Here is a 68,832-nt window from a genome sequence, read left to right as displayed (position 1 = left end):
AAACCATGCAATTGACGGTGAAGGAGCGTTCCAACGTTTTTAAGCAGCAGAAGCTGCTCCTAAACTGCTTCGCTAGAGCGCACCAGCTTAGGGACTGAATAAGCCAACACACCTGCTCCACGTGCAGGTGACGCCACACGCCTTGTTACACTGTGGATCAGGAGACAGATCCTCCGTCTACATCCTACCCTATACAGTCCACTCCTTCTAATGTTCGGATCTATTTTGCCACGCATGTTCAAGGTGTGCTCTTAAGTACGGCCATCGTCAACATCATCCACGCAGCCTTATAGAGCTCGTGCCCTGATTGATTTAGGTTCCAAGAAGACTTTTATTTCAGAGCTATTACGCAACCGGCTCCAACCGTCCTTTCAACAGATTCAAGCCCAGGTTTCCAACTGTTGAGATAGAGACATCGGCGTTCGACCTACCACAGTTGGCCGGGGATCTGCCGTCTTATTCGTTCCCCCAAGAAATCCTGAAGGATCTGCCATATTTGTCGTTGGCTGACCGCACTATTTACGTAAGTTCGCCAGTGAACGTGGTCATCGCCGCGGGTACTCTGCCCTCCCTATTTTTAACTGGATCCATGCCCAATGTCTGTGGTACCCACGTGCTCAGGAAACAGTTTTCGTATGGATCTTGACTGCTCCTGTGTCCACCTCTGGGAAGAGGACCGTCTCCTCCTTCGCAACCAGCATACCGCGAGGGGATGAACCTGGGATCGACCACCTCTTTTTTTTTAAGCTTTCTTTATTTATCGGATCTTCTCTCTAGGAGACTTACGATAAGTAGTAAAATCTTAATCTTATACAGCTATTTAATTAATTACAATTAAATATATTTTTTTTTTAACGACCCTAACTGTTATTGCTGGGTGGGGAGGTCTCTTCGCCGGAGTCGTGTATGGCTAGCATGACAAGTTAAATTCTGTGCAAGTCTGTTCGGATGGTTCCGAAGCTTAAGCTGGTACTTTGCTTTCACCTTGGCGATTTCATCTTTAACAGATCCCACATTTAAATCTTCGCGGATATTATCACTTTTTATGTACCTGTGTGCCCCAGTGATGGTTCTCAGTATCCTCAATTGAGCTCTCTCGATTAACTCTAAATTACTAATGGAAGCGTTTCCCCATAATTCAGAGCCATATGCCCAAATTGGTTTGAGAACTGCATTGTACAAGAGTACTTTGTACTCCAGTTTTAGTCGTGAACGGACGTTTATCAGCCAATGTAGATTAATAGCTTTTAGTTTTAGTTGATCTCTCTTCTTTTTGATGTGCTCACGCCAAGTAAGCCGTCTATCCAAATGGACACCAAGGTATGATACTTCGGTTTCTTGTGGAATATTGATGTTGTTTAGCGACAATGGAGGGCAGGTTTGTTTGTTTAGGGTAAAGGTGACATGTTTGCACTTTTGCTCGTTTACATGTATGCGCCAGTCTGCTAGCCATTCTTGTATGTCCACGAGGTGAGATGATAAAAGTTCTGTAGCTCTTTTTGGGCACTTGGAGCGACTTAGGATGGCAGTATCATCAGCAAATGTCGAAATTGTTGTACGACTGTTTGTCGTTATATCTGCTGTGTATATAATATACAGTGTTGGTCCAAGCACGCTCCCTTGGGGTACGCCAGCTTCAATTGGATGGTATTCGGAGAGGAAATCTTTGCATCTAACTGCGAAACTTCTTTGCTGTAGGTATGACTCCAGTATTTTGTGGATGTTCTGTGGAAGTAATATTTTGATTTTTTGAATTAAGCCATCCAGCCAAACGCGGTCGAAGGCTTGGGCGACATCCAGAAAAACAGCGGAGCAATACTCTCGTTTTTCAAATGCATTTCGTATCTCAGAGGTTATTTGGTTGACTTGTTCAACGGTTCCATGTTTTTCGAGAAAACCAAATTGGGATTGCACTGTTGGTGTGTAGGTGCTGTTTGATGCGATTCAGGATCAGTTTTTCGAATATCTTTGATAGACACGGCATTAGACTGATAGGTCTGTATGATGATGGCTGAGACTTGTCCTTTCCAGCTATATGGATCATTTTGATGACCGATTTTCTCCATTGTTGAGGAAAATAGCCCCATTTCATCATGCTGTTGAAAATAATGGTGAGAAGATATACTGCACAGCTCGGCAATTCAATGATCATTTTGGGGGAAATTAAATCGTGGCCCGGCGCTTTTTTTTGCTTTAAAACTTGGTCCTTAATGACACTTGTAACTTCTCCAACTTGAAATACGATAGGCGTGGTAGCTTCAACATAATTGGCTGGTGGGAGCACAAAGCTATTTGTTGCTGGATGTGGTTTGAAGACTTTTTCCTCTTTGCGTACGTAATGGTGATTCACTTTCGATTGGTGGACATACGCCTGATTTAGCTTTCCACAATGGGAATCGTTTGCTGTTTGGGGAGAGTTGCTCCATATAATCCATTTGAGCTCGGTGTTTTTCATCTGCTAGGGCTTTGCGTAGTAGATGGTTGGCTATTTTTAACCGCTCCTTCGATTCAGATGATCTGTGGGCTTGCCACTCCCGCCGAAGTTTTCTCTTATTGCGAAGCAGCTCTTCAACGTGCCTGGGGACACGGCTGCATTTGTGAAGTTTATTAGCTGTAGTTATTGGAGTCGAATGTTTTGCCGCCAGTGACATTACAGACACTAATGCTTCAACTGAGGTATCTATGTCATTTTTACAATAAATGCTAGGGCAGTCATCAATATGGGAACTTACGTACTTCCTGTATTTAAGCCAATCTGTTTTTCTAGAAGTTAGAAAATGAGGGCGTTCCAATAACTGTGGATGGTCACAAAGGTGCAGAAGGATCGGCGAGTGATCTTATGATAGGTCTGAAAAGTGCTCCATACGAATCTGAGCCTGTGGCACTCTTCTTGTAACAGCAAAATCAATCAAGTCTGGTTGTTCCTTTGAATCTGTGGGCCAATATGTAGGCCAGCCCGGAGAAATAAAGTCAAGCTTGTTTCGTGGTGTTATTATAGCGTTATATAGTTGTCTTCCTTTCGGGTTGATGAGTCGGGATCCCCAATGTGTGTGTTTGGCATTGTAGTCACCAGCTGCTAGAAACCGGTCACCTAACAGATCGAAGAATTTTACAAATTCTGCTTCAGAAACAGAGAAGCGCGGTGGGCAGTATACTATACTATATATGCTTAAGTAGCCGCTTTGAGTTTCGATTTGAATTGTTGTGGCCTGTAAATAAGTTGTAGCAAATGATGGCAGCGGATAGTGTCTGATGCGATGCTTTATAAGAATGCCAGTACCTCCATGAGCCTTACCATCGGGGTGGTTTGTCGCATAGAAGTTGAAGCCATTGAGATGAAAATAATTTTTGTTTGTTAGGTGAGTCTCTGATATGAGCATGGCGTCAATGTCATGATGATCGAGGAACTGCAAGAGCTCGCATTTGTGCTGTGAAATGCCATTTGCATTCCAGAAACATATTTTTAGAGAGACCATTTAATTAGAATTCTGTTTGATAAGTAATTCCAGGAGGAGATTTTGATTGCGCATAATTTCCTGCATCGTTTGTTGTATTGCTACCATTGTATTGGTGAGAGTTGCCAGAATTGATTCAATTCCACTAGGCAATCGGGATGGATTCGAATTGGGCTGCTGAGCAGCCACTTCTGGCCTCTGTTGCGGTACCTGATGGTGCATTGTTCCTGCAGTGGTTTGTTGAAGTTTCGGTTTAGAAACTGAGGCATACGACTCGTTAGTGTTACTTAACGCCTGAGCAAAAGATACTCCTGGAATCGTAGTTGGTGGTTTCGAGCTGCGGTTTTTTGTTGGCTTATGCGACTTTTTAACTCTTTGTACACAGGGCAACCTCTATAGTTGGCAGTATGGTTTCCCCCACAATTGCTACATTTCTTCGCAGATGTGCTGGAGGAGTGCCTGCTGCACACCGATTTTTTGGAAATAGAAGACGCCATCATGACGAAGCCACTAAGCATCCGCTGGAAGGCCACTACCTATGAGTTTCTCTTCGTCGGCAACAAGATGAAGCTAAACCCAAATTTCACAATAGCAAAATTGTTCGACCCAGCTGGAAGGCAGGCCCCCTTCATAATTCGCTTAAAAATCTTGATGAAGGAGATTTCGTTAAGCGGGATAGGATGGGACAACCCGCTACCTAACGGCTTACTCCTAAAATGGCACGATTTCTTACGCAGCTACCCATCGCTTGAACGGATCCCGAGGAGAGTGGTCTATACCAAGACGGTGTCTCTGCCATGCCTGGAACTATATGGCGCAGTACTCCTGCCCGGATGTACGCGGCAATTCTCCCACATCTTCCACCGTGCTTGCCTGGTTCCGCAAACCAACTTGCAACTGGACCACCATAGTGGCCAACCGAGTGGTCAGGTTTGGGCAAGTCACTAACCACCAGGAGTGGAACACAATCTAGCAGATCTCGCCAGAAGAGGCATCTCTGCGCAGGATTTAGAAAGCAGCGACTTGCTGGCCGGCACAAGACCTGGACCCACAAGAGACGAATCTGAAGGAGCGCAGCATCAAATCACATCTCGCCACACGGCCCTCTGCTCCAGACCTTCTCGCACCGTTACCGATCTGGGAAAAGCGTTACAAGTAATGACGTGCATCCAGCAACTTGGTATGTACGCTCTCCTAATATACAGACAATACGAGTAATTTGTACTATTTTTTTATTTCTTTGTCAATCATGTCCACATTTCAAAAGCTACATAAATTAAACTTTACACACCTAATCTACATATAATAATTATTTTTTTTAATTTCATATTCTACCTTTTCATTCACATGAAAATAAATGCTGTGTGTATGAATACAAAAATGTAATGATAATATATTGAAAGCTTTTTAATAACCTGTACCATCGTGGATACCTGGAAAAGTTTCAATGTCCATTAGCGACATTTGTGTAAGGGTTTGAAATGGGACATATACTAATTTTTGAAAAATCTCCTAGAAATTACCTGCTGATGACATCCCGGCAAACAAACTGCCAACTCATCCGTCTTAATCGTTGACCTGCAGGTAGTTGCCAACCAAACCGCGTGATCCCACATGAAGGTCAAAAAAGGGCTATGCAAAACATAGCTTGACTAGCTGCCCAATAAGTTTGTTTTATTTAGTTGCATTTTGCACTAACTGCACTTTGTGAGTGCGGAGTAGTGTTTTTTATTATTATTTGGCATAAACATCCCTATTGGGTCTCTGCCTGATGCACAATTTGCCTCCACGCGCCTCTGCTTTGCGCGCGTCTCCTCCAATTGGTAACACCAAGTGATGTTAGGGCTTCAGTCACTTGGTCCTTCCAACGTATTCGGGGTCTTCCTCTCCTCCGTTGTCCTCCAACTACCGCATCAAATACTTTTCGAGCTGGAGCTTCTTCTTCCATACGTACGACATGACCTAGCCAGTGAAGTCTCATCGTATTTATTCGCCTGACTACGTCAGTGTCATACAGCTCATCGTTCCATCTGATACGGTATGTATCGCCAACGCAAATAGGACCCAAGATCTGGCGGAGAATTTTCCTCTCGAACACCCCAAGAGCAGCTGCATCTGATTGTGTGGTTGTCCAGGTCTCAGCCCCATATAAGAGCACCGGAAGGATGAGCGTCTTGTAGAGCGTTATTTTCGTATGCCAAGAGAGAGCTCTACTGTTCAATTGTCTACTGAGCCCATAGTAGCACCTGTTGGCAAGGATTATTCGCCACTTAATCTCCAGGCTGATAATGTTGCTGTTGTCAAGAGCAGAGCCAAGGTATATGAATTCCTTGACAGATTCAAAGTTATAGTTCCCTGCTATCAGATAAGAATCTAGACGCCGCGATTCTCTGCTAGAGCACACCATAAACTTTGTTTTGCTCATGTTTACCGCCAGACCTACTTTGGCCGATTCCCTTTCGATCGCTCCAAAAGCACCAGTGACATCACGCTTGGTCCGACCGATGATGTCAATATCATCGGCATATCCAAGGAGCTGGACACATCTGTTTGTCAATATTGTGCCCGTCCGATGTACTCCGGCTTTCCTTATAATGCTCTCCATAAGAAGGTTGAAGAGCATACATGAGAGCGAGTCACCTTGTCTGAGACCTCGCTTGGTAGTGGTAGGTTTCGGATAGGTCGTTTCCTACCTTAACGGAGCTGATGGTATTGCTCAACGTCATTCTGAGGAGCCGAGTTAGCTTAGCAGGGATACCAAGCTCAGACATGGCAATGGGCTATCAAAGGCAGCCTTGTAGTCAACAAAAAGGTGGTAGGTGTTGATCTGACTTTCGTAGGTCTTTTCCAGGATCTGGCGCAGTGTGAAGATCTGGTCACACTGATAAGGTCCAATCAGTGTCTTTGCATGTGACTTCAATCTCACACACAGTACGCTCGAAAAAATCTTATATGCGATTGGAAGAAGGCTAATACCACGATAGTTGGTACGTTGCGTGGCATCGCCCTTCTTCAGAGTAGGGCAGATCGTACTAAGGCTCCAATCTTCGGGCATATTCTCCACAAGCCATATCTCGCAGATGAGTTGGTGCATGGACCTTACTAACTCATCACCACCAGATTTAAACAACTCAGCAGGCAGTCCATCAGCACCTGGGGCTTTGTTGTTCTTAAGCCGCTGTATTGCAACCTTAACCTCCATATGGCTTGGAACCGGTACTTCTGTACCATCGTCGTCGATTGGGGTTCGTGGCGATCGTCATTTCCGTCTGCAAGTAGACTTGAGAAGTGATCCATCCATAGCCTTAGCACGTTCTCTGCATCCATGACCAGGTTTCCGTCATCATCTTTGCAGGCAAATGCGCTCTTCCGCTGGAACCCAAGTACGTCTTCTGCTGTAGCACGTAGGGAGTGGGATATGTGCGCCCACATATCACTGATGTTTGCAGGCGTGGGAGAGCGCTGGCTGAGCATGCCAGAGAGTTGAGTGGAGTATGCGTCCTCTGTCTGTAGTGTTTGCAGCTCCCCGATGTTCATATTATTCATCATACTTCGACGCGGCGTTTTGGGCACACATAGCCGCGTGCGTACCTTGGCTGCAACAAGATAATGGTCCGAGTCAATGTTAGGACCCCGACACGAACGAACGTCGAGTATGGTGGATACATGCCTTGCATCGGTCACAACGTGATCAATCTGGTTCCGCGTTAATCGATCAGGAGACATCCAGGAAGCCTTGTGGATGTCAGGATGACAAAATCTGGTACTACTAACTACTATGTTATGCGCTGCAGCAAAGCCGATTAACCTCAGACCATTGCTCGAGGTGGTCTCGTGGAGACTAAATCGGCCGACTGTTGCTCCAAAGACACCTTCTCGCCCAACCTTGGCATTGAAATCCCCAAGAAGGATTTTAATGTCATGAGCTGGACAGCGGCCGTAGGCACGGTCGAGCTCCGCATAGAAGGCATCTTTGATCCCGTCGTCCTTTTCTTCAGTGGGGGCGTGTGCACAGATAAGGCTGTTGTTAAAGAATTTGGCAGTAATTCGGATCGTTGCCAGTCTCTCGTTTATTGTCTGAAATTGAGAGACACGGCGTCTTAACTGAGCGCCAACAACGAAGCCACAACCAAACTCATGCCGTTGCGGGTGGCAGCTGTAGTATATGTCACATTTGTTTTTCTTTATGCAGCCCTGGCCTATCCATCGCATTTCCTGGATAGCAGTAATGTCAGCCTTACATTTTTCGAGAGCATCCGATAGTTGTTGAGCGGCACCAGGCCTGTACAATGTTCGTACATTCCAGGTGCATACTCTCAAATCATTGTCCTTTTTACGTTTGCCATGGTCGTCAACTTTGTTTTGAATCCTATCCGAGACTCCTCTTGCATCTTTCATTGAATATGGGTTTTTATGTGGGTGGATCTCAAGTCCTACGCCACAACCTAGATTACGGTTCTAGGGAACCCGCCGCGCACTTTAGTTTGCCACCCAACGGTGTAGTGTTTACTAATTATAAAATTCATATTCTTGGAAATATATGTACATATGGGTTGTCGAGGGCCTTACTCCGATTAAATTAAACACTCACTTTAGTTTTTTCAATTATTTTATTGTATAATTAACATTAGGTATATAGGTCTGTTAGGTTATATATTATTCAACATTTATTTAACTCATCGTTTGATTTTAGTACGAGCACACTCAATACCTCTTTCTGCCTCAACAACTCAGGCCCGACTGACTGATCTGATGCTACTTATGCTGTTACTTCGTTTTCTTTCATTTCTTTCTCTTCCCTTTTGCATATGCCAACTGTCATTTCCTAACCAGGGCTGCAGTATGGCACGGCTACTGTGTTATATTCTACCACTCCTACATATATACTAGCAGGTATTGCCCGTCTTAACACCGTCCCAATATAATGTTTAAAATTGTATTTATTTTGTGTGTGCATGGCCTACCCATATGTTTTCACCTTATTATGTAACAGTACGAAGCCATTGAAGGTATTTAAATTAACATTTCCTGTTCTTGACAAAAAATTGTTCAGTAGTCCGTAACATTTTTGTTCTCGCCAAAAAAAATCGTTAACCTATGTGTGTACGTGACCACTATAACTAATAAAAAAAACTTATGCTCGTTTTGCCCCCTTTGCAGCTCGAATTTTCCAAAAGCCTGTAAACTATGAAAGGATACTTGAATCCAAATTTCAGCTTCCTAGCTTTAACCAATCAGTCAGTACAAACTGTTTGATATATATAGATACAACACAACGTTTTAAGATAGAATAAATATTTACAAGAGTATATCCTAATTTTAAATTCACATTTGTGTCTTTTTGTGCCTTATTGAGTCAATACGATGCACGAACTCGGAATATGAAACACAGCACTCGTGTCAATGCCGTGCAGCAATGAGCCACAATCAAAAAGCACTGACAATGCCCATCTCAATTTGCTAGAGAAAACCTTTCGAATCCACCGATACTACCGATATCGATACATAGAAGTTTGAATGCAATAGGCAGAATAAATAATAACATATTTCATGTAATGCGAAGAAGAATATCTCCGTTATTCGGTTACTGCTTTACTATCGTTTACTCAGTCGTTGCCTAGCGACGGTAACTGTAAACTTTTGGGGGTTTGCAACGGGGGGCAACGGCCCCCTGCGTACGCCCTTGTAGTCCGTAAAGAAAATAATCGATTTTCATTGATTCGATTTTATTTTCAAAATTATTTTATCCCATTGGCTCTAATTATGTTGAGTAGGTACTACAAATTTGGAGACGGTCGAAAGAATAAAATATAACAACATATCGTATGAAAAAAAATAACGAAAACAAAAGTTATTAATGAAAACCCTATGCCAAATGTACTGAACAAAGAAAAAATTACTTTTGAAAATGTTAAATAGTTTTTAATTAATTAACATTTCTTGCCCTGTACATACATGTGCTTTGAATATTTCAATCGTTTGAACGCAACTACACGAACAGCTCCTTGTATGTGTGTGTTATTGGGTGTGTGTGTGTGTATGTGTTTTTTTTTTATAGCTATACGAGCTAAAGGCTGGGTAATCTTCGAAAGATATTGGTAGCCCGAGCTACCAATATGCACGATTCGCATGTGAGACAAGACTTACTCTTTGGCTTGCTCGCGCCTACGTGCTAAACCCCCATCCTTTTCCGTATCCTCCAGACCATGTGTTCCCGCCGGTACCGCCGTCAAGCAGGGGGTGGTGATTCAGCGAGTGCTGATCTCTAGGGTTGCAGCTCTTTCTTTTTCTGCCATCCTTTGTCGCTTTATGACTTCTCTGGCGAAGTCGCAGACATGGGTCCAGTTTTCGATGGATGCCAGCATCAGGTTTACTACAGTACTGTGTATAACCTGTGCCCCTACTACCCTTTCTAGGAGGATCCGCTGGCAGTCGTATCGCGAACAGTGGAAGAACACGTGTTCTGCATCTTCTATACAGCTTGCACATTCCGTGCAAGTGTTGTTGTTGTCGTGCTTGTATTTGTGCAGGTATGCTCAAAAACATCCATGTCCTGTTAGCAGCTGGGCCAAATAGTAGTTGACCTGCCCATGTCTCCTTTCGATCCACTCCTTTATGTTTCCTAGCAGCTTGTGTGTCCATCTTCCTTTGGTGGATGTGTCCCAGCGGTGTTGCCATGTTGCCATCGCCTCATCACTTAGCCCCCGGGAGTATGTTACGCCGGTTCTTCTGCCAAGGTACCTCTGCTTTTCTGCCTCTGCCAGCAGCTCTAGCGGTGGCATTCCTGCGATTACTATTGCTGCTTCCGTTGATACGGAACGAGGAGGTTACCCTAAGGGCACACCTTCGGTAGGCTGAGAGCAGGTGCTTCTTATATGAAGTTTTGGTCATTGCTTCAGACCAGATGGGCACTGCGTACAGGGCTATTGATGTGACTACATTCAACAATAGCAACCTTCTGTCTTGCCTCGGTCCACCAAGGTTGGGCATTATTCGTGCTAGGGCATTGCTTACTCCAGCACACCGTCCTCCAACATATTTGAGGTGCTCCTTGTAGTTGAGTCTGTTGTCTATCATGACTCCCAGGTACTTGGTTGCTGCTTTGGAGGTGATCTGTTCATTCCCTACTTCTATTGTTATAAACTCTACTTTTTTCTTGCTGCGTACAAGTAGTACCTCTGTCTTGTGGTCAGCTAGTTTGAGTCCTATGCTTGCTATCCAGCTCCTACCTATTGCTACAGTCCCGTCACTACTATTGCTATATCGTCCGCGAACCCAGTGATTTCTGCCCTCTTGGGCAGTTCCAGCCCAAGTATGCCATCATACATAATGTTCCATAGTATTGGGCCTAACACTGATCCCTGTGGTACACCCGCTGTCACGGCATAATGCTTTCTGCCTTCGTCTGTGTCGTACAGGAGCACTCTGTCGTTAAGGTAGTCCCTAATGATCTCTACTAGGTACTTTCGTACATTTTTCCCATCAAGTGCTGCAAGAATGACATCCCAGTCTGCTGGGATAAAGGCATTTTTTACGTCCAGCGTGATACTGGCGCAGTACTCTTTTTCTCCCTCAAGCCACCGCACTCCTTTAATGGCGTCTTTCGCTGTTTGTATAACTGCTGCTATCGCATCTACTGTGGAGCGGGCTTTGCGGAAGCCATATTGTCGGTCTGAGAGGCCATCTCCTTCCAGGGCTTCGTCCAGTCTTCTGCTAATTATTTTTTCCAGTAGTTTGCCGGCAGTGTCAATCATGCAGAGCGGCCGCTAGCCTGAAGCTTCCTGGGCGCTATTTCCGTTTGGGATTAGCACCAGTCTTTGCTTCTTCCAGATCCGGGGGAATTTCCTCTCCTTAATGCATGCGTCGAAGGTCTCTCTGAATAGTTCAGCTTCGTGTTCGATAGCCGTCCTGAGGGCAATGTTTGGGACTCCATCCACCCCAGGTGCTTTCTTTAGTTTTAGTCCTCTGCTCGCCGATTCTAATTCTTCAAGAGTGACATCTGGGATGTTTTCTGTGGACTCACAGCTTGCCACTGAGTATGTAATTTCTGCCCTCTGGGGGAAGAGGCCCTCCACAATTGCCTTGAGCTTCGTAGCGCATGTTGTGACTGGTGAACGGAAGCTGCTTAGCTTTTTCATTACCAGCTTGTACCCTGTGCTCCATGGGTTATTCTCAGCGTCGTCGCACATCTCTCTGTAGCAGTTCCTTTTGCTTTGGGTGATAGGTTTTTTTAAGGTGGCTCTCGCAGCCTTATACTCTTGGAGTTCGGCAAAGTTTTCGCGACCTCTAACTCTCTGGCATATTCGACGTGAGCGTATGCATTTCTTTCGGAGGTCGGCAATCTGTCTGTTCCACCAGTAAACGGGTTGTCTTCTAGCCTGTTGGCCTTTCTTGGCCATAGGCGCGTTACAGGCATCAGCGATGCAACGCATCAGGATGGACGCTTTGTTGCTCGCACTACCCATTAGGTGACACTCACCCATCGACAGTTTGAAAGCCTCTTTGTCGAAGGTGGTGTCTCTCCATCCTGGATTGGGTCGGGTGCCATTTGTCGTCTGTGGATCTCAAATATTATTGCCTGGTGGTCACTGTGCGTGTATTCACCCGATACGTGCCATTCCGTTGAGGGTAGTAGGGCAGAACTGATGAAAGTTATGTCGATCTTTGAGCTTCTCCCCCCCTCTGGAGAAAGTGCCCTTTTCGCCGCAGTTGAGCAGTGCCACATCCAGGGTTGCAAACGCTTCAAGAAGGTATTCTCCCCTGTGGTTCGTGCGATTTGAGCCCCACTCGACTGCCCATGCATTGAAGTCGCCTGCGATAACTATGGGCTTTACTTCTTCCGCGTCTTTGACGAGCTTATCAAGTGCATGTCTGTACGTCTCTAGCGGCATGTTGGAGGGTAGTAACAGCTGTAGTACGTTATTCCGTTCACTGTGCTTTTTACGTATCCTTCCTCGCCACTGTGCGTCTTCTCAAGTGGAAACTTGCCGCATGTCCATATTGATGCTTTATTGCATCCGCTAGTGGCCCATCGTTGTGAGTCATCCGCTCTGTAGTGTTCGCTGAGGATTGCTAGGTCAATTTTTTGCTCGCGCACTATCTGTTTTAGAAGCTCCTGGGCAGCCTCGCAGTGGTTTAAGTTCAATTGAAGGACACTCATTTGTGTTTATTCAAGACTTTCCGTCGGGCTGATACATAGTGGGGGCATTTAGGCCCTCCTGTGACATGCCAGGCGTCGGCATTTGGGTCGTTTCTGCATAGTAAGCAGTGTGGGTCTGCTTGGCACGCTTTGGCTAGGTGGTCAAGTCCCCCGCACTTGAAGCAGTGTTTCGACCAGTCTTTGAGACTTCTACAGTTTCTTGCCATATGCCCGAAGTCAAGGCATTTGTAGCATCTTGTCGGTGTAGACCTTTTGAGTAGTCTGCAGACTGTCCATCCAACTCGCAGTTTCCCTAACTTTTCTGCCTCTTTTGCCTGTTTCTCCGGTATGACGATTATGGCCGTCCTAGTGCCACCAGGAGCATCCCTGATCACTTTGATGGCCTCGCCATGTATGTTACCTATCTGGTTCCTCCATACGGTGAGTATTTCGTCCTCCGTAGTCACTTCATCGAGGTACCTTAGCTCGAACGTGGCTTCTTGTGAGCAGTATGCTTTTGATGTGCTCCTGTTGTTGTCCGGTGGTCACATCGGTTGCTCTCTTGAATTCGAGCAGCACCTCTCCTTTTTGCGTATTCCGTACGACATGGACCTCTTCTCCGACTGTTTTCAATTCAGGGGCGCTTTTTACCTTCCTGAGAATATCTGCAAATGACAGTTTCTCCGTCGGCTTGATGATCATAACATCAGGCCTAGGCGGCCTCCTTCGCTTTTTGGATGCTTGTATCCACTTGCTGGTTGCCTGGCTGTTTTCTCCTTGTGTTGGTGCCTTTTCCCTCTCTTGGCTCGGTCCGCTTGCTTTGTCGGTTTTTGGCTTCGGTGTTCTTTTCGGCACGCTTGCATCTGCGTTATCCTGGTTCTCCTGTCTGCTAGTTTTCGTCTTTTTTGGTGGTGTTCTTCTAGGTCTCTCTACCTCTTCTCTTAGCCTTTTTGGTGTGCCGCGTACCTCTTGCTGCCGGGCAGTCTGTGTGTCCCTATCATTTGTTCGCACGGATTTCTCCAACGCTCTTGCCACGCGCTGATAGTTGCTTGTGTAGCCACTGCCCACGCAGTTCTGCGAGGCTCTCCAGCTGCAATTTCGGGAAGTTTGCGAGGAGGTCAATAGGGGTCATCCCTGCGATCACTAACACGGCGTCATCCGAAATCGTCCGGAAGCCGCTGCAGACGCGGAGTGTGCTCAGCCGATACGTTGCTACGAGGTCAATGACGTAACTTTTTCTGGTTACCGCATATAACATTATCGACTTAGTTACGCTCATTAGAAGTAATCTTCGTCCCTGCTTGGGGCCATGCGTGTTGGCCATTATTCGCGACAGCGCCCGTGTTACCTCCGCAGCTTTCTTGTTTGTTTGCTCCATATGTTCTCGAAAGCATAGCCGTGTATCCAACCTGAATCCAAGGTATGTAATGGAGCGCTTGAATGGAACTAGGAGACCTCCGATGCGAATGTGCGCCTGTTCTACGGTTTTGCGACTGCTGATGAGCACAACCTCAGTTTTGCAAGCCGCCAGTTCGAGGCCAACCGTGGACAGCGAACTCATAATGGTGTCGATGCAGCGATTGCATGCATCTTCCACAGCCTTGATCTCTTTAGCAACGCCTACGATCGCTATGTCGTCTGCGTAACCCACTAGTTCCGTGCCAGGCGGTAGCTGAAGGCGGAGAATTCCGTCGTACATGACGTTCCAAAGCAGCGGCCCTAAGACCGACCCCTGAGGAACTCCAGCGACGACATTAACGGTTTTGGTGCCTGATGAGGAATGGTATCTAAGTAAGCGATTGCTTAGGTAACTTCTAATGGAGCGTACTAAGTGCGATGGTACCCCCTGAGCTGCAAGTGCGTTGAGGATGCATCCCCAATCTGCCGAGTTGAACGCGTTTTTGACGTCGAGGGTCACCACAAGGCAGTATTCCTTTGATCCACCTTTCCACCTGTTGCCTGATATCGCCTTAGATGCGATGTCCACCACTTTGCTGATTGCGTCAATCGTGGACCTCGATTTCCTGAACCCGAATTGGTTTGGAGATAGGCCGATGGCTGCCTCGAGCCTCACGCACAGCAGTCTCTCCAGCACCTTACCGATTGAGTCCAGGAGACAAATCGGCCTGTACGACGAGGGGTCTTCAGATGGCTTGCCAGGTTTTAGCAGCAGGACTAGGTTCTGAACCTTCCAGCAATCTGGGAATATTCCTTCTCTGATGCACTTTCCAAAGAAAGCGGCGAACGTCTCGGGGTGCATGCACAATGCCAGTTTGAGGGCGCGGTTCGGTATTGCGTCCGGGCCCGGCGCTTTGTTGGGCTTCAGGCTGCGAGCGGCTAGTATCACTTCATCCCTCGTGATGTCGTCAATGGTGGGCGATAGTGCGTCTGTGGTGGATATCAGCACTGGCGTCTCTGGTCTCGGGGGGAATAGAGTTGCGACAATCCGAGCAAGGTTCTCGGCATCCAGGGGTGCGTCGCGACCACCAGCATGAATGTGCTTTACTACCAGCTTATACGCCTTCCCCCAGGGATCCTGTTCTACGGAGTCGCACAACTCTAAAAAACATCTCTTCTTGCTTGCTGAGATAGCCCTTTTCAGCAGTCGCCTAGACTCCCGGTAGATATCCTGCCTGAGCGAGAACAAGGGCGAACCACGTGCTCTCTGGGCCCCTCTCCTTGCACTGATGCATGATCTGCGTAGTACTGCGATATCATTATTCCACCAGTAAACTGAAACGTAGTGGCGCCTGTACGTCGAGCGTCTGGCCATGCTGGCGTCACATGCAGTACGAATTTGGGACGCGGCGTCTAGAGCCATGGTCTGCGGGTCCCCGGAGAGGCAAAAGCCACTGAGGGCTCGCAAATGAAGCTGGGCAGAATGACTCCAGCTTGTATGCCACGTTGTCGGGCGGTGGATTCGTAAAGTTTCGGGATGTATCGCCGACTGTAACTATGATGGCCACGTGGTCGCTTGCCGTGTAAGCGTCGCTTATAGTCCACTTGGTATGGCTGTGGAGGTAGCTGCTAGCGTACGTCAGGTCGATAATGGAACCGATGCCTGCCCTGCTGAATGTGTGGCGCGACCCAGTGTTCAGTAGCATCAGATCCAGCCCTGAAAAAGCTTCAAGTACTGTACGACCTCGAGCTTTGGTGACGTTGCTGCCCCATTCAACTGCCCATGCGTTAAAGTCTCCGCCTATTATGGCGTGACTGCGTCCCCTGGCGTCGTCTACCAAAGCGTCTAAAACCGCAGCAAACTCCGACAGAGATAGACTGGGTTGAAGATAGCAGCTCTCTAGAACCACAAAGCCAAAGAGCAGCCTTACCGGGCAGATCCGCGGCCCATTTGTTGCTACTGCTGGTTTGGTATGGCTCACTTAGTATCGCCAGGCTGATGCTCTCCTCGTTAATTGTCTGCATTAGCAGGTCCTGCGCTGCGATGCAATGAATAAGGTTCAGCTGAAGGATCCTTAGCATCTTGTTTGTCTTACGGCCTCCTTGTATGCCGGATATTTGAAGCTGCCAGTGGCGTGGTCAGTCGATGGTAGACTCTTCTTTGCGCACAACAAGCATTTCAGGCTGTTTGCGCAGCTTCTGGCTAGGTGCCCCTTTTCACCGCACCTGTAACAGGCATCTTTAAGGTCCTCTACGCTGTTACACCTTGTTGCCATGTGACCGAAACCAAGGCACTTGTAGCAACGTGTTGGTCGGATAACTCCTCGGATGCGGCAGATAACCCATCCTACCCGTACTTTCCCTGTTTCTATCAGCACTCTTGCCTTCTCCACAGGGAGCGATAGTAAAGATATCTGCTGTCCGCCGTTCACCTTGCGGATTGACTTTATTGCATCTAAACCGATGTTAAAGTCCTCTCCAATTGACCTGAGCGCTTCCAGAATCTCCTCTTTGGTGACCAGCTCGTCCAGATCCCGGATCTCCAGCTGGGTCTCCTCCACTAGCGGCTTGACTACAGCCATGCCCTGCAATGCCGCCTCCTCAGCTTCGTGCAGCCTCCCAATGTCATGGGTCGGTGATCTGCTCATTTGTAAAAGCAGACTGCCGTTGCCCGTTCTTCTGATGCTCTGAATGTCGTTCGTTAATGGCTGTAAATCTGGTGCTGATTTTACTGCTTTTAATATGTCAGCATACTGGGCTTCCCTTACACCTTTGGCTATGATAGCATCCGGCCCGCTGGGCTTTGTCCGTGCCTGGCGCTGGACCTTCGTCCAGGCATTGGCCTTGGAAGCGAGAGTGGAATCGGTAGGATTGCCATTTCCCTTCACTGCCTGTGCGAAGTCCTTCGGCAGGGTGACGGGGGCCTGGCCACTCGTAGTTTGCGATGCGGTGGCAGGCTTCTGGTCCCGCATCTTATGCTTTTTTGGCGGGGTAGCGCGCTGGGTGCTCCTGGGATCTCTAAGCCTTTTCGGGGTGCCCGTTTGAGGTTGGCTGGACGCTTTAGGCCAGGGCTCTGCTGTTTGTACGCCGATTTCGCTGTAGGATGGCTTCACTCCAATGCCTGACCAGTCTATCCTGCTGTATATCGAGTTATACAGCCTCAACATTTCTACAAACAGCTCTTTGTCCTGCTGGTTGACGTGACGTTTATGTTGGCCCGCGAAAAGGCGGCAGGCGGACTGCAAGTGGGTTGGTTGAGCTGTCGTTGCCAGAGGCGTTGAAAATGGCGTGTTTGGCGTGAGTTTGCTACAAGCAAAGATGCTGCAGGTGAGCATAGTAGTGGAAAGCTCTGAAGGGCCACTGACGGTGGAGCTGACTTTGGTGGGGATCTGGCCACCAAGGACCTACGCGCGAAAGGGTTCACGCCAGTTACCATTTCATTGGTTTTTAGCCAAAGCTCGTCAACTAAGGTTGCCAGCGGAGGGCCTTGCGAGAATGGGAGAGGCGCCTCCAAGTGGGACTTTGGTTGTGCTGTCCCGTTACCGCTACGGTATGATCCTTGCACTTGTTGCACCCCCGGTGGCTGGTCGGTGGGAGCCACCTTCTGCAGCCCCTGCAGTTGTACGTCTGTCATCGAGGCAGGTTCTCAGCGAGTTCCCTCGGTGGTCAGGAATTTCTTCTTGACAGGATGGGGGTTATCACGCCCCTGCTTGGTCGCCAGAGCCCCAATCAGGTACGCCGCCGATGTGGTAGGGGTTGGAATATAGCCCGTCCGGCCTTTGTACAACTCGCCTTAAACTCAGCCCCAAAACTTCCAGCTCCTAAAAGGCTGCACCCAGATTTGGGGTATAAAATACGAATTGCCGAGTGATCCTAAAAGTATGCAACACTAGTGCTGCAATTTTCTTGTCCGTGACCGCCCTCTGGTGACTAAGCCTGGCGTCCTTTGTGGGCCAGCTGGTCGGCTTACAGATGGCAAGGTGCAACTCTACGTCAGCTGGGCAGCAGCCAGCTGCTTTAAATGCAACTGCCTAGTGTGTGTGTGTGTATACTAAGTTGTCCCCAACTGTGTGATATGCATTTTATGTTATTTGTTCTGCCTGCATTTGTAAAGCGAAACCCGTATTTCTATAATTTGAAAATCTTTGAATGCAAAGTTGTAGATTTAGTTATGTAGATTACATTAACCAAATTTTAAATCGATTGGACAAAATTTATAACATAAGCTCTTAATTTGAAAAAGTGATTAAATATTAAAACCCCAATAATTCAAGCTCCAACACAAATTTAGTAAGCGCTGAGACGAAGCTGAAGCCAAAGCTTAAGACGAATTGCTTCCGTTGCAAGAAAGCTGACAGTTGTTCATTGTAAATGACAAATTCGGTGCATATTTATTTTCGTTAGTCAACATTTTTTTTTAAACTTCGATCTTTTATTTACGATGGTCGATGTTCTTTATTACTTGTCCATCAATGAATTTTTATTTTTGTATGTTATAATTTCTTTGGTTTTTGTTATATTCTTTAAATTATTAAAATTCTTAAAATACTCTTTAAATTTAGTCGCCTGGTGGGAGTGGGTTATATTGGGGGGTGCCGCAACATTGTGCGCTCACAAACGTATAATATTTTAATTATTAAAAATCACGTGTTGTTTTGAGGGAGGAGGGAAATGAAGTTCTAAGCGATCAGTTATAGGGGGAAAGAAAGAAAAGGGAGGCAGAAAGTATTAAGAGAGGACGCTTGCTACGGTAGGAGCCATAGTGAGTAAATGAGCACGCAATGGTGGTAATGAGCGGCTCGAGTATCCCCACCCTTCCATGATCGTCATGCTTCATCTACAATTATTGACGATCCCTAAGCACACTACGGGTTCTTCTTAAAATAAGGAAAACTGGCATCAGGAAACAAAAAAAAACTAATTCGGCACTTCTTCACTAGCACGCTTTTGATCCACTTTGGGAGTCGCTTAGATCAACCAAGAAAAGTAATAATTTGCTACTGGGCATGAGCGCAAGGTCCATCGGCGTATACATTCGCGCACCAACTGCTGCGCTTAAATTTCTTGTGTCCGCCAGAGAGTACGCGAAATTATTTCTGGCCCAAATTAAAATTTTATACAAGTATTTTTTTTCACTATGAGAAAAAAGCACGTCTGCTCCGATCGGCGGTAAAAAGAAAAAGAAAGTGGCTAGTACTAACCTAGGCTCATTAGCCCTTCCACGGAAGTGGTTGATGATGGTAGATGGCGCTTGTATACAACTAATCTATTACTAAAGAGAAACCATAGATTATACTACATACTAAATGTAAAACCGAATCTACTACTAAATATAAAGGCAAAAAATGTATTACAACATAAAAATGGCACATATAAATAAATAAAAGTAAATTTATTAATATTAGCGACAAGCGCTCCTACAAACCATTAACTTTATAAATAAGATGACAAATCACAATGAAGTCCCCTATGTTGTTACGACCCTGCTTTTCCACTTTGGGCAACGCCGGCTGGCTCAACGGATCCTCTCCTTTGGTATGGGTCCCAACCCTATGCCCGCGTGAGTCGCACAATAACCGATAACTCGGTTCATCATCGATTACGAACATACACAGCACGCCATCACTACAACTAATTCGACGCGCAATAACAAAACGAAATTCAAACGTAAACACACCAAAATAGCTAGCATCAATCAAAACAAACGTAATGCGGGAAAAAGTAAACGGATCAACACGGATACGAACGTCAAACTACGTATGTGAAGACGGACAGGCATTTGACAACTGCACGGGACTTAGCTGGAATATCCCTGGCGTACCCACTCTGCCAGTATCCAGCGCAAAATTTCTATTGGATACAGTAACATCAGGGCGGTGTTTGGGCTATTCGATGACCCAGGTGAGTCTCCCGCCCCTACTTATGCAACCTTAATGCATTATTATTGACAGTGCGACCATAAAAAAAAGAATTTCCAATTACGTGGTTACAGATATATAGCACTTTTTATTTGAAGGACCGTAAATATTAATAATTGTTTGTGTACATGAATTTGGTGTGAAGGGGGTGGCTGCTGGATAATTGTAGGGGGCCTTTTCTCTTCCCAAATGAAGACAGCTGGTACTTGTGATAGTGTGTTGATGTTTATTGGGTGTTTTGTATGTTTTACTTGTACAATTTGTTTAATGTACAATGTTGGTGTGTAGGTTAGTATGTAATTGAAACGGCGGGGGGCGCTAACACTGTGCGGTGTAAATCTGCGCGAAAATATTTTGTGACTAAACTTAAAGCGCAGAGAAGGCTGCGCTCGCAGCTTAAACGGTCGCGTGGGAGGTGGCCTCGGCTGTGGTGGATTTGTGCCTGGCCGCCTTAACACCGTACTACTCCCGTAAACATCCCGCCCTCCTTGCAACATATTGCAAAGAAGGCACATCGAAAGTGGGAGGACACGGCCAGGATATGAGCCGTAAGACACGGAATGCTCGTAGGCCAGGCAATTCGGTCCGAAGGCGCTTCTCGCGATTAAGCCTATGGAAACGGTTACACCGCCGTAGTGCATGGACCCTTCGGCAAACGCGGCAGCGGAATGAGTTAACTCTCCGGGGCTGGGTGCTCTTCACCGTCCCGGTAATGAGTGGTGCCATTTTGAGAAGGTGAAGCTTACAGCTGTGAATTTCTATGCGGAAGTGGCTGCCGATGTGGACGCCGTTGTGGGTGCCTGGGTGATGACGCCATTGTGCGTAGTGTTGTCGGCGAGCCATTGCCAGAGGGTGTTGTATGCTTTGAGAATGGTCCTCCTGAACGGTATGTAGCAGTCCTGTAGTGTGCTCCGAAGATTTGGAATCATGCGGTGAGGCTCCCACTGGAAAAGGTATGTGAATCCGATGCAATAGATTTGGCTTTGGAAGTCGCTACTGGGCCGCTCAATATCCAACCCAACTCTTGACCCAAAGCGTGCCACAAATGTTTCGTTAGAGACCGTCCAATAAAATCGATTGAAGCATATCCGCATCGATAAGCATGTCTATTTCCGAAGTTAACAAGAAGAAAGAATGGTAAATTTGGCAGGTCTCTCAGTGTGTCGTGGGGGATCGTGCAAGATGCCTGCCAAAGTCGGAAGAATGACAGCCGAAATGTGCCCTCTTAATCGAGTTGATCAGCACACATGCTGTGTGGACCGTGCCTGCGAGAGAATATTCACTACAGCGGTGCCTAGAAGTACACCTAGAATATTGGATGCGAAGTAAGTCTGTACATTCTCTTGTGGAGTCGTGGATGTTGTGATTTGGAGTAGGATCAGACGTGGCGTGCGTAAGTAAGCTTTACTTGGATTTAAAGCAGTGGACTGTATATAGTGAATGGACGTTGTAACAGCTACTGCGTGCGTGGATACGACTGTAGCTGGGGTCGATGGAGGAGATCCACGGTGCAGAAGTGTATGGTGGCGCTGGTTGCATGTGAAACAGCTATGGGCACTAGTACACTCCCTTAACTGATGCCCTCTGGCAAAACAGTTAAGGCAGAGTTTTTTTGTTTAATGGCAGCTGCCCTCTCATCGACGTTCATTTGCAGGAACCGAGGGCATAATCGGATTGGATGGTTTTCCTTAGCGCATAGCGAGCGTGTTGTCGCCTTGACGTTAATCTTCGCCTCGAAAGAGTTCACCCTTTTGAGTTCAAACTCTTTCCGTGCAAGGGGTTTGGATTGATGCTGCGCGTTGGGAGAACGTTTTAAATCCTCACGGAAAGTGGGCCCGCCCGCGAAGTCCCCTGTAAACGCGATGTCACAGGGTGGAAGACTAAATCCCATTGTGTGACGTGGCGCTGGCTCTATTTGCTCACTCAGCTGAGCCATGCACCGCTCATAAACTCATACTTGGCCTGTATAAGGAACAACTCACCCCTGCTTTCTTTGGTGGCTGCACGGGCAAGTGGTCTGGTGCATCTCTCGTTTTCCTGATTCACGCTGTCTCACAATTCCTTAAGCTCGTCGCGGCGGATCTTGAGTGTGAATAGGGACGCGTTGGCCGAAGAAGCGGCACCAATTCTTATTCACCTTATTATGTACCAATACGAAGCCATTGAAGGTATTTAAATTAAGATTTTCTGTTGTTGACAAAAAATTGTTCAGTAGTCCGTAACATTTTTGTTCTCGCCAAAATATATCGTTTAACGTACACACATACCCACTATAACTAATAAAAACAAGTAAAAAAGCTAAAGTCGGGTGTCCCGACTTTGAAATACTCTGTAAGAAAATTAAAAAAAAAAAATGTGATCGATTTTACCTCTCTCGGTATTCGAACTCACGTAAAGGGTTTATAATTGCACATTTACATAGCAATTGCGTCTGTGTGAGTGTATGTATGCCTATGCGCATCTATTCGTGTCTGTGTAAACATGTGTGCAGTCAACCAAAGCACCAGCATCAACAACAGCCGCGGGTAGCGCTCGAGCAGCACTGCAGCAGCAAATATATTTATGGTTATAACTTCTCGTTAAATCGGTCTATCATAGTGAAACTTGGCATACGGACACATAATAGCCAACTGGGGGTATTTCCATTATTATGGGAGTTACGATTTGCGGGGTAGAGGGGAGAGGGAGGGAAATTCCAAAATATACATTTTCTGCGTATTCACATAGGGCATCTGGGACTGAAATTTGGTGTTCCTAGGTCTTATAGTCTCCGAGATATAGGCGATTATACGAATGGAAAATCGGGAAAACCCCCATAGGGGGGAAGTGGGGAGGAAAATCCAAAAAATAAAACAAACTCGTATAGAACATAAGGCATCTTTGTGCAAAATTTGGTGTTTCTATCTCTTATAGTCTCTGAGATCCAGGTGTTCATACGGACGGACAGACAGACAGACAGGGCTAGATCGACTCGTCTCGTCATGCTGATCAAGAATATATATACTTTGTGGGGTCTGCCACGCCTCCTTCTGCCTGTTACATTTTTCAGCTCCCGCAAACCTAATATACTTCTGTACATTTAATGTACAGAGTATAAAAACTTATGCTCGCTTTACCCCCTTTGGAGCTCGAATTTTTCAAAAGCCTTCTTTGTGCGCACCTACACTATTATGTATACTATGAAAGGATACTTGAGTCCAAATTTCAGCTTCCTAGTTTTTACCAATCAGTCAGTAAAAACTGTTTAATATATATAGATATAAGACAACGTTTTAAGATAGAATAAATATTTATAAGAGTATTGAAGTGAAACCCTTTGGGTTTCTATCCCGATGTTGTCTCGAACACAAAAACAAACACTTGCGAGTCGTTTGGTAAATCTTTTTTAATTGAAATGTATAAAATGTGCTTAGACTAAAAACTGCGTCGCTGCGTCGCTTCAGCAGAAGTCAGCGGCAGAGCAGCCTTATGTATATATGCTTATATATAACATAAGAGAGTGGTATGCATATATGTCTCATGAGCGGTCAAGAATGCTGACGCGGCTAATTGCGCAAGCTACGTTCAAGTCATTGCACTTGAAAGTGTCGCTGTTTGAATTATGTTTATGCAGCGACAAAGTGTTGCTGGTGTATATATTTGACGGGCACTGGATGCACTCACGACATATGCGCATACTACATCTCCCTCCTTTTGAAAAATAACGTAACATAGTGTAGTTATTTTTATTTAAAATTATACATTACGTATTAATTAGTAATATATTTATGTTTATATTTATTTATTATTATGTTTTTTGTTATATATATAAAAAAGTTTTTCTTTTTTTCATATATTTTATTTTTATATGTTGATTGTTTGTTTATTTTATGGCTAAGAATTTGAATATATTCTAGCTCGAGCTAATCTAACTTTTGAATCATTTTAACCTGTTCTTATTTATTATTTGTGGTTTCTTTTTTCCCCCACCTATTGTTTCTATCTTCTGAACTGTCTTGGTAATCTACCATAAACAAGTTCGTATGGACAGTACTGTCGATGGAGTCGTATTGAAACAATAGGTGAAATAATTCAACCATATGTCCCAATCGTCTTTGTCAATTGAAATATATGAACGAATAAACTCGTTAAATGTTCGATGGCTTTTTTCAATTGTTCTTAACGTCTGGTGATGATGTGCTGTTAAGTGTATATTACTTATCTTCATATAGTTGCACAAGTCATTTATAAGTGAATTCTTGTATTCAGTACCCATGTCCGTTATGAACGTCTTCATAGGACCGTACTTTAATACAAAAGATTCAAATATTCCCTTAACACCTGTTTTTGCACTTTTATCCGCTACTGGTATTGTAACTAGATATTTAGTGAGATCGTATATTATAGTTATTGCGTATTCATTGCCATTCTCTGTACGAGGTAATGGTCCTATTGTATCTATTAAAACAGTGTCAAATGCGGTATTTGGGGTATTTGTTAATATCATTGGAGCTTTAGTATGCTTAGTGGTTTTTGCCTGTTGGCATTGCACACAAGTTTTGACATACTTTTTAATTGTCTTATTCATTTGGGGCCAATAGTAGTATTTCCTAATTTTTAACAAGGTACGCGTAATCCCTGTATGGCGTCCTTCTATAGGATCATCATGGTATTTTGACAGTATTGCATTGATTTGACTTTCGTCATTTTTGTCTATTTGTGTCACTTCTGTTAGTAGCGCTACTTTTAATGTATGTACTCAAATATTTATTGCCCATATTATTAAATTCATTAAGTGGTACAAAATTTGTTCACTTTGTGACAACTGTAAATTAACAATTTTATGTAATCCGGCTTCTGAATTAAGCCTTTGAAAAAATTGACCTAAGTCGAACTTTTCATTGGAATACAAATCATTAATTGAAAACTGTGAAATAATTCTTTTTCCTCGTTTAAACAAACAATTCGATTTACCGATTTTTAGTTTCACAAATTTTCTTACGTCATTATTGCTAATGACTTCGTAGACATTGGGTTCTTTTTGTTCTTTTTGCAATTTTATTTTATCATCTGCGCAGATGTTTTCCTGTCGTTTTGATGATCTTGTTTGAACCATCAGTATGTTTCTATTCATTTCTATTAGCGAGTCTATGTTAATTCTAGACAACGCATCCGCTACATGATTATCTTTCCCCTTGAGATATTCTACCGTGAATTGGTATTCTTCTAAATCTAGTCTCATTCTCGTTAGTTTAGAAGTTGGATTTTTCATTGAAAACAGATATGTTAGTGGTCTATGATCTGTTTTAACCAAGAATGCCTGCCGTAAACATGGTCTGAAGTGTTTTATTGCCCAGTGAATTGCAGCTAATTCCTGTTCTGAAGTTGATTTATTGCTTTCTCCCTGTGTGAAGGATCTTGACGCGTATGCAATTGGTAGTTGCATACCGTTGTACTCTTGGGATAATACTGCACCACATGCGTGTTTACTTGCATCTGTGGTTATGCAGAATTCTTTGCTGAAATCGGGGTACTGTAGCAATGTTGGCTTCATTAGTGCGTTTTTAAATAATTAAATGCGTCATCGCATTCTTTTGTCCATTCGAATTGAACATTCTTTTTGCACAATCTAGTCAAGTGACGTAAATATTGTGCTAAATTATGAATAAATCGTCTGTAATAATTACAGAACGCGACGAATCGTCGTGCACTATCTGCATCAGTTGGGATTGGATAGTTTTTTATAACATCGTATTTTTTATCATCCGGAAGGATACCATGGTCTGTGCATTTATGGCCTAGGAATGTAACCTCATGCATGAAAAAGGAACCTTTCTCTGGGATTAATTTTAAGTTGTGTTTTCTACACAGTTGACAAATTTTTAAACATGTGCTGTTCAGAACAGCCAATGACTACCAAGTCATCCATGTAGAGAAATGTTTGTGATGGTTCAAGCCCGGAAAATGCGAGTGTCATCATTCGCATAAACGAATTTGGGGCTAAGAGTTCGTAGAAAATGATGTTATATTTCTAGATTTTTCATCTAGCTCTATTTGGTGAAATCCAGACATTAGATCGAGACATGAAAAATATTTTGCTCGTGCCAATTGGTCTAAGATTTCTTCTATTCTTGGCAGCGGGTATTTGTCTGCCAAAAGTTTTTTATTTATTTGACGATAATCAACTACTAAACGCCATTTTTTCTCCTTGGAGTTTGGGAGAGATTTCTTGGGTGCCAAGAGAAGTGGGCTGTTATATTCAGAAATAGATGGTTCAACTATACCATCTTTTATTAGTTTTTCGACCTGTCTGTTTATTTCTGGCCTTTCTGTCTCTACGCTTCTATAATTCTTAATATATACTGGGGTTCTGTCTGCCAATCTTAATTTTGATTTATAAAAGTTATTACTTGAAATTGCCTCTGTTTCTAAACCGAATATGTCACTGTAATTAATACATAAATCAGTTAATTTGTTTTTAAATTGTTCAGGAAACTTTAGTTTTTTCAAGACTTCATTACTTTTATTATTTTTGTCTGTAAATTGTGTTTTAATTTCGTCATTTTTTATTGACTCAAATCGTATTTTTGGGTTTTGTATTTTTATATTGCTATTTGTTGTATTTAAAATACGAACTATCGCATCACTACTTGCTACTATACTGTTGGCTATTAATACCCCAGGAGAAATTTCCTGGTTTGGTATTAATACAGTTTCTTCATTTGTCAGAAGCGTAATTTTTCGCATTACCTCTGATGTAGCTGGTAACAATATTGAATTGTCAACATCGCTATGCAATAGTGGTACGTGTATTTGGTAATTAAATGATTTGGGTTTCATGATAAATTCATCTTGATGATAATCTATTATACAATTAAATTTTCTAATGAAGTCTAATCCAAGAATTCCATCGCATGGTATGGGAAAATCATCGTGAACTATTTGGAAATCGTGACTGATTACGATTAGGTCAATTGTCGATTGTCCAAGTGACTGAATTGCTCCCTGTCCAATTCCTGTTATATTTGTTTTAAAATTTTGATTAATATTTGAGTTTACGTTATGATTTTTCAAGATCGAGACATTTGCCCCCATATCTACTAGTAATGTTAATCGGATATTATTTTTTTCATTTCTTATTTTAATGAGACTACTGAGACTTAGATTTATATTAAGAATTTTTATTGTTGGTTGCTCAAGGGGCTTATCTGGTTTTCCGAGTTACTTTGCGTAACTCGGATCCGATGCTGCTGTCCGCGGCCTCTATATTGGTCGCCTGTGTAAGAGCTGCCTCTAGGGTTGCCACTGTTCCTATTGTAACTACTACCGCCATGGCTGTTGGGCCTGAACCCACCTCTGTTGTATGGTCGGCCTCTATAATTACCTCTGCCGTGGTTTCCGCCCCGGTGAGAGTAATTCTGGCAATATAAAACAGTATTAGTTTGCCCTGTTGCTTCTGTGCAACTATCGACAAATTCATGTTATTGAATGTGCCTGCCTGCATAATAAGTTTTACCCTATCAATGGAACAGTTTTTGGTCATTGCTTTAACAGCTTGAGCTGTGCTGTATTTGGTGGCTAAATCACAATTTAGTCCATCATTAATGTAAGCACCTTCTAGGGCTTTTGTTAGCTGCTCAACCTCTTGTGTATAGATGTTGGCAGTTTTGCTCTTTTGTTGCAAATTTAGGAGTTTGGCTGATAGTACTTCAACCGATTCTCCTTTTACAGTTGCAGACAGTTTGCTTATAATTTGCGCAATTGAATTTTCATTGATAATTAAATTGCGTGCGTGGCCTTTAAGCTTTGTTTTTATTAATTGGACTGCCGTTGCCTCGTGTGTCTCTTTAATTGAGTCCACCAACTGCAACGCATCCACGAAGCTTCTTAAGTTTTCGGTCCTGCCATCAAACTCTGGTATCAGAGATGACGCTGTCTGTATCTGTGTTTGCGACATTTTTGGAAATTGTAAAATGTTGTGGTCTAAATTAGAGTTATCAGCTGTTTCGCTTCTGGCGGGGCTGTTGTTGGGAGTAAGTCCCGTTTTGGAATCTTCTTCCGAAATTATACGCCGTATTTGGCGATTTTGGTGCGGGGCTTATTGACCTTTGTTCCTCTGTAGTGTGCACACATAAGGAATACACACTGTAACACTTTGTTGCAATGTTTATACAAACTCAAGAGCTAAGCATAATCCATACGCGACGTAATATGATCGCGCATGCATTGGGCGACATAAGCGCAGCGTCAGTGCAACTAGTGTCAGCCACCTCAAGTGCACATAACATTCTCTCTCGCGCTCTCGCTGCCAACAGCGCTGAGTATATAAGCTAGTATATAATGCAGCCGCTCCGCTGCCGGCGTATCGGGCAGTGCAGCTACGCGGCCTTAGCTTAGTTTACTTTAAGTAAAAATGTAAACGAACAGTTAAAGTTTGAATAAAGAATTGAACACATCAACGCCTCGGGATTATCAATGCCAACTTTGGCACGGGACGGACAATTGGGCCCGTCCCGCTTACCGAGGACAAGTCCTATCGCAACATGGCGACCGTGACAGTGATCCTGGAGGATCAAGGACCAATCTAATTTGAAAAGATCAACAAGTGCGAAGGGCATAGGACCGCCTTTCGCACCAACGTTGGAATACAAGCCACAAAATCAACAAGCGCGAGGGGCACACCGCCACTCGCGCCATCGATGGAGCATCAGCGTGCCAGGAGTCGGCGACGTCCAGCTGATGCGGACGCCACAAGACGACAATCCCAAAAAGGGACACCAGAGGAAAATTTAATGATTAAGCAAAGATAAAAACTTATAATGCAAAAATTTGTAATGCATATTTAAGTTAAAATATATATATGTAAGAAAAATTGTAAAAAATAGCCAATAAGAAAATTGTAAAATAATTAATAAGGAAAATTGTAAAATTGAGCGGAACCTTTTCTGCCCGATTAGAAGTACAGCCCGTAAAGCTGTTCGAACAAATAGGCAGGAAAATTGTTCAATTTAAGTTAAGCAAGAAACATTTCTTAATATTTTTGTATTCAAAAAAAAAAGAAAAAAATTAATTAATACACAAATATAATTATTGTAAATCATATACGCAAAAAAAAGGCGTACAAAAAGTTGCGATTATATGCCTGTGGTATACCAAATATATACCAAATTTTTGAATTTTGATCGAATAATTTTGATGGCGCAGATGTTCCACAACTTTGCCTCGCGTTGTTTTCTGCATGAAAAGATATAATCATGGCAGGCCTATTGGCTACATTGGCCGCATATGAATGTTGTATCAGGCTATAAATATTTGGCTGAAGCTAAAGACAGTACTTGCCTTTATCGGATTTTTATTTCAAAGAGCAGAATATAACGTATTATAATTGAATTTATTTTGACAAATTTGCTAAGCGAAGTTATGTCACATATTATAAAAAAAAAATAGAAGAACTAAATAACTGATGAGTTATCAAGAATAACCATCAAAGAATAAAAATAAAAAAAAAAATAAATAAAATTGCAAAAAGGGAAAAGTATGCAAGATGGCAAGGTAGACAAAAATCCTGCGCAGGAAAAGAAAAATGGAAATTGCCTAAGCAATCCATAAAATAAAAGCTTCAAAGCCCAACGTATACGACAACGTATACGTCAAGTAATATGATGTTGGCGATTTATATATGTACCAATGGAATTCTCGACTTAGGTCAGTTTTTCCAAAGGCTTGAAAGGCAAGCCGGTATATACAGAATCGACCACACTCAAAGAGGTACCGTGGAAAAAGATCTTTGAATTAGTTCAATAGATACTTTAAAAATATGGGCAATAAAGAATAAATTTAATAAGAGTAGCGCTACTCGACCCGGTGACCCAAGTAAAAATAAAAGAAGAAGCTATTTTGTCTGCATAGATTGTCTGTATATGAATTAGTGCATTTTTGAATGGCATTTTCAGTTGTACCTTTGCAAAGTACTTACGATTAAAGGACGAGTTAACTAAAAGGAGTCTCTACGGACGATACGTTCATGACCCTGTTCATTGACATTCTCAAAATGCTGGGTCAGCAATCGCCAATCGTCAGTGGTTAGCTTTTACACAAATATATTTTTGAATGTTTTACTCTGAAGTACGGTCCTGTGAAGACGTTCATTATGGACTTGGAAACAGAAAATAGGATTCTCTAATTATTAATTTGTGCAAAAAAAAAAAAAAAACGGTTAGAGCAGTACCTTATCGCTCTAGGCTAGATTAATTGTTACAGGTATATGGTCGCAAAACGCAAACTCAAAACGCAAAACACAAAAAAAAAAAAAACAAACAGTACATAAGGATAGGTTAAAGATTTTTAATTCGTAACTTGAAGTATGGCCATACACAAGCATAAATATATATAAATATTAATAAATAAAAAAAAAAAAAATATACATCAATTTTCTATGATTACATAAAAAAAAATAATAATAATAGTAAAAAAAAAAAAAAATTATATATATAACTAGATATACATGAAATTAATAGATAAATAATTTAGAAAATAACTTCATAATATTACGTTATTTTTCAAAAGGAGGGAGATGTAGTGTGCACACATAAGGAATACACACTGTAACACTTTGTTGCAATGTTTATACAAACTCAAGAGCTAAGCATAATCCATACGCGACGTAATATGATCGCGCATGCATTGGGCGACATAAGCGCAGCGTCAGTGCAACTAGTGTCAGCCACCTCAAGTGCACATAACATTCTCTCTCGCGCTCTCGCTGCCAACAGCGCTGAGTATATAAGCTAGTATATAATGCAGCCGCTCCGCTGCCGGCGTATCGGGCAGTGCAGCTACGCGGCCTTAGCTTAGTTTACTTTAAGTAAAAATGTAAACGAACAGTTAAAGTTTGAATAAAGAATTGAACACATCAACGCCTCGTGATTATCAATGCCAACTTTGGCACGGGACGGACAATTGGGGCCGTCCCGCTTACCGAGGACAAGTCCTATCGCAACACCTCCTCATCTACGGCTATATATATTACAGCGCTACTTATCGTATTCGGCAAGTGTATATTCAAGCCATGTCTTTCTTTTACAGCGTGCAGCTGTTCTCTTAGGCGTTTTACAACGTCCGAAGTCTGAGTCCAATGGAGACCCGTGAGTCTAGATATTTCAAAAAAAAAAAAAAAATTTTTTTGTGTTTAATATTTGAACACTACATAATCTGTTACACTGCCCAAAATGGGGTGATCTTTTTCAATTGGTACTATATCTAAACCTGGTATTAAACGTAATACTTCGGCTTTTCTTTTAATAGTACCATAATGCAGTCGATGTAAAAGAAAAAGAAAACAAAAAATCAATACAAAAGAGAACTTAAACTAAAATAAAGCTGTAGGAATAAAAAACCTATAAAAATGACACAAATATCTAATAACGAATCCGACACGGTGGGAGAATTTTATTTGCCAAACGGCCAGCTTTGCCCCGATTCACAGCAGAGGGTAGTCAGATAAGTTATTAGACCTAACAAAAAAAGGAATGGAGATGAAAAAATAGCAATAGAAGATAAAAGAAAAAACTTAAATAATAAGAAATAAAATATAATTAAAAGCTAAAGGTGAAGAATCACTGACCCGTTGGGGGAAAATTTATTAGCCAGTCTAAGCTATGCCCCTACTCACAGCAGTGGTTCTGCCCTAGGTAGCTGAAAAAAGAAGCTTTTAGTGAGGGGAGAAGGAGCTCATTTGAGATTAAAAAGTAAAAAGAATTATAATTAGAGCATAATACTCGAAAAGGGTTGTGTATGGCGTAATCACTAGTGCATCTGTTAAGTAGAAGAGGCAGAAAGTTCCTTGTTGGCCTGGAAGGAACAGAAAAATTAATACAACCTAAAAGCATAGAGGAATCAACATCTCCAACAATCAATTTGTGGAGGAACAGAACACCAAGAACTATCCTACGGTGAGCCAAAGAGGGCAGGTTAATAAGGAGAAGCCTACTGGAGTAGGAAGGTAATCGCAGATTAGGATCCCAGTTAAGACCACGAAGAGCAAAAAGAAGAAATTGTTTCTGGACTGACTCAATGCGATCCTGATGCAGTTTATACTGAGGACACCAAACACATGAGCAGTATTCTAGCACTGGTCGTACTAGAGAACTGTAAAGTAGCTTGGTAGTATAGGGATCGTTAAATTCTCTGGACCATCGTTTAATAAAACCAAGAACACCATTAGCTTTGTTAACGATAGTGGAGATGTGAAGATTGAAATTCAATTTGGAATCAAAAAGAACTCCAAGATCTTCAACTGTAGATATACGTTGCAATGGTATATTGTCAATCGCAAAAGTACCTAGATGTGGTCTGGACCGGTGAAAAGTCATAAACTTGCTTTTAGAACAGTTCTGCACCTTAACCTTAGTTGACCAAGCACCACCGTTGAAAACAGTTTAGATCATACTGCAGACGAGACTGATAAAGAGGATCTTTATACGAAAAAATAAGCTTTATATCATCGGCATACATTAGTATACGGGAATGCAGCAGGATAGACGGAAGATCATTAATAAATAGAGTGAATAATAGGGGGCCGAGATGACTACCTTGAGGTACGCCCGAAGTTCCGATAACAGGTTTAGAAATATTCGACCTGAGTAGTACCTTCTGTGTCCTATTTTTTAAGTATAAGGAAATCCAATTCAAAGAGTTTGACGGAAATCCCATACGAGATAGCTTTAAGAGGAGAAGGTCGTGATTCACAGAATCAAATGCTTTGCTGAAGTCAGTATATATAACATCAGCTTGCATCTTTGCTAGGAATGCATCATTTATGACAGATGTAAATTCTAGCAGATTAGTCGTTGTTGACCGATTTTTAAAAAATCCATGCTGAGCAGGGGAGATTACAGACTTACAATGATGCTGTAGTAAGTAAGTAATTATAATTATTTTTTCAAATAATTTAGGAATAACAGACAGTTTGGCAATGCCCCTATAGTTAGAAATGTCTGACTTACAACCCTTTTTGTGGAGTGGTATAATAAACGATTCTTTCCAAAAAGCAGGAAAGATTTCGTTCTCAAGGGACAGATTAAAAAGCTTAAGCAACGGCTTGCAGAGGGAGGTACTACACTCTTTGAGCACACAACTAAGAATGTTGTCAGGCCCAGGAGAGAATGAAGCTTTTACAGATTGTATATTAGACAAAATACAAGAATCTGTAATTATTGGAGCAAAAGTGAAATTTGAAGGCATAATGCAAAATGGGTAAGAATTGCCGTTAAAAGACTCGGAGGAGTATGTCGACTGGAATAACTTTCCAAATAATTCAGCACTTACGGAATCATTAACAGAATTGTCATTCGCAAGAAAAAATGATGATGGCAAAGTCGAAGATTTCCGTTTAGAATTTACGAAGTTGTAGAACTTCTTAGGGTCATGTTTAAATTGGAGTTTGCAACGCTCCCTGTGTGTAACACAGGGTTTAACAGAATAAAATTAGATTTTGCAATATAATATTTGCAATATAATATCGGATAAGCCAGACTCTTTGAACTTTTTAAAACATCTCGATTTTATGTTTTTTAAGTTAGAAAGTCTAGAGATGATGCGACGCTATTGGGAACACAGACATCGAAGATGGAATACATGGTGTCATAAAAAAATTTCGAAGCAACATCTATATCAGTGGAGCTATATAAGAAAGACCAGTTAGTATTTAAAATCAAACTGTTAAGCATAACAAAATCAAAATTACGAAAGCATTTGCGAGGCATGTTGCACTCAGAAGACCCTGCACTATATCTAGAAAAGGGAAGACTAATTTCTAGAGTTGGATGATAGATGTCTTCAGGCAGTGTTAAAGGAGAAGATCTAGAAACAACAGCATTATTAACATCATTAACAAACACCAGGTCGAGATATCTATGAAGGTGATTGTATATAGGATTTGTAGCTGCAGAATCCAGCAAAATTAGTTATTCGCCTTGCACTCCCAAGTAGCTCCCCACGCTCCACATTTGCCATGTACAACGTGCCCAAATAAATACACTTTATTGGGTTTTGTAAAACGTTATAATAAACTCCACTGCATTTAATCCAATTGCTTTATCGAGTCGAGACTGGGCTCGACCATTACAGAAGCGAGTCGATACTAGACTAATGATAAAGAACTAGTGCAGGCATGACAAAGCCTACAGCGAAGGAGATGCATAAACAATTAAGATAACTGGCGTTGCCAGACAAAATTCAGTTATACATTTCGTTAATTCAATTTAAATTCAAATTCAACTTATAAATATATGGCAGTAAATAATATCTCCTCAAACATCCTCCCCACGTTGAAAGGCTCGACTTTCAAAATTCATCCAGAGGGAGAGGCGCAAGTTTGTGGACCGGACGCCTTAGTGTACCTCTTCTTGTGGCAATATCAGCTACTCCAACCTTGCCGTCTTTTCCAGGAATGACTGCAGTCACCCTGGCCAATGACCATTGTTGTGGCGGCAGGTTGTCCTCATTACAACTTGTCCCACCTTCAGGTTCGGTTGATCCCTTGTCCACCTTGCTCGTTGCTGAAGAGTGTGGACATAATCTCTTTGCCACATGCTCCAGAACTGTTGTTTAATGTATGACACTCTTTGCCATCTGTCAAGGTACCGCATTTTCTTCTCAGCATCATCCGATGTGGAAAACAGAGGCTGATCAGGTGGCGATGTTAGCGCATTGCCAATCAAGAGATGTCCGGGTGTGATAGCTGTGGCATCGTTCGGGTCATCTGTTATGGGAGCAATCAGCCTTGAGTTTAAGATTGCTTCTACTTCAATGAAAACGGTCTGAAGCTCTTCCAGTGTTAAATGTGCGTTTGCGATGTTCTTCAGGACCAGCGTCTTATCCGATTTGACGGCGGCCTCCCAGAGGCCACCAAAGTGCGGAGCTCTGGGGGGAATAAAACACATATAAAGGTTTTTAGTTGAGCTGAAAGATTGTATTAAATCGATAGACTGTTGATTTAACATTTGACTTGCGAAGTCGGAAAGTTGGGATGCAGCGCCAACAAAATTTGTTGCGTTGTCGCAGTAGAGCCTTGCATAAATGCCACGGCGCGCAACAAATCGGCGGATGCATAGTAAAAATGCGTTTGTAGACAGCTCAGTCACAAGTTCGATGTGAACTGCCTTTGAAGCAAAACAAACGAAGATTGCTGCGTATGTTTTGTACGGAGTTTTGCTTCTTATCCGGTATGAAGTGTAGAACGGTCCACAGAAGTCGACGCCGGTAACCATAAACGGTCGCTCGGCTCGAAGGCGGTCCGCCGGTAGATTCCCCATAATTTGTTGTATGAGGCGGGGTTTGTAATGGAAGCAGTGTGTACATTTGCGCACCACTTTTCTGATCAATTCTCTTGCGTTGATTACCCAGAGTTTTTCACGAAGTTTAGAAATGAGAACTCTCGGTCCTGCGTGCATGTTGGTTCTGTGTATAAATTCGATGTAAAGACGAGTGAACGGATGGTTCCTAGGTATTAAAGCTTGATGCTTGGCGTCGAATGGCATGTCGCAGTTTGCCAATCTACCTCCTACTCTCATCACACACACTGCTAAATCGCCACAGTCCATTTGGTGTAGAAACGGCGCTAGACATTGCAAGCTGGATTGCAAACTCTTCCCTTTTTGAAGTAAGGATATCTCGTTTGCATATTGTTGAATGTGCGCGATTACCTTCCAAAATGTTGCGTTAATTTCAGATGCAGGGATATGTACCACATCTGGTGGCTTCAACTCGCAATTTGGCTTTATGCGATTAAAACATCTGTAGACGTACGATAAGATTCGCATTACTCGCGTGTAGGAAGAACATCTCCGTATGACTTCTTCCACTGCTGAGTTCACGTTACTGTTGTTACAGATAAGTACAGCTTTGGCGCGTACTTCGAGTGTCGTAGGTAAAATTTAAGTTAGTTGCGGCCACTTCTCAGCGGAAGAATATAAAAAGCTTGGCCCAGTCAGCCAGTCATCGAGATACTATGTCCGCAGGGTTCGACGCTGACGGTACATGCCTCCAGGTAACGTTACCACTGTTTTCTTGCAATTCCGAAATCCTGTTTCCAACGAAACAATGCAGTTGCGAAGCGTGCATTCTCATCCATTGTAGAACGATCCTTGAGTCAGTCCAAAACGTTACGTTGCTCGTATATGAACGCAGTTTGGACTCAAATTAGCGCCACGTGCGGCACAGAAGAAGGGCGGCACATAGTTCCAATCTTGGCAATGATTGTACTCGTATCGGTGCAACCTTCGATTTTGCAATGAGTAAATTTGTTTTTATCTCATCTGGCAGCTGAGCACGAACATAGATGCAGCATCCATAAGCCCGCTCAGATGCGTCCGCGAAACCGTGAATTTCGCAGCGCTCGGTTGGCGATGTGAAAACGAAGCGTGGAAACTGAAGTGTGGTTATGGTACGAAGATCTTCCAGCATCTCTATCCATTTGTTTCGAGAGACGTCGTCGACTGGCGTGTCCCAATCTAGACCCTTTAAGGCCAGATCCTGTATAAAGATTTTACAGCGGATAAGTATTGGGCTGATAAGTCCCAGCAATTCAAATTTGTGCGCTACCACTGACAAAACGGATCGTCTTGTTACCTGGTCAGGTGGTCCAAATTCATTGCGAAATGCAAACTTGTCTATATTGGGCTGCCATGCGAGCCCCAGCGCTTTCACAAATTCATTATCCTCGAGTTTGATTGAAACTTCATTGGATGAGGTAGCAGCAATGTCACTAGAGTTGCTGCTGAACTTGGTTAACTGCAAGCCTGCTTTCAAAAGTAGCGCTACAACATCATCCTTTTTGTGTTGAAGCTCTGTTATGGTGTCTGCTCCTGTGAGTAGGTCGTCTACATACAGATCATTCCGCAGGACGGCGGCTCCTACAGCGAATTCCGATTCGTACAGTTCGGCTATGTGATGAAGTCCTCGAACAGCAAGAAATGGCGCAGCTGACATCCCATATGTAGCAGTGTGTAGCTGATATGCTTTCACATCGTCGCGTAGATCAGGTCTCCATAGTATTAATTGAAAGCACCTGTCTCTTTCGTCGATAATAAATTGCCTATACATTTTCGTAATGTCTCCGGTGAGGGCAAATCTATGTAAACGAAATGAAAGAAGCGTTGTAATGAGGTCTTGCTGAATCGTTGGGCCAATCATTTGCAGATCGTTTAATGAGAGGCCAGAAGTCGTTTTGGCTGATGCGTCAAAGACAACTCGCAGCCTTGTCGTAAGGCTCTGAGGGCGCAACACGCAATAGTGCGGTATGTAGAAGTGTGGTTGTGTGTGGTCCACGTTGGACGCAAGGGACATATGCCCGAGATTTATATACTCCTCTATAAATCCAGCATATTCCTTCTTCAGAATCGGGTTGCTTTCAAGTCTGCGTTCGAGCAGTTTGAACCTATGTAGTGCGGTTTTGTAAGATTCACCAAGCTCGGATGGTGATCTTTTAAACGGCAGTCGGACTTGTATCCGGCCGTCCTCGAGAAGAGAAACTGTATGGCGAAAATGCTGCTCGCAGCGTTGCTCTTCTTCTGTAAATTCGGATGGTTTTGTAGTACAATTATCTATTTCCCAAAATTTCTGAACTAGCCTCTCAATTGAAACTGATTGTTGAGAAAAGTTGCAGTGTTGCAGTTGTCCATCAGCGTTGTGATCGAGGACACCGCCAATTACCGATCCATAAGCTGTGTTGATAAGGCACGGCATTCCGTTGCCCAAACTATGCTTGCCTTCTCTGAGGGCTTCAAAGAAACCTTCAGTGTTGATCAAAATGTCGATTTTGGTTGATACAAAGAACTTTGGATCTGCTAGAACAATGTTCGGTGGTATACTCCAGTTTGACGTCTTTAAAGTTTGCGGTGGCTGATTTACACAAATCTGCTTGACGACAGAAAATGTGGAAGCCCAACTGAACTCAGTGCAGCGAGCCTTCAGTTTAGCATAGACATTAAACTTGATTTTTTGCCTAACAGCCGAAATACCGCTGACCTCCTGATGAATGCGATGTTTGTCAAGTCGCAGCCTTTTTGTAGTTTCCTCTGTTATAAACGAAACTTCTGACCCAGAATCTAGAAGCGCTCGGACCAAATGTAGCTGACCACATTTGTCGCTTATGTATACAACGACTGTCGGAAGAATGCCTCTTTTGATTGGAGTAATCCTTGCAGCAGCATTCGACGAATGTAGAGTTGAGTTTTCAACTTTAATGTTAACTGGACCTGCGTTATCTGGAAGTGAACTAACCTGCATGCTTTGAATAGTTGCGACTGTAAAACTGTGTAATAAAGTATGATGACTTGCTTGACAAATTTTACATCTGGACGTGGATGAGCAATCTTTCACCCTGTGGCCTTTACGCAGACAGTTGAAACATATGCCAGCCTTCCTTACTGCATCTCTGCGCTGTTCCAGTGACAAATCAGCAAAATCCTTGCATGAGGTAATGTAGTGTGCAGTTGCCTTGCAGTACACACATTGGCATTGTGTACCTACAAAGGCCCTTGTTGTAGAAGATTGTTTCGTTTCATGTTTAATATTACGCCGTTCCGATTGGCGAATACTTCCTCGTTGACTTTCGAGAAACTGGCACCGACGACTTAGAATGTTGCAACATTCATCCCACGACGGCAGTTTCTCTAGATTTTGCTTTTCGTTGTAGTTGATTTTGCTTTCGGCATCCACCTTCGTAAGAACAATATGGCATAGGACGCTATCCATAATTTCCTGAGCAGATCCGAGAGACAAAAGTGATCCGCGTATTGCAGATGCATTATCGACGAGCCTTTGAAGAGCTGTCGCCTCAGGTTTTACCATCGTAGGTAGCTCAAATAAGCTAGATATACAATCTTGAAAAATAAGAACATTATTGTCATACCTTGCTTCCAATCTTGCCCAAGCTTTGGGGTAATTCTCTTCAGTTATTTGGAAGGACTGCACCACTTCAAGTGCTGGCCCTGTTAGACAATTTAATAGATAATTAAATTTGTCTATCGTTACGATATGCGGATCCTCGTGGATGAGATTCTTGAATGAACTTTTAAACCGTCTGAAGGTCGCATATTTGCCATCGAAGCTCGGAAGTTTAAGCTTAGGCAATCTATTGTGATGTGTAACTCCATTGCCCACAGTGGCGTTCATGAAGCTGGCTTCTGTAATGATTGACTTGTTGTCGTGACCCTTTTCATGCAAAAGAGTCCTAATTTTAGCCTTTGCAGCAATGTATGTTTCCTCTTGTTCGGCGCGTGCATCATCAGTGCAATACAACGACTCGATTTGAGATTGCACGTTGCACAGCTGACGATAATGTGACTCCAACAGTTGCAGCCTGCACTCAAGCACATGAAGATCTTCACCTTCTCCAGATTCGATTACCTTATTGTGAAGGTTTTCAATATGCCGTAGATATGATGTGCGTTGATTCCTTAAGTTGACCAACTTTGCCTCAGCTTTCGCACATTCGCCTTCAGCCTTTCCACTGTTCATTGTGAATTATAAGTGGAATGATGAGTTGTGCAGAATCAAAAAAAAATACTCAGGTTTCACTCAACGTGAGTGAAGCGAAAATTGAATGCACGCTGCTAAAAGGCAGCCAAATGAAATTAAAGCAACGAGTGATAAGTACATTAACGCTAAGCACATGCGTGTATGTATGTATGTATATTTCGCAATTCTATGTATATACGTATGTATTAATACGTGTAGGTATACTTGCGATTAAACTATTGCGGTACTTCTTGCGGGTTGTCGATCATGCGATGCAGTGTGTGGAGAGATTGTCGGTGGTGAAGGGTCCTGTCACGGTCGCCAAAATGTAGCTGCAGAATCCTGCAAAATTAGTTATTCGCCTTGCACTCCCAAGTAGCTCCCCACGCTCCACATTTGCCATGTACAACGTGCCCAAATAAATACACTTTATTGGGTTTTGTAAAACGTAATAATAAACTCCACTGCATTTAATCCAATTGCTTTATCGAGTCGAGACTGGGCTCGACCATTACAGAAGCGAGTCGATACTAGACTAATGATAAAGAACTAGTGCAGGCATGACAAAGCCTACAGCGAAGGAGATGCATAAACAATTAAGATAACTGGCGTTACCAGACAAAATTCAGTTATACATTTCGTTAATTCAATTTAAATTCAAATTCAACTTATAAATATATGGCAGTAAATAATATCTCCTCAAACAGGATTAATTTGAACAAAAGAGAGTTCAAGAAGGCAATCTAGGGGGAATCATTAAAGAATGACCAAGAAATGTTTAGCAAATTAAAGTCCCCCACCATAACCACCAAGTCATTATCACGCAGGCGGGAACATACTTCTCTGATACAAGTGATATGGAGCATATAAACTTGAATGTCAGAAGAAGGAGGAATATAGGAGCAGGTGATATATAGCGCTCGAGAAGGAGATGTTGTCTTAACGCAAATAAATTCCAGGTCGTCCGGCATATTAACGTGGACAATTTCCGACTGGATGGTGGATTTAACTGCAATCGGTACACCACCACCACGGCGAGCAGGTCTATCCCGTCTATAGATTATAAAGTTATTAGACAAAATTTCAAAGTCAGATATAGTATGATTTAACCACGTCTCTGATAATGCAATTAAGTCAAATTCAAACGAAAAACTATCCTTATATAAAGTATTAAGTTTAGATGCAATACCTCTAACGTTTTGGTACTGTAAACTAAGAGATTTTGGAAAATTTTTTAGTTTTTTGAACCATTGTTAGTAGCCAGTATTGAAGAACTAACTGGCAAAGACACCTGAATTGGATTAGTGCGTTTTTTCTGTTTGAACTCATGAACTATCATATGCGGTGGCCAAAATTTTGGGTCGCAAATAGTTTCAAAAGCTTCAAATGGAACACTAAGCTTAAAAGAAGCTATTTCTCGAGGCACGGAAAAATTAAATTTAGAAATGGAAACGCTAGCAGAAGATTTGCTAGCAATGTAAGCTGCGAGGGAAGGAGGGCATGCAGATGAGGTAAAAGCAGTATCGACCGTTACACCAGAGGGCAGTTCGCATTGATCCTTACGAACGCAAGAAACAGGCTCAGATGGTTTATGAGACGGCGCAGCTGCTTCACTGCGTGAGGGTGGGACAAATATAGGGGTCGCTGAGACAGTTATCGGCGAGGGTAAAGGGGAAGTATCAAACAGAATACCTGGAGAGGTTGACGGAGACAGCATTGGGGAGCAGTCAATGTTTTGAAGAGTTAATGGGAGAGGAGCAGGCGATTGAGGCGACAAAGAGGGCGCGACGGAAGGCACATTCAAAAAGTGAGTCTCCAACCTCTTTTTAGGTGGAGAATCAAATTTATACTTGCTAAGCAACTTAGCTCCTGAGTCGAAATCACTCGCAAGCTGCTTAGTCATCTTATGCAGCTTTACAAAATGATTTCTCACGTTACTGTACATACGCAACTGCAATTGGTCACAATCCAGAGCATCTTTAAATGTGCAAGACTTCTTGCAGCACGACATATTAACCACACAAGTTTTATAGGGTTAATTACAAAGAAAGCACAAACTAAAGTGCGCGAGCGCAAAGCACAAACAACAAAACGGCAGAAATAAAAAGCAACAGTACTACGCTGAGCGACGCTAAGCGAAAGCTCTGATGCAAATTGGTGAGAGCGGGGGTACAACAACAATTAAGTGAGCGCGATGCAAAAGAAAAAATGCACTGAAACACCCACACAAACTTGAAGATCAGAAGGGAGACGCCAGAAAAACGTCAGACAGAAAAAATAAGTAATAAGGCACCAACAACAAACACAGCAACAGAAGCCAAAATATTAAATAATACATTTTTATACTTATCGCTGCACAAGTTATCACACCAAACACAAGACAGTGTAGAGAATACAAAAAGCAAGCTTTATATGCCCAATTACAAATTTAAGTTCCAAAAGAACAACCAAAAATTAAATAAAATTGCGGAGCACAAAAAAGGCGCGTCTGATAGACTCAAGAGAAAGCTCTCATCTCTTGTACGCATTCTCTTAATTGCTCATACATGTCTACATGTCTACATATAAAAAATAATTTCGAGCCTTTTGTTTTACATATATACAATAACAAATTTATTATTTGCCTTAGTTTTGTTTTTTTTTTCAAATTTACAAAAAAAAATTTCAAATTTTATCTAATTTGCGCTTTGAAGAGCAAGCCAATCTCATCTCCACTAAAATGGGAAGATGCCGAGCAGCGCATCCTCTCCGCGTTGCTGGAGCGCCTTGATCATATGGCAGGGGAGGTGAAGCAGCTACACGAGAGGGTGAACTCACTGGAGCGCGAGGTCGGGGATCTGGCGGCATTGCGAGAGCGGGTCGGTGGGCTGGAGGCGAAACTTGCTTCTCAGCACAATGCAAAAATTGCATGTGACCTGCGGATACATGTCGTGCCCCACGCTGATGGCGAAAACGCAAGAGCACTTTACAATGCCCTCTGCTTCGCCATCAATGTTACACCACCGCCGAGGATTCGGGAAATTTTCGCACCGAAAAAATACCACTAAATTTACAAATGCTTGGCTTTGACTCTCTGGCTCCCGTTTATGTAAATGAGCAGCTTACTAGGGAGAACTATAATATATTTAAAGAAGCTATGAATCTCAAGAAACAAAAACATCTAGTTGCCGTCTTCACACGTAGAGGATTGGTGCATGTGAAGCATAAGGAGAGTGAGAGTGCGCGGCTTATTCAAAGCAGAGATGAGCTTTTTAAGCTCGCTCGCGTTGATGGGTTTCCCTTTCCTCCCTCTTCTACATGTAACTCTCCCTCTCAACCAGACTCTAGTTCTATCTAAGCGAACTTTTACAAGGTTCAAGTTTCGGCTAAGCTTAAATGTAAATGTACGTAGTTTAGTGTGCATATTGTTAAGTCTTGTTGTTTTTTCTATAGTGCGTAGGCGGTTGTTTGTCTTATGGTTCAAAATAACTTAAGACATAATTCCACAGCGAACAGCAAAACCATAATTAGGGTTCTTTGCAAGCAAAAGAAGGGTATACATATATGTCATATTAATGCACAGAGTTTATCAAAAAAGATGAATGAGTTCAGATATTTGTTTGTTAACTCCAATGTAGATATAATCTGTGTGTCTGAGACGTGGTTTGTGTCTTGTCTTAGTAATAATTTTGTATGTTGTGATGGTTACAGTGTATATCGCTCTGATCATGAGGGGCATGCGGGGGGTGTTGCCATATATGTGAAAAATAATCTTAAATGTCGTGTTATTTGTAAACAGCCCATGGGAAGTACCATTGAGTATTTGTTTCTGCACATCTCAACCCACATAAATATGGAAAACATCCTTGTCGGATGTGTATACAGGCCGAATAGGCACACTGAGTACAATGAACTTTTGGATGTTTTTTCCTCTGTGTCTATGAAGTACGCTAATATTATCCTGGCTGGAGACCTCAACAGCAATATGCTCACGGAACGACAGCTAAAGGATGATATGGTATCTCTTGGCATGAAACTTGTAAACACCATTGAACCCACACACTTCTCTCATACCTGTGATACGCTTCTTGACGTATTTTTCGTTAATGACACCAACAAAACTCTCCTTTTTGACAAGCTCTCAGTACCAGCCTTTTCCAAGCACGACATGATTTTCTTGACGTACGATATCTTCTTAGAACAAAGTGACCATTCAATTACGTATAGGGACTTCAGGAACATTGACTATAGGTTACTGCTTGACAATTGCGATAACCTAAACTTTGATGATATATACACTAAGCCCACTGTAGATGAGCAGCTTGAACTGTTCAATGAGAACGTTCAGCATCTATTCAACACTTTTCTGCCTCTGCGACAGAAAACTAGCAAGCCTCTTAAACATGCATGGTTTAACAGTGATACCGATAGTGCAATTAAAAGTAGAGACGATGCGTATAAAAAGTGGAAACGGTATAAGACGTCGGCCCACTTTTTGCAATTTAAAAAATTGAGGCGTTTAGTTGGGCAGAAGATAACCAATGCCAAGCGTGCCCACTACTCATCTAAATTCAATTCAGCCGCTTCAACCAGACAAGTTTGGGCTGAAATTAAAAGGATAGGAGTTGGAAAAAATGTACCCTCTATAAGTCCTGACGTTGACTTAAATGAATTAAACAATAAGTTTGTCCACTTAGCAGTACCTGAAACCATTGCAAATGCGTACCTGAACTCTACATCGTTAGTAAGCTGTGATACTAGTTTTAGCTTTATGTGTACGTCAATGTGATGTCCTAGATTCAATCCTAAAAGTGAAGTCCAATGCTATAAGCCTAGACGAGTTAGATCCCAAATTTTTAAAGTTGCTGCTTCCGAATACTCTAAAATATATTACCCACATTTTTAATACAGCTCTTACAACATCCTGCTTCCCAAATAAGTGGAAATTTGGAAAAATTATCCCTATTCCGAAGGGAGGAGATGATTTTAGGCCAATTTCAATCTTGCCTTTCCTATCAAAAGCAATAGAACATCTAATGACGTACCAAATTACCAACTATATGATAGGAAATTCACTCTTGAAAGACAAGCAATCGGGCTTTAGGAAGAATAGGAGCTGTACCACCTCTTTAATAAAAATCATTGATGACATTCGCACGCAAATGGACAACAGTATGGTAACCTTCTTGACCCTTCTTGACTACTCCAAAGCATTTGATACCGTAAATCATTCCATACTATGTACTAAATTAAAAAGACTATATAATTTCTCTGACACTGCAATAAACTTAGTCCAGTCGTATCTGTCCAATCGCCACCAAGCAGTTGTCACTTCGGATTGTTGTTCGTCTTTTTTGTTAATTAAACGTGGAGTCCCCCAGGGATCTGTGCTAGGCCCATTTCTGTTTTCCATCTATGTAAATGACCCTCCATGTTGTGTGTCAAACTGTGAGTTACATATGTATGCAGATGATGTCCAAATGTATGTGAGTCGTCCTTTAAGTAGAATTGTTGAATGTGTTAGTGCCTGTAATGACGATCTTTGTGAGATACATAAATCTGCGAGGTTAAATGGATTGGAAGTAAACCCGAAAAAGTCAAAATGTTTAGTGATATACAAAAATAATTTAAATACACTCAATTTAGAGAAACTGAGGTTAAATAATGAGCATATCGAATACGTAGAGCGGGTAACCAACTTAGGTATAACTATGAACGAAACACTATCTTGGAATGATCATGTAAACAAAACAGTTGGAAAGCTTTATAGTTCGTTAAGGCATCTGTCTGTGACGCAGCATTTCCTTCCAGTTAAACTCAAGCTCCTAATTGCTAAGACTTACTTGACACCCTCATTATTCTATGGTATTGAAATCTTCGCGAACTGTAATGCTGTAAGCCTGAATAAAATTAAACGGCGTACGCAAACAAGATATACAATCTGACCCTCAACTCCTTGATAAAACTGAGAACTTTAATTTTCTTGCACAGAATTATAACACGCAGAGAACCGAGTTATTTATATGAAAAAATCACCTTCTCCACGTCGAGAAGAACAAATAATTTAGTCTGCATAAAATATAAACTAGCCAGCTCGGTAAGGCACTTTTTTATATACGCTGTTCGGCTGTGGAACGATCTTCCACATAACCTGAAGACAATTACCAGCGAGACGCACTTTAGACTTAAAACTCAAGCACACTTGAAATAGTACTTCTAAATTCTCTTCAACACACACAACGAAACAACTTTAGAAATTATTAATTTAAGTAAACTATTATCACGGCTGTTCTGCTCATCATGGTGGGCACCACCATACAAACAATTTATAGTGATTTCAGTGTCTTTATAGACGGACACTTCTCCTCACCACCCACCCTTCTGATTGCCATTGGTTTTATTCTAATTGCGGTGGCCGCTCTTATTGCTTATGGTGCGATGAGGGAGAGCGTTATGGTTATTAATCTGGTAAGTGGAAACCTACTTATACTGATTTGGTATATAGCCACTAATTGTGTTTTCAGTACGGTGTTTGCCTATTCCTGGTCTTTATACTCGAAGTGTCTACCGCCATTGCCGCCTTTGTTAATGAAGGACAGGTTCGAGGTATGCTGCAGCGCACCATGAATCAGGCATTGGCTGAATATAATAACGATGACTTGGTGAAGGATGCCGTCGACTACATGCAAATTGGCGTAAGTGAGATGAAGTGTTAGCCGAAACAGTTTGCTTCTACAAGTATAATTACATTACAGTTGGAATGCTGCGGCGTGCTCTCTCCTGATGATTGGAATCAATACATGAATGAAACGATCGAAAATAAGAAATAATAATTAAAGCTAAGGCAAATTGTGAAACTCTTAAATGTTTTTTGTAATGTTAAATGTCAATTTAAACTAAATTAATCCTGTAATTAAATTAACAATTAACTGAATGAAATGAATATGTAATGACTAGCGTAATAACTAAAAAGTAATCTCGTACTTGTAACGCTAGGATAAGTTAATAAATAAATAAATAAATCGTTGGCCCTACTTAAATATTTTTTCTTAAGGCATTTTTTGTGCAATTTGTACAATTTGAAAAACAAATTTACGCTCATCAATATAACTATTAGTATTAACAGCATTATTATAGTGTCCACATCTACCTTTTGGGACTCTACTTTATTTATAATACCTGCAGTGGAATCCACTTCCTTGGTATCTATTAAACCCATTATGGGTATACTACTTAACTTTTCCTCAACTATGCCACGTTTATGTAGCTGATCCGTTTCTGCCTGACCTGTCTTGCTGATACTATTGCTATCCATTCATAGCCGTGGTAGACCAAAAAAGGTTTTTTTTCACAATTGATCCCTACAATGGGACAATTTTTACATTTTTTATTCTTTTTTCTTTAAATTTATTATTTTTCTCTTACGTTTTTTTCTGTTTGCCTGGGTACACAACATTTTTCCGTAGTTTTTCCCTCCGTAGAGAAGAGCGACTGCTTTTTCTTCATCGACGGCAGGGTTCACTTTGATTTTTTACTGGAGTTTTCTCTCTTCGTTTGCTTGTTTCTTCTGTATTAGAACGACGTGTCCTGTCACGGTCGCCATGAAGTGAAACCCTTTTGGGTTTCTATCCCGATGTTGTCTCGAACACAAAAACAAACACTTGCGAGTCGTTTGGTAAATCTTTTTTAATTGAAATGTATAAAATGTGCTTAGACTAAAAACTGCGTCGCTGCGTCGCTTCAGCAGAAGTCAGCGGCAGAGCAGCCTTATGTATATATGCTTATATATAACATAAGAGAGTGGTATGCATATATGTCTCATGAGCGGTCAAGAATGCTGACGCGGCTAATTGCGCAAGCTACGTTCAAGTCATTGCACTTGAAAGTGTCGCTGTTTGAATTATGTTTATGCAGCGACAAAGTGTTGCTGGTGTATATATTTGACGGGCACTGGATGCACTCACGACATATGCGCATACTACAGTATATCCTAATTTTAAATTCACATTTGTGTCTTTTCGTGCCTTATTGAGTCAATAAGATCATGCACGAACTCGGAATATGAAACACAGCACTCGTGTCAATGCCGTGCAGCAATGAGCCACAATCAAAAAGCACTGACAATGCCCATATCAATTTGCTAGAGAAAACATTTCAAATCCACCGATACTACCGATATCGATACATAGAAGTTTGAATGCAATAGGCAGAATATCTAAATAATAACATATTTCATGCAATGCGAAGAAGAATATCTCCGTTATTCGGTTACTGCTTTACTATCGTTTACTCAGTCGTTGGCTAGCGATGGTAACTGTAAACTTTTGGGGTTTTGCGACGGGGGGCAACGGTCCCCTGCGTACGCCCTTGTAGTCCGTAAAGAAAATAATCGATTTTCATTGATTCGATTTTATTTTCAAAATTATGTTATGCAATTGGCTCTAATTATGTTGAGTAGGTACTACAAATTTGGAGACGGTCAAAAGAATAAAATATAACAACATATCGTATGAAAAAAAATAACGAAAACAAAAGTTATTAATGAAAACCCTATGCCAAATGTACTAAACAAAGAAAAAATTACTTTTGAAAATGTTAAATAGTTTTTAATTAATTAACATTTCTTGCCCTGTCAGTGGAAGACGAATGTACATATATACATGTGAACATACATTCACACATTAGTGTCTTACATTTTGCTTTGAATATTTCAATCGTTTGAACGCAACTACACGAACAGCTCCTTGTATGTGTGTGTGCATGTTTTTTTTTGTATTCTTTAATATGAATTAAGTAAGGAAGTTAACAGAGAGATGAAGTAAGATATAAAATATATATGAAGCAGCAAAGCTTGCACTCGCCGCCCAAGCGTCCTCGTTAGCGAGCATATTCGCCACAAAATTCGTCGTCGAGGGAGGGGTGCCGTTAGTCGCCTCCCATCGAAGTCTTTCCGCTTCAAAATGAGGGCATTCGAAGGCTGCGTGGTTAGCGTCTTCAATTACTCCTCGGCAGGCGGGACATTCCGCACTGGAGTCGTGCCCGAATCTCTGAAGGTAACTTCTAAAGCAACCATGGCCGCTTGGGAGTTGCGTTAGATGAAAATCAACCTGCCCGTGCGTTCTGTCTATCCACAGTGATACGTCGGGTCAATAGGTCAATAGGGGTCATCCCTGCGATCACTAACACGGCGTCATCCGAAATCGTCCGGAAGCCGGAAGCGGCTGCCCAAATTGGTGCCGCATATAACATTATCGACTTCGTTACGCTCATCAGAAGTAATCTTCGTCCTTGCTTGGAGCCATGCGTGTTGGCCATTATTCGCGACAGGGCCCGTGTTACCTCCGCAGCTTTCTTGTTTGCTTGCTCCAGATGTTCTCGAAAGCATAGCCGTGTATTCAACCTGACTCCAAGGTATGTAATGGAGCGCTTGAATGGAACTAGGAGACCTCCGATGCGAATGTGCGCCTGTTCTACGGTTTTGCGACTGCTGATGAGCACAACCTCAGTTTTGCAAGCCGCCAGTTCGAGGCCAACCGTGGACAGCGAACTCATAATGGTGTCGATGCAGCGATTGCATGCATCTTCCACAGCCTTGATCTCTTTAGCAACGCCTACGATCGCTATGTAGTCTGCGTAACCCACTAGTTCCGTGCCAGGCGGTAGCTGAAGGCGGAGAATTCCGTCGTACATGACGTTCCAAAGCAGCGGCCCTAAGACCGACCCCTGAGGAACTCCAGCGACGACATTAACGGTTTTGGTGCCTGATGAGGAATGGTATCTAAGTAAGCGATTGCTTAGGTAACTTCTAATGGAGCGTACTAAGTGCGATGGTACCCCCTGAGCTGCAAGTGCGTTGAGGATGCATCCCCAATCTGCCGAGTTGAACGCGTTTTTGACGTCGAGGGTCACCACAAGGCAGTATTCCTTTGATCCACCTTTCCACCTGTTGCCTGATATCGCCTTAGATGCGATGTCCACCACTTTGCTGATTGCGTCAATCGTGGACCTCGATTTCCTGAACCCGAATTGGTTTGGAGATAGGCCGATGGCTGCCTCGAGCCTCACGCACAGCAGTCTCTCCAGCACCTTACCGATTGAGTCCAGGAGACAAATCGGCCTGTACGACGAGGGGTCTTCAGATGGCTTGCCAGGTTTTAGCAGCAGGACTAGGTTCTGAACCTTCCAGCAATCTGGGAATATTCCTTCTCTGATGCACTTTCCAAAGAAAGCGGCGAACGTCTCGGGGTGCATGCACAATGCCAGTTTGAGGGCGCGGTTCGGTATTGCGTCCGGGCCCGGCGCTTTGTTGGGCTTCAGGCTGCGAGCGGCTAGTATCACTTCATCCCTCGTGATGTCGTCAATGGTGGGCGATAGTGCGTCTGTGGTGGATATCAGCACTGGCGTCTCTGGTCTCGGGGGGAATAGAGTTGCGACAATCCGAGCAAGGTTCTCGGCATCCAGGGGTGCGTCGCGACCACCAGCATGAATGTGCTTTACTACCAGCTTATACGCCTTCCCCCAGGGATCCTGTTCTACGGAGTCGCACAACTCTAAAAAACATCTCTTCTTGCTTGCTGAGATAGCCCTTTTCAGCAGTCGCCTAGACTCCCGGTAGATATCCTGCCTGAGCGAGAACAAGGGCGAACCACGTGCTCTCTGGGCCCCTCTCCTTGCACTGATGCATGATCTGCGTAGTACTGCGATATCATTATTCCACCAGTAAACTGAAACGTAGTGGCGCCTGTACGTCGAGCGTCTGGCCATGCTGGCGTCACATGCAGTACGAATTTGGGACGCGGCGTCTAGAGCCATGGTCTGCGGGTCCCCGGAGAGGACCACGTGGTCGCTTGCCGTGTAAGCGTCGCTTATAGTCCACTTGGTATGGCTGTGGAGGGAGCTGCTAGCGTACGTCAGGGCGATAATGGAACCGATGCAAGCAAACTCCGACAGAGATAGACTGGGTGGAAGATAGCAGCTGTAGACCCACAGGTCTGCAACTTTAGCTCTCACAAAGAAGTTTCCAGCTTTTGGTTCTGAAAAGGTGAGCTCTCTAGAACCACAAAGCCAAAGAGCAGCCTTGCCGGACAGATCCGCAGCCCATTTGTTGCTACTGCTGGTTTTGTATGGCTCACTTAGTATTGCCAGGCTGATGCTCTCCTCGTTGATTGTCTGCAGCAGCAGGTCCTGCGCTGCGATGCAATGATTAAGGTTGAGCTGAAGGATCCTTAGCATCTTGTTTGTCTTACGGCCTCCTTGTATGCCGGACATTTGAAGCTGCCAGTGGCGTGGTCAGTCGATGGTAGACTCTTTTTTGCGCACAACAAGCTTTTCGAGCTATTTGCCCAGCTTCTGGCTAGGTGCCCCTTTTCACCGCACCTGTAACAGGCATCTTTAAGGTCCTCTACGCTGTTACACCTTGTTGCCATGTGACCGAAACCAAGGCACTTGTAGCAACGTGTTGGTCGGATAACTCCTCGGATGCGGCAGATAACCCATCCTACCCGTACTTTCCCTGTTTCTATCAGCACTCTTGCCTTCTCCACAGGGAGCGATAGTAAAGATATCTGCTGTCCGCCGTTCACCTTGCGGATTGACTTTATAGCATCTAAACCGATGTTAAAGTCCTCTCCAATTGACCTGAGCGCTTCCAGAATCTCCTCTTTGGTGACCAGCTCGTCCAGATCCCGGATCTCCAGCTGGGTCTCCTCCACTAGCGGCTTGACTACAGCCATGCCCTGCAATGCCTCCTCAGCTTCGTGCAGCCTCCCAATGTCATGGGTCGGTGATCTGCTCATTTGTAAAAGCAGACTGCCGTTGCCCGTTCTTCTGATGCTCTGAATGTCGTTCGTTAATGGCTGTAAATCTGGTGCTGATTTTACTGCTTTTAATATGTCAGCATACTGGGCTTCCCTTACACCTTTGGCTATGATAGCATCCGGCCTGCTGGCACGGACAAAGGTGCCTGGCGCTGGACCTTCGTCCAGGCATTGGCCTTTGAAGCGAGATTGGAATCGGTAGGATTGCCATTTCCCTTCACTGTCTGTGCGAAGTCCTTCGGCAGGGTGCCGGGGGCCTGGCCACTCGTAGTTTGCGATGCGGAGGCGGCTTCTGGTCCCGCATCTTATGCTTTTTTGGCGGGGTAGCGCGCTGGGTGCTCTTGGGATCTCTAAGCCTTTTCGGGGTGCCCGTTTGAGGTTGGCTGGACGCTTTAGGCCAGGGCTCTGCTGTTTGTACGCCGATTTCGCTATAGGACGGCTTCACTCCAATGCCTGACCAGTCTATCTTGCTGTATATCGAGCTATACAGCCTCAACATTTCTGCAAACAGCTCTTTGTCCTGCTGGTTGACGTGACGTTTATGTTGGCCTTCGAAAAGGCGGCAGACGGACTGCAAGTGGGTACCCAGCTCCTGCATCTCTGTCTGAGTGGCGGTTGGTTGGGCTGGAAGGCCGTTTGGCACCGTTTTTTGCCGGCAGAGGCGAGACCGGTAAAGGCGTTGTAGACAATGTCGTTGCCAGAGGCGTTGAAAATGGCGTGTTTGGCGTGTTTGCCGGCTCGGCTGAGTTTGCTACACGCAAAGATGCTGCAGGGGAGCATAGTAGTGGAAAGCTCTGAAGGGCCACTGACGGTGGAGCTGACTTTGGTGGAGATCTGGCCACCAAGGACCTTCGCGCGAAAGGGTTCACGTCGGTTACCATTTCATTGGTTTTTAGCCAAAGCTCGTCAACTAAGATTGCCAGCGGAGGGCCTTGCGAGAATGGGAGAGGCGCCTCCAAGTGGGACTTTGGTTGTGCTGTCCCGTTACCGCCCTGTATGCTGTGTGATCCTTGCAATTGTTGCACCCCCGGTGACTGGTCGGTGGGAGCCACCTTCTGCAGCCCCTGCAGTTGTACGTCTGTCATCGAGGCAGGTTCTTGCGAGTTCCCTCGGTGGTCAGGAATTTCTTCTTGACAGGATGGGGGTTATCACGCCCCTGCTTGGTCGCCAGAGCCCCAATCAGGTACGCCGCCGATGCGGTAGGGGTTGGAATATAGCCCGTCCGGCCTTTGTACAACTCGCCTTAAACTCAGCCCCAAAACTTCCAGCTCCTAAAAGGCTGCACCGCGATTTGGGGTATAAAATACGAATTGCCGAGTGATCCTAAAAGCATGCAGCACTAGTGCTGCAATTTTCTTGGCCGTGACCGCCCTCTGGTGACTAAGCCTGGCGTCCTTTGTGGGCCAGCTGGTCGGCTTACAGATGGCAAGGTGCAACTCTACGTCAGCTGGGCAGCAGCCAGCTGATTTAAATGCAACTGTGAGGCTGCCTATATTGTTCTGCCTACATTTGTAAAGCGAATCCTGTATTTTTATAATTTGAAAGTCCTTGAATGCAAAGATTTAGTTACGTAGATTACATTACCCAAATTTTAAATCGATCGGACAAAATTTATAACATAAGCTCTTAATTTGAAAAAGTGATTAAATATTAAAACCCCAATAATTCAAGCTCCAACACAAATTTAGTAAGCGCTGAGACGAAGCTGAAGCCAAAGCTTAAGACGAATTGCTTCCGTTGCAAGAAAGCTGACAGTTGTTCATTGTAAATGACAAATTCGGTGCATATTTATTTTCGTTAGTCAACATTTTTACAATGGTCGATGTTCTTTATTACTTGTCCATCAATGAATTTTTATTTTTGTATGTTATAATTTCTTTGGTTTTTGTTATACTCTTTAAATTATTAAAATTCTTAAAATACTCTTTAAATTTAGTCGCCTGGTGGGAGTGGGTTATATTGGGGGTGCCGCAACACTGTGCGCTCACAAACGTATATTATTTTATTTATTAAAAATCACGTGTTGTTTTGAGGGAGGAAGGAAATGAAGTTCTAAGCGATCAGTTATAGTTATATTAATAATATTAATAATATAATAAATACAAAATATTCAATATTTATTTATAAATTTCATGAAGGAACTTAAAAAGAAAAAAATCTAAATGTGCATGACAAAGAAAAAAAAGAAGTTCGGTACTGGCCTGTAGTATTTAAATTATGTAGTCAAAAAAAAATGGATTTCAATTTCGAATATACAATTCCCAAAATGAGGAAGAAAAAAACTATGAAGAAAAAAATGATATGAGCAAACGACAATTGCATATGTCTGGTGTACCATCAAACAAAGAACCGCGAAATGTCTTAATGCTTTGAGGCCAATGACCGACTTAAAGCACACAGTTGACTACGATATGTCGGCATTACTTCGAATTAGTATGGGAATTTCAAGAGAGAGTTATTGAACATTGCGGTTTCTGCCCGCTTAAAATGAGCGCTTTAAGAGTATAAGTATAAGGTAACAAAAAATAATAAAAGAGCGCACTTACGGTTTCGACTCCGAATCCCACTGCGAAAGATCTTTCGGCATTGTTCGACATGCTTTTCTGAAAAAAATTTGTTGTTGTTTATTTTTTTTCTTTTTTCTTGCTTTATTTAAATGCATTCATTAAAACACTCATTTTCGATCAAACAGCAAAAAATAAAAAATGAATCAAAAAAATAACTTTAACAATAACTATATGAAGGCTCTTTAACTTTAGAAAGGATCAACACAAAATTCACAACCAATCTTGGCTCTACACGGCGCTTACAGATTGCGGCACTGCATAACCTCACTTTCTTATTTTTCACTGCCGGCACATTTTATATAAGTAATTTAACCTATGAGCAAATTCACATTCTTTCCTACGGCGTATAAAATAAGGAAAACTGGCATCAGGAAACAAAAAAAAACGAATTCGGCAGCTTCTTCACTAGCACGCTTTTGATCCACTTTGGGAGTCGCTTAGATCAACCAAGAAACGTAATAATTTGCTACTGGGCATGAGCGCAAGGTCCATCGGCGTATACATTCGCGCACCAACTGCTGCGCTTAAATTTCTTGTGTCCGCCAGAGAGTACGCGAAATTATTTCTGGCCTAAATTAAAATTGTATGCAAGTATTTTTTTTCACTATGAGAAAAAAGCACGTCTGCTCCGATGTTACGACCCTGCTTTTCCACTTTGGGCAACGCCGGCTGACTCATCGGATCCTCTCCTTTGGTATGGGTCCCAACCCCATGCCCGCGTGAGTCGCACAATAACCGATAACTCGGTTCATCATCGATTACGAACATACACAGCACGCCATCACTACAACTAATTCGACGCGCAATAACAAAACGAAATTCAAACGTAAACACACCAAAATAGCTAGCATCAATCAAAACAAACGTAATGCGGGAAAAAGTAAACGGATCAACACGGATACGAACGTCAAACTACGTATGTGAAGACGGACAGGCATTTGACAACTGCACGGGACTTAGCTGGAATATCCCTGGCGTACCCACTCTGCCAGTATCCAGCGCAAAATTTCTATTGGATACAGTAACATCAGGGCGGTGTTTGGGCTATTCGATGACCCAGGTGAGTCTCCCGCCACTACTTATGCAACCTTAATGCATTATTATTGACAGTGCGACCATAAAAAAAAGAATTTCCAATTACGTGGTTACAGATATATAGCACTTTTTATGTGAAGGACCGTAAATATTAATAATTGTTTGTGTACATGAATTTGGTGTGAAGGGGGTGGCTGCTGGATAATTGTAGGGGGCCTTTTCTCTTCCCAAATGAAGACAGCTGGTACTTGTGATAGTGTGTTGATGTTTATTGGGTGTTTTGTATGTTTTACTTGTACAATTTGTTTAATGTACAATGTTGGTGTGTAGGTTAGTATGTAATTGAAACGGCGGGGGGCGCTAACACTGTGCGGTGTAAATCTGCGCGAAAATATTTTGTGACTAAACTTAAAGCGCAGAGAAGGCTGCGCTCGCAGCTTAAACGGTCGCGTGGGAGGTGGCCTCGGCTGTGGTGGATTTGTGCCTGGCCGCCTTAACACCGTACTACTCCCGTAAACATCCCGCCCTCCTTGCAACATATTGCAAAGAAGGCACATAGAAAGTGGGAGGACACGGCCAGGATATGAGCCGTAAGACACGGAATGCTCGTAGGCCAGGCAATTCGGTCCGAAGGCGCTTCTCGCGATTAAGCCTATGGAAACGGTTACACCGCCGTAGTGCATGGACCCTTCGGCAAACGCGGCAGCGGAATGAGTTAACTCTCCGGGGCTGGGTGCTCTTCACCGTCCCGGTAATGAGTGGTGCCATTTTGAGAAGGTGAAGCTTACAGCTGTGAATTTCTATGCGGAAGTGGCTGCCGATGTGGACGCCGTTGTGGGTGCCTGGGTGATGACGCCATTGTGCGTAGTGTTGTCGGCGAGCCATTGCCAGAGGGTGTTGTATGCTTTGAGAATGGTCCTCCTGAACGGTATGTAGCAGTCCTGTAGTGTGCTCCGAAGATTTGGAATCATGCGGTGAGGCTCCCACTGGAAAAGGTATGTGAATCCGATGCAATAGATTTGGCTTTGGAAGTCGCTACTGGGCCGCTCAATATCCAACCCAACTCTTGACCCAAAGCGTGCCACAAATGTTTCGTTAGAGACCGTCCAATAAAATCGATTGAAGCATATCCGCATCGATAAGCATGTCTATTTCCGAAGTTAACAAGAAGAAAGAATGGTAAATTTCGCAGGTCTCTCAGTGTGTCGTGGGGGATCGTGCAAGATGCCTGCCAAAGTCGGAAGAATGACAGCCGAAATGTGCCCTCTTAATCGAGTTGATCAGCACACATGCTGTGTGGACCGTGCCTGCGAGAGAATATTCACTACAGCGGTGCCTAGAAGTACACCTAGAATATTGGATGCGAAGTAAGTCTGTACATTCTCTTGTGGAGTCGTGGATGTTGTGATTTGGAGTAGGATCAGACGTGGCGTGCGTAAGTAAGCTTTACTTGGATTTAAAGCAGTGGACTGTATATAGTGAATGAACGTTGTAACAGCTACTGCGTGCGTGGATACGACTGTAGCTGGGGTCGATGGAGGAGATCCACGGTGCAGAAGTGTATGGTGGCGCTGGTTGCATGTGAAACAGCTATGGGCACTAGTACACTCCCTTAACTGATGCCCTCTGGCAAAACAGTTAAGGCAGAGTTTTTTTGTTTAATGGCAGCTGCCCTCTCATCGACGTTCATTTGCAGGAACCGAGGGCATAATCCGATTGGATGGTTTTCCTTAGCGCATAGCGAGCGTGTTGTCGCCTTGACGTTAATCTTCGCCTCCAAAGATTTCACCCTTTTGAGTTCAAACTCTTTCCGTGCAAGGGGTTTGGATTGATGCTGCGCGTTGGGAGAACGTTTTAAATCCTCACGGAAAGTGGGCCCGCCCGCGAAGTCCCCTGTAAACGCGATGTCACAGGGTGGAAGACTAAATCCCATTGTGTGACGTGGCGCTGGCTCTATTTGCTCACTCAGCTGAGCCATGCACCGCTCATAAACTCATACTTGGCCTGTATAAGGAACAACTCACCCCTGCTTTCTTTGGTGGCTGCACGGGCAAGTGGTCTGGTGCATCTCTCGTTTTCCTGATTCACGCTGTCTCACAATTCCTTAAGCTCGTCGCGGCGGATCTTGAGTGTGAATAGGGACGCGTTGGCCGAAGAAGCGGCACCAATTCTTATTCACCTTATTATGTACCAATACGAAGCCATTGAAGGTATTTAAATTAAGATTTTCTGTTGTTGACAAAAAATTGTTCAGTAGTCCGTAACATTTTTGTTCTCGCCAAAATATATCGTTTAACGTACACACATACCCACTATAACTAATAAAAACAAGTAAAAAAGCTAAAGTCGGGTGTCCCGACTTTGAAATACTCTGTAAGAAAATTTAAAAAAAAAAATGTGATCGATTTTACCTCTCTCGGTATTCGAACTCACGTAAAGGGTTTATAATTGCACATTTACATAGCAATTGCGGTTGTGTGAGTGTATGTATGCCTATGCGCATCTATTCGTGTCTGTGTAAACATGTGTGCAGTCAACCAAAGCATCAGCATCAACAACAGCCGCGGGCAGCGCTCGAGCAGCACTGCAGCATCAAATATATTTATGGCTATAACTTCTCGTTAAATCGGTCTATCATAGTGAAACTTGGCATACGGACACATAATAACCAACTGGGGGTATTTCCATTATTACGGGAGTTACGATTTGCGGGGTAGAGGGGAGAGGGATGGAAATTCCAAAATATATATATTTTCTGCGTATTCACATAATGCATCTGGGACTAAAATTTGGTGTTCCTAGGTCTTATAGTCTCCGAGATATAGGCGATTATACGAATGGAAAATCGGGAAAACCCCCATAGGGGGGAAGTGGGGAGGAAAATCAAAAAATAAAACAAACTCGTATAGAATACACATATAAGGCATCTTTGTGCAAAATTTGGTGTTTCTATCTCTTATAGTCTCTGAGATCCAGGTGTTCATACGGACGGACAGACAGACAGACAGGGCTAAATCGACTCGTCTTGTCATGCTGATCAAGAATATATATACTTTGTGGGGTCTGCTACGCCTCCTTCTGCCTGTTACATTTTTCAGCTCGCGCAAACCTAATATACTCTTTTACATTTCATGTACAGAGTATAAAAATGGAATTGTCAAGCAGATTTATTGGAGGCTTCTTAAAATCCGTATCGTTGTGTTTTGGCGAATTCAAAATTAATAACTTAAAATGCCCCGCAGAAACAAGCTAAACACAGAAAATAAAAAAAAATCAGATCTATGGCTGATTGTAACATTAAAGTCGTCATTATTACTAAAGCAATAATTAAACATTAGAATACCGTCTCAAACTTATTAAATTTCCGCAAAAATATGCTCAAAACCACCGGAAAGGGGTTGTTGGTGACCTAACTAAAAGGCATATTCGAGCTTTGGTAACCACCAAAGTGCGCTGCGCCGTAACCAGGAGAATTAAAGATGTCAATAACTACAGGCTACAGTTACAACAAATTTGCAGAAAGGAAATGAGTGTCCAATATGACGCCAAAGTACATAAACCAATGCTATTGCACCGACATTTTACGAAAAATACAATTTTTGGGACAGGGAAGTCAACTTCAGCGATGAAAAATGTTTAAATTAGATGGCCAAGATATAAACCAAAAGTATTGGCGCGACACAATCAATCCCCGACAGATGCAACAGATGCAACCATGTATACGGATCTCCTGGATCTCCATATCCATGGAGAAAATTCAGCAAGATAACGCTCCAATACACGTTTCACGAGAAATATCCCCTTAATGCAGTGGCCTGTAATAAGTTCGGATCTAAATCTAGTTGCTTCAGCTAGGAAGCTGAAATTTGGACACAAGATCTTATAGTGAAAGTGCGCACTGAGAAGGGATTTGGGAAAATTCTAGCTCCAAGTGGTGGAAAACGGGCTCCAATCTACAATCAGCCATAGATCTGATTTTTTTTTATTTTCTGTGTTTAGCTTGTTTCTGCGGGGCATTTTAAGTTATTAATTTTGAATTCGCCAAAACACAACGATACGGATTTTAAGAAGCCTCCAATAAATCTGCTTGACAATTCCATTTTTATACTCTGTACATGAAATGTACAAGAGTATATTAGGTTTGCGGGAGCTGAAAAATGTAACAGGCAGAAGGAGGCGTGGCAGACCCCACAAAGTATATATATTATTGATCAGCGTGACAAGACGAGTCGATCTAGCCCTGTCTGTCTGTCTGTCTGTCCGTCTGTCCGTCCGTATGAACACCTGGATCTCAGAGACTATAAGAGATAGAGACACCAAATTTTCCACAAAGATGCGTTATGTGTGTATTCTATACGAGTTTGTTTTATTTTTTTGATTTTCCCCCCCACTTCCCCCCTATGGGGGTTTTCCCGATTTTCCATTCGTATAATCGCCTATATCTCGGAGACTATAAGACCTAGGCACACCAAATTTTAGTCCAAGATGCCTTGTGTGAATACGCAGAAAATGTATATTTTGGAATTTCCCTCCCTCCCCCCTCTCCCCCGCAAATGCGATTTTCTCTAACTCCCGTAAGTGCAAATACCCCCAGTTAGTAATTATGTGTCCGTATGCCAAATTTCATTATAATAGACCGATTTAACAAGAAGTTATAGCCATAAATATATTTGCTGATGCAGCGCTGCTGCAGCGCTGCTCAAGCGCTGCCCGCGGCTGTTGTTGATGTTGCTGTTTGGTTGACTGCGAAAATGCTTACACAGACACGAATTGATGCGCATAGGCATACATACACTCACACAGACGCAATTGCTATGTAAATGTGCAATTATACACCCTTTACGTGAGTTCGAATACCGAGAGAGGTAAAATCGATCCAATTTTTTTTTTATTTATTTTTTTTTTTATTTTCTATAATTATTGTAAACATATGTACAGAGTATTTCAAAGTCGGGACACCCGACTTTAGCTTTTTTACTTGTTTTTTTTATTTTCTTAATTTTTTTATTTTCTATAATTATTGTAAACATATGTACAGAGTATTTCAAAGTCGGGACACCCGACTTTAGCTTTTTTACTTGTTTTTTTTTTTTTGTGCAAAAGCAGAAGCTTGTATTAAAATTTCTGCATTATGACAAGTGAGCGTCTTACATAGGCATATAATACATACATACACACAATCATTTGCAATAAGTGCTAAGCTTTGGCAATATTAATTTCTTTAGTTTTCTTTATCTTATTGAGATCGAAAGTTTTGAAATAGACCTGCTTGTATAGATTATACTTACATAAACAGCAACATCTGGAAACCATGGAGGCCTTCATCGGATTTTACAGAGGGTGAGTCAAACTTGCATATATACTATCTATTTCTTTCTTATTTTCGATCGTCAAGTGATATTGTTAAGTTAATTTCAAATATTTAAAAGTACGTCTTTTAAAGTTTCGGGGTCAAGGCCCTTGAAAGCTTTCGCCAACGATTAAACATATGATGCCCAGCATCGCAGCTTTTTTTTAAGTTTTAAATTTTTTTTTTGATTTCTGATACAGTTCGGTACTGTTTACTGTTTTACTAGCGACTGAAAATGAAATCTGTGATTTTATGCTCTCGTTGCACTTATGCTTATCTATAAATACACCGTACGCTCTGATATAATTTTTCGTTGTTTTGAGTAAACAAACTTACATATATTCGCAATTATGAATTACTTTTTCTTATGCAGAATACCCTTAGTTAAAATATTCTTATGTGCTATTGATGAATTTGAAACTTTAATTTTACTTTGAATATGCTTTTCTTTTATTTACTTATATGTTATAAATGAAAAAGAATGGAATTTAATTTGACTTTAGTCGTTTTCATTATTATTATATTGAATAATATAATTAAAACAGTTTGTCCTGACTGACTGACTGATTGGTGATCAACGCACAGCCCAAACGGTAAAGGCTAGGAAGCTGAAATTTGGACTCAAGTATCCTTTCATAGTCTAGGTGCCCACTAAGAAGGGATTTTGGAAAACTCGAGCTCCAAAGGGGGGAAAACAGGCTCCAACGTTTGTATGAAAAATCTACAGTTTTCATCTGATTAACTTCAAACTTAGTTTGTATACTCTCAGAACAATTCCAAGAAACTGTATACTTGGTTTTTGATATTTTTTTGGGGTCTAAAATATGGGTTTTCTGTAAAGTTTTCCTGTAAAAAAAATGTTGGGGCACAAAAGCAAACCGCGTCAACAGCCCACAGCCCAAACGGTAAAAGCTAGGATGCTGAAATTTGGGCTCGAGTATTCTATCATGGTGTAGATGCGCACTATTTTGGAAAATTCGAGCTCCAAAGGGAGGAAAACGAGCTCCAAAGTTTGTTTGAAAAATCCGCATTTTTCAACCGATCGACTTAAAACTTAGTTTCTAAAATCAATTAAAGAATACAAACAAAAATGCATACTTAGATTTTCGAACAGTTTCACTCTGAACTTCTTTGAGACAAGACGTGTTACTTCTGCGTTCCCCGTAGTGCCAAAAAGCTCAACAGCAAAAGCTTATCAGCTAATTAGCTAAAAATAGACAACTGCACAAAAACAAAAAAATTCAAACACAACAAAAACAAGAACAAAAAACACCCGTCAAAGTGCTGGGCCTGAGCCCGAGAAAAACAACAATGGGAGAACCGCCCGACAAAAATCGAATAACAATAACAACTTACAGCAAATATAACCTAAATAACTCTAAATATATTGTAATTAACAGAAAAGACAACAAATCATTCGAAAATGTCTCACCCTTCCTAATAAAAAAAAACAATAGACTACACCTGTGGAAGTGAAGTGGAATCTTGCAAAAAAACCCGTGCCGGCACCTTATTAGTCAAAACAAAAAACTCCTTACAAACAATGAAATTATTAAAACTTAAAAACATGGCAGATATTGAGGTAGATACAACGGAACATAAAACCCTTAATTTTTCAAAGGGAGTAATTTACTGCAATGAATTGCGAAACATTGAGGAAACAGAAATACTAAACGAATTAAAACCACAAAATGTAACCGAAGTGCGCAAAATATTAAAAAAAAACAAGTAAAAAAGCTAAAGTCGGGTGTCCCGACTTTGAAATACTCTGTACATATGTTTACAATAATTATAGAAAATAAAAAAAAAAATTTGATCGATTTTACCTCTCTCGGTATTCGAACTCACGTAAAGGGTGTATAATTGCACATTTACATAGCAATTGCGTCTGTGTGAGTGTATGTATGCCTATGCGCATCAATTCGTGTCTGTGTAAGCATTTTCGCAGTCAACCAAACAGCAACATCAACAACAGCCGCGGGCAGCGCTTGAGCAGCGCTGCAGCAGCGCTGCATCAGCAAATATATTTATGGCTATAACTTCTTGTTAAATCGGTCTATTATAATGAAATTTGGCATACGGACACATAATAACTAACTGGGGGTATTTCCAAAATTTTAGTTCGAAATTCCAAGAATTACGGGAGTTACGATTTGCGGGGTAGAGGGGGGAGGGAGGGGAATTCCAAAATATACATTTTCTGCGTATTCACATAAGGCATCTGGGACTAAAATTTGGTGTTCCTAGGTCTTATAGTATCCGAGATATAGGCGATTATACGAATGGAAAATCGGGAAAACCCCCATAGGGGGGAAGTGGGGGGGAAAATCAAAAAAATAAAACAAACTCGTATAGAATACACACATAACGCATCTTTGTGCAAAATTTGGTGTCTCTATCTCTTATAGTCTCTGAGATCCAGGTGTTCATACGGACGGACAGACGGACAGACAGACAGACAGGGCTAGATCGACTCGTCTCGTCATGCTGATCAAGAATATATATACTTTGTGGGGTCTGCCACGCCTCCTTCTGCCTGTTACATTTTTCAGCTCCCGCAAACCTAATATACTCTTGTACATTTCATGTACAGAGTATAACAAGAGCAGTGCATGGTAGAAACTGGCCTAATAATAATTACATTCGACTCACACACCCTCCCAGAATCTCTAAAAATTGGATATGAGAACACACGAGTCCGTCCGTACATCCCGTTTCCACTGAGATGCAAAAAATGCCTACGATTTGGCCACCCAACTCCGATCTGCAAAAGTTCAAATGAAACTTGCAAAAACTGCTCTCAACCGATGCACACAAACGAAAATGAAACCTGCTCCAATGAAAAATGCTGCCTTAATTGCATAAACAACCCCGAAACTCAAGCACACCAACACCAAACACAACCATAACATCATCCACTACGCAGCGCAACACAAAACCGTCAACTACCCACCAAAGAAACACCCCATTTTCATTCACATCCTACCACGACCTTTTATCAGAGACCCCAACTACATCAGCCAACAGCAAATACACTTCAACACCGCATCAACACCATCACATAGAAGACATGGATATGGACGTAGACAACCTCAACAACTCTCACACTTTAACAAGCGAAAAAACTAAAGACTTAAAATTAAGAATATTTTCTAAAGAAAAAAACAACACCCTTTCAACAAACCTTAAACCCACAAAACCCAACATACAAAAAACAAAAGCTTCAAACAAAAACAAACATAAAAACAATAGCGACAGCGACTCCATCTAACACCCATTAGGCGCTGTAATCGTAATTATTACAAAGTAAATACACAACACAGTCATTTTATTCTTCTTTTTCTTTAAATTCAAATAAAACAAAATGTCCATTAAGATTGTTCAATGGAACATAAACGGTTACGTAAACAATTACAGAGAACTCCAAATAATAATTAAAAAACATATGCCACATATACTATCTTTACAAGAAACACATATAATACACACCAACTACATTCCCACACCTATCAACTACACATTAATAGCAAAAAACAGTTCACCTTCATATGGGGGTGTAGCTCTCCTGATACACAACTCCCTTCAATCCCAAAATATAACTCTGAACGACGGCTTCGACGCAGTATGCGCAGAGTTAACATCAAAACTCAAATTTAGAGTAATATCGGCCTACATTGCACCTAATCAAAGTTTTTCATTAAAAAGCTCCAAATTGTACTGGAAAGTTCAACCATACCCACAATAGTCACAGGCGACTTTAACGGTTGGCATACAAGCTGGGGTTCAAAGACAACGTTAGAGGTAAAATACTCGAAAAATTTATAACCCAATCTAACTACATCCTACTAAATGACAGTTCACCAACACACCTTAGCACACACAATACACTAACGAACATCGACATAACTTTCAGCAGCCCAATATTACAAATCGACAGCACATGGTACACAGAAAATTACCTATTTGGAAGCGACCACTTCCCCATCATAATAAAACTATTTAACTCTAACCTAATAACAACCAAAACCTTTTCCTCCAAACCCATTTTCATCACCGACAAAGCCAACTGGGAACAATTTTCAAAACTTACAGAAAAGTACTCCTCACAGCTAGAAACAAGTACAAACATAAACAAAGAGGCAGCCACAATACAAAAAATTATTATATCTAGCGCACATAAAACAATTCCTCAAACACACCCCATGACCAAACCACATAATGTTCCTTGGTGGAACAAAACCCTACAAAAACTTAGAGACGAAAAAATAAAGAAATGGCACACACTAAAAAGAAACATCTCTACGGTTAATATTATAGAATTTAAAAAAGCGAATGCTTAGAAGAACCCTCAAAGAAGAAAAAAATCAGCATTCACAAATTCACAAGACAAATAGCACCCGACACACGTCCAAAAACAATCTGGAGCAATATCAGATGATTCTGTGGCATAAATCCCCAAAAACATATTCACTGCATCCTTAACCCATCCACAAATGAAAACACCACCAACAAGTCAGAAATAGCAGAACTCTTCTGCAAAAACTTCTCTGACGAATCAACTGACCAAAATTTCTCCACTACATTTACAAACACAAAACAAGCATCACTTAACAACCTCCTCAACTATACATACACCCCTAGAAAAAGAGCTACCGAAATAGAAAAAGAAATAACATTAATCGAATTTACATCAGCCCTAAGCACATTAAAAGGTAATACACCCGGACTAGACAGAGTAAACTATTCCATGATAAAAAATGTAGACAGGAAAACAAAATGCCGAATAATTAACCTCCAAAACTCCATACTAAACAATTACATCCCCCAAGCTTTCAAACACAGCATTATAATTCCAATCGCAAAACCCAACGCAGACAAAACTATACTAAACTCCTACCGACCAATATCACTGAATTCATGCCTATCAAAAGTGCTTGACAAAATAATAGCAAACAGGCTGTGGTGGTTTGTTTCTAACGATAAACTAATCCATAACAGTCAAACTGGTTTCAAGAAGGGGAAATCAGCTATAGATAGTCTACTATTAATAGACCACCTATTAGCAAGATCCATCTCCAGAAGAAACCAAACATCTATAATATCCTTAGACTTTGCAAAAGCCTTCGACAGAATCGGACTACACTCAATACTACACCAACTCACGGAATGGAAAACGGGACCAAAAATACTAAACTACATAAAAAATTTCATGACAAACAGAAAAATTACAGTGCGAATAAACAACACCCTTTCCCCTTTCCACCCACTCCATAACGGCATCCCCCAGGGTTCACCACTCTCAGTAGTCCTATTCGTAATAGCCTATAACAAACTCACCACAATGATCACCCTACACCCAAATATTAATCTAAGCGCCTACGCAGATGATTTTAACATAATAATAAAACTAAAAAATAGAAAAAACATCAATATAAACCTAGAACCAATTCTCAGAACCATACTAGATTGGGCCGATTATTCAGGCGCCATGCTCTCCACCACCAAATGCAGACACATGCACGTCTGCAGAAAGCACAACTGTGAATGTACCCTAACAACAGGAAGCATACAAATCCAGAATGTCTCATCACTAAAAATTCTAGGCCTTCATTTTAACAACAAACACATATGGAATACACACACTGAACAGCTCACACACACCCTTAAAAGAACAATTAATATAATAAAATGTCTAGCAAACTCAAAATTTAACTGCAACACTTCCACACTAATAAACGTCACAAAAGCAATACTTTCCTCAAAAGCAGATTATGGTCTTCCCATTTATGGGCACTGTCCAAAAACAAGAGAGAACGCTACAGTCGAGCAAGCCCGACAGTGTAATACCCTGTACCCAGGTAAACTTCCGTCACTGAGTTATATGCGCCCATAGCAGCAGCAAAAAGAGGAAGAAGAAGAGCGAACTTGTTGCTGCAGTTTGGGGAGGTTGTACTGGCGAGAATTTGTTTCGCTAATAACTTTTCTTAGAATTGACCGAATTGAATAAAATTTTATACAACAGTAGACAATTATATATTAATTATGTGTGCAAAGTTTGGTTTAGGTAGCATTTGAAATGTGGACGCTATTGACGAAATTCTGTAGCGGGGGAAGGGGGGGAAAATTAAAAAAAACATAAACTCGTCCTTACTCGGACCTAGGAGAATCTGGATGCCAACTTTGGTTATTCTAGCTTTTATAGTTTCTGAGATCCTCGCGTTCATCCAGACGGACGGACAGACGGACAGACGGACGGACATGTCTAGATCGATTTTTCTCGTCATGCTGATCAAGAATATATATACTTTATGGGGTCGGAGATGCTTCCTTCTGTATGTTACATACTTTGCACAAACCTAATATACCCTTTTTACCCTACGGGTACAGGGTATAACAACCTTACGACCCATAAAAACCTCACTCAACACAGGATTTAGAATTGCTCTAGGAGCATTCAAAACCACGCCCACTAAAAACATACAATATGAAGCAAAATGTTCCACATTAGAAGACAGACGTGAACTTCTAACTGCTAACCTGATAAAATCCCTAATTGCAGCAAAAGACTCCCCACTTATCAACATACTCAAAACATACCGACCACCTAGACGTATACAATATAACTCAACAATAGATCACATAATTAAACATAGCCAAGCCCACAATCTACCCTTTCAACCCACAAGACTACTCAGACAGACTACCCCCCCATGGAACGTAAGCCAAATAACTACCGACACAACACTGAGAAACCTCAATAAAAAAGACACAAACCCACAAAGATACCGAGCTGAATTTATTAAAATTAAAACTAAAGACAATAATAAACACACATATATCTATACAGACGGATCCCAAAATAACACCACCACTACCTTCGCCATCACAAACGAAACCGAAACAACTAAATCCTACCTCCTGCCCCACTACTCCTCTGTATTTTCTGCAGAACTCATTGCAATAGTCGAAGCTCTCGAAACCCTAAAAAATAGAAAAGGCAAGTTCTGCATATGCACCGACTCACTCTCTGCAATAGACGCAATTAACAACGCCAACAATAACGAACACTATTCCTCTCATGCTCGCAATATTATGCAAAAATCATTCCCAAAGTTTAAGCTGCTTTGGTGTATACCAATCTCCAAGAACATGCCCCTTTGCAATGACACCATTTCAATTGAACACATACTTTCCAACTGCAATAGCCTAAAACACCAAAGACAAGCAATATTTAAAAACACTGACCCTCTCCAATGTCTATCGAATCCCACTTCCTCAAACATATCAAACATTCTAAGATACCTATAAACTACAAACTTATATCATAAGATCTAAGATCAAATAAATGTACCTAAACTAAGTAGACTACCCTAAACATCCCCTGTACATATGTATATAAACACACATACAAATAAGAAAATTCATGTAAATAACATAAAAACCACACATCTATTGAGCTGAAGGCCTCTGTTGCCATAGCTTAAAAAAAAAAAATAAGCTAGCCTATACTTTTATTATTATTAAGTTAGCTCTTAAATAAATAAATAAATAGATTTTCGAAATTTGTGTTGGAGCTTGAATTATTGGGGTTTTAATATTTATTCACTATTTCAAATGAAAATATTGTGGTATAAATTAGGTTCGATCGATTTAAAATTTGGATAATGTAATCTACGTAACTAAATCTACAACTTTGCATTCAAGGACTTTCAAAATATGCATTTTACAAAAGCAGGCAGAACAAACAATACAAAATATCAAACAGTTGGGGACAACTAAGTATACATACACACACATACAAACAGCTGTTCGTGTAGTTGCGTGCAAACGATTGAAATAGCCAAAGCAAAATGTGAGACACTAATGTGTGAATGTCCATACATATGTGCACATCTATGTATGTACATATGTATCTACATATGTATGTATGTACATTCGTCTTGCACTGACAGAGCAAGAAATGTTAATTAATTGAAAATTATATAACATTTTTAAAAGTAATTTTTTCTTTGTTTAGTGCATTTGGCATTAGGGTTTTCATTAATAACTTTATGCAGCAACAACAAATATCAAATAGTTGAGGACATCACATACACACACTCACACACACAACAAGCAACAGTTCGTGTCTATGTGTGCGGTTCTCTACGTACGGTTGAAAAAGTAAAGAGAAACATACATATGTATGTATGTATGTATGCCTGTGTATGAATATAGCATGTATGTACATTCGTATTAATGTATACATTGGGCAATCGAACACAATTGTTTGATTGTAAAAAAAATAATGCTCTAAAAACAACAACAACTGCAAGTCATTGGCTCGCTCTTCTTCTTTCGTTTTGACCATTTAATGTTAATTGCAAAGGCAAAACGCCAAAAGTTTACAGTTACCGTCGCTAGGCAACGACTGCGTAAGCGATAGTAAAGAAGAAACCGAATAACGGAGCTACGCATATTCTGCTTCGCATTGAGGGCAGATGTATGTATGTACATATATGATTTGTTCTTTTTGATCTCAATAAATAATTAGATTTTATTATTTAAATATTCTGCTTATTGCATTCAAACTTCGATATTTTGATGGTTTCGGTGACTTCAACTATCGAAAGTGTTATTCTAGCAAATTGAGATGAGAATTGTCAGTGCTTTTTGATCGTGGCTCATCGCTGCAC

The 68,832-nt window shown here is 42.1% G+C and overlaps 1 protein-coding gene across 1 annotated transcript; it reads left to right on the top strand.

Annotated features, from left to right (window-relative positions):
* Window positions 1-45,665: 45,665 nt before the first annotated feature.
* Window positions 45,666-46,219, top strand: LOC115624848 (tetraspanin-36-like; the record flags this gene model as incomplete). The annotated part of the gene is made up of 3 exons (XM_030519692.1): window positions 45,666-45,857; window positions 45,914-46,084; window positions 46,145-46,219. Coding segments are annotated over 3 exons (438 nt in total), but the record flags the coding sequence as incomplete, so codon positions are not given.
* Between the last annotated feature and the right edge of the window lie 22,613 nt (window positions 46,220-68,832).

The sequence above is a fragment of the Scaptodrosophila lebanonensis genome, unplaced genomic scaffold, assembly GCF_003285725.1.
Source record: "Scaptodrosophila lebanonensis strain 11010-0011.00,11010-0021.00 unplaced genomic scaffold, SlebRS2 tig00000061-arrow-pilon, whole genome shotgun sequence".
In the NCBI taxonomy this organism is placed as follows: Eukaryota; Metazoa; Arthropoda; class Insecta; order Diptera; family Drosophilidae; genus Scaptodrosophila; species Scaptodrosophila lebanonensis.
This window is presented reverse-complemented; position numbering and strand designations above follow the sequence as displayed.